This window comes from Aegilops tauschii, chromosome 5 (assembly GCF_002575655.3).
Source record: "Aegilops tauschii subsp. strangulata cultivar AL8/78 chromosome 5, Aet v6.0, whole genome shotgun sequence".
NCBI lineage: Eukaryota > Viridiplantae > Streptophyta > Magnoliopsida > Poales > Poaceae > Aegilops > Aegilops tauschii.
In genome coordinates this window covers 13858054-13930142 of record NC_053039.3, presented here as the reverse complement: position 1 = coordinate 13930142, position 72089 = coordinate 13858054, and the positions used below count along the sequence as shown (strand labels likewise).

The 72089-nt window shown below is 46.2% G+C and overlaps 1 protein-coding gene across 1 annotated transcript; it reads right to left on the bottom strand.

Moving 5' to 3' along the window:
* Nucleotides 1–15742: 15742 nt before the first annotated feature.
* Nucleotides 15743–20839, bottom strand: LOC109780572 (enolase). The gene is made up of 17 exons (XM_020339153.4): nucleotides 20634–20839; nucleotides 19705–19768; nucleotides 19466–19530; nucleotides 18652–18699; nucleotides 18482–18568; nucleotides 18302–18382; nucleotides 18109–18210; nucleotides 17942–18022; nucleotides 17790–17864; nucleotides 17551–17613; nucleotides 17377–17457; nucleotides 17098–17292; nucleotides 16959–17009; nucleotides 16726–16814; nucleotides 16579–16630; nucleotides 16406–16462; nucleotides 15743–16100 (listed from the first exon to the last, which is right to left on the bottom strand). Exons 1-17 carry the CDS (start codon nucleotides 20700–20702, stop codon nucleotides 16020–16022), a joined length of 1341 nt encoding a protein of 446 aa, XP_020194742.1. The 5' UTR covers nucleotides 20703–20839; the 3' UTR covers nucleotides 15743–16019.
* Nucleotides 20840–72089: the final 51250 nt, after the last annotated feature.

Here is a 72089-nt window from a genome sequence, read left to right as displayed (position 1 = left end):
CCAGTGTTCAAAACACTCTTGTATTATGGGAAGAGGGATTGGTTCATTTTGTAGCATTCTGCGTCTTATCTCCCTCGCCCACCATTTACTAAAAAAGATCAGATCTATATTTAATCTCACCAACAAGTAGAATACACAGACAATGCCAGTGCAGAAGTGTAGCCCATTGCTCTTGTCAGTACATTTTGTCCTGTAACGCGTGTACTTCCAGGGATTGGTAGTTGATTATGTAGCATCAATCTGCATCTTATCTTCATTATCCTCTATCCCTTCCAGTATTATCATATCTATAATTACTCTCTACAAAATGTAGAGTACAGGCAATGCTTATGAAGAAGATTCTGTGGTGAAATTCTTGAGTTATCCTTCCCTTGACATGGAGAAGGACATTATAAAGCCGGTGTTAACTGTTAATGTAAGTCAGTCCTTCTAAAGCCTTTATCCTCAACTGTTGTTTAATTTGCTCATACTCCCTATTGTTTACTGCTGTTTAGTTTGCTGTTTCTACCAAAATGCATGTTCGTAAGAACCGTAAGTTCTAAGTTTTACTAGTAAAACCAAATTCCTTATTCATACCATGCACATTACTTAATACTCCCTATATGTATGCTTGTTTTTGTGGATCTATAATCCAGTGTGTGGTGAAGCAGCCCACGTTTGCACCTTGTCATCTCCTGTTTTATCTTACTGATGTGGCTGATGATATGAACAACATGCCATGCACATTATCCAAAATAGATACAATGATTTTCTTTGCCCTTCATCTATGCTTGTTATGTTGACATGGTAATCCAGTAGTGTGGTGAAGCTCCCCGCATCATGAACAATGTCAAATTATGTTATTGATATTTTGAACTTACTCTTTATTTTCTAATTTGAAATTGGATAGAATTGACAGAACAGTTATCATCTTTGTTTATACACGTGCAAAACCTGTCATCTCTCTGCTTTGTTTCAGGGTGATATGCCTGATGGCATGCACAAGTTTGCTGAAGGCTGTGAGACAAACCCAACATATATTGCAGCAAAGAAGGCAAAACATCTTGAAGATAGCGAGACAACCCCAAAGTCTTGTCTTGATGCAGTGTTCAAGTTACTTGAGACTAACAGTCAGACAAGCTCACAGAATTCGTTGTCTGAATCAGTTCGACTTCTTCAGTCCCAAGTTCTAGCAAAAAGGCATTCTGCAACTCAACTTCGACTTGAAGTCCTATCTCTAAGAAAGATTGCGGAGAACACCAATGAGAACCTCATCGCTAAACAGCTACACCTGGAAGCTATGGCCGACATGCTAGGCCGGTCTCACAGCCTTGCTCAGCAGCTTGCGCAGCAGTTCCCCCGCAAGGCTAACCTTTCTTGAACTGTCTTGGAAGTGGTCTCGGTTCAGTATTATTTTGTTACGCTGCAATGGTGCCCAGTTTTTGTAATCTGCTTCTTCGTTGCGCTTTATGATCACTGGTGGCGAACTTTGATGCCCAGTGGATGTAATATGTGTAATAGCCGTGATAGCCTAGCATAAGTTGCTTGCTTATTTATTTCCTTGTTGTCTTGTTTATTTGTTTGCTTGTAGTCAGTGCAGTTCTTTTTCCGCGGTTTGCTAGTGGCTGCAATAACCTATTTTTTAAAACTAGGCCACAATAACCATGGGCTAATATTTACTGTAGTGACACTGGGCCTCCTACGGGCCGTAGAAACAGTGGGCCTTCTACGGGCCGTAGAAACAGTGGGCCTTCTACGGGCCGTAGAAACAGTAGGCCTTCTATGGGCCGTAGAAAGAATGGGCCTTCTACGGGTCGTAGAAACAATGGGCCTTCTACGGGTCGTATCATCAATGGGCCTTATACGGGCCGTATGATCGATTGGCCAAACATGGGCCAATAACAGGCCACATTATGGCCATAAACGGGCTAGAGTTGGAATCGTCCGTTCATGGGCCGGCCATAACGGGCCATCGTTAATAGGCCGTATTTGATGACGCTATGAAAACGGCCCAACGTATTAACGGACCACAAACGGGCCGACTGTAACCACGGGCTGAATTTAGCCCACAAGCAGAAAATGACAGTAACGGGCCGTAAGTAAACGAATGCTGGAAATGAGCCCAAGAATAAATGGGCACTGAGAAGGCCGAAAGATAACATGGGCTGGAAACGGCCCAACGGAATAACGGGCCGTTAATGGGTATAAAGTGATACATTGTTCATTACGGGCCAGTTTCACCACGAGCCGTTAATGGGTGTAAAGTGATACACTGTTCATTACGGGCCAGTTTCACCACGGGCCGTTAATAGGCCAAGAGTTACATAGGGCCTCATATGGGCCGAAAGACGTCATGGGCCATACATGGGCCAGAAGTGAAAACGGGCTGGAATCATATTGGATGGCCCAGATGACGCTACTGGGCCTAATTCGGATAGGGCGTAACGGGCCTTGGGTTAGCGGGTTGTAAATGGGCTATATGCAAACAGGCCATTAACAGACTTTCCATGGGCCGGCCCGCCACCTTTTGACCAAGTCAAACGGGCCGGCTTTTCACAGGAATGGGCCTCTGTTGGGCCGTGCCACGTGTCGACGTATCATAGGCGCCTTCTGTCCAATGAGTGGATGACATCTGTCGCAACGATGAGCCGACACGTGTTTCCTCCTGCCAATGATGATTTTACACGTGGAAAATCCCCATTGGTCGGGGCTGTTGACGGGTTATCAGATCCAAAACCCGACCCGATAGCTTAACGGCGTTCCGTTACGGTGGATGCCACGTGTCGGTCACCCTTGACGAAAGCACTTCTGTGACGCGCGATTTATCGTCATGGAAGTGGACACTTCCGTGATGATAATTTTGGTAATGTCATGGAACACTTCTACGACAGCACAGGTATGACTATCTTGATTCTGTCATAAATTTGTCATGGATGTACATGCATGACAAAAAACGCGACCTACTGTGACAAACACGTATCATCACGGAAGTGTATTTTCTTTATATTGGTCGCACTACGCCTATAACACGCTGAAGATGCCTGGGCTGCTGACCATCATCACCGTCCCCTCCGACAAGAAGGACGCGCTGATCTACGCTGACCAACTCTACCGGGAAGCAGTTGCAGCACCTGCCGCCAAGGCACTTGCTCCTACCGCTGAAGCCCCGGGAGGGAAGAAGAAGCCCGGTAAGACCTCTCGCACCCACTCCGGCAAGCGCACCTCTTCGGAGTGTTGTGCTACCGTCGAGGACGTGCCGGAGAGCTCCACCGGCAAGAGCAAGAAATCCAGAGCTGCACCACCACAGACCAAGAAGGTGTCCGTTAGGGAGGATGGCACGGGAGGGGCTTTCACCATAAGCTCCACCCTCGACAGCAAATAGGAAGGCGTGCTCGTCACCTTCCTGCGGTCGAATGTTGACGTGTTTGCATGGCAAGCATCCGACATCCCCGGTCTTCCCAGGGAGGTGATTGAGCACCACCTAGCTGTTTGTCCTCATGCGCGACCAGTCAAGAAGAAGGTCAGGAAGCAGGCTCCGGAAAGGCAATAGTTTATCACAGAAGAGATTAGGAAGTTGGAAGCAGCAGGTTTGGTGAGAGGAGTGCTCCATCCGACGTGGTTGGCCAATCCGGTGGTGGTGCGCAAGGCAAATGGGAAGTGGAAGCAGTGTATTGACTACACAGATATCAATAAGGCTTGTCCCAAGGACCCCTTCCGGGGGCTCCTGTCGGTGTACAAAAGTAGGGCACTCCTTTGTACCCCTTTACTTGTGCACGGGCAGTCGGAGCCGCGCGCCACGGCCACACTAGGCAGGGCAGAGAAGGGGAACCGGAGAGAAGCCAAAGCACAAGACGGCCAAGGCAACGCCAAGATTAGAGACAAAAAGGACTGAAAGGGCGAAGCAGGCTCCCCCGGCAAGACCCTTGCCGGGGCAGCCTCAGCAGCCCCGGCAAGGGCCTTGCCGGGGCGGCACGCCCGACGCCAACGGAGTGAGCCACCCTTGAGCCCACGGGTTCCAACCCAACCAACTACATTGGAACTAGGGCTCGGGAGGCACCTCCGTGGTGGCATGCAGATCTTTGTCAAGACCATAGATATATGAGACCAGATCAGAACCAGAAGACGGCGACCCTCGGCGGGATCATTGCCGAGGAGATCCACAAGACCCCCGGCAAGCGCCTTGCCGGGGACGACTACAACGCCACGGCAAGACCCTTGCCGGGCCCCCGGCAAGGCCCTTGCCGACGGCGTCGGCGGGGCTACATCCAGGCCCGCGTCGACCAAGACTCCACCGCCGTCCCCAAGTAGCTGGTAGCTCAACCAGCTGGGCAGGCACCTGCGTGGCGACGGGCGGCCTTACGCCAACTCGGCAAGCACCTGCGTGGTGGCATGCAGATCTTCGTGAAGACCCTACCACCATGCCACCTCAGCTGCCTGCCTGCCTACATGGCGCCGCATGCATCGCTGGCATGGGCGCGTGTCGAAGCAAGGCGAGGCGGCAACGGACGGGACGGGCCTCGTTCCCGTCCCCGATAAAGCTAAGGGACACCTATTGACTCCCATAGGGACTGCGGGTTGAACAGAAAAAATAGTAGGGGCTTTTTCGCAATAACGTGACGACGGTGAACCCGACAAACTCAACCCGTGCTTTATTATTAGGAAAACCTTTAAATTAAGCCAGCTGATCTCCACGCCACGCAAACCGCCTGGAACGCACGACACGTGTCCAGCCCCACCCGTGGCTCGCAACCGCCCCAGCCTTATCTTCTTCGTGTCCACACGTTCGCCCCCACTCCTCCCCAGTTCCCACCCCTTTGTTGTCACGCACGGGAGAGGAGGCATGGCGCTGCAGCATGAAGGAGGAGGCCGGAGCCTGGCGCCGCTCGTCGCCAGCTATGCAACGCAACACGGGAAGGCCGGAAGCGGGCGCCGCCCATCGTCGGAGGAAGTCGTGTCCCCATGGATCTCGCCACAGCGGCGGAGCTACAATATAGCACAAGCAACACGTTCCTGAATACAAGTCTTTCAAATTAAGTATTAATTAGGTGTTAGTCTAGTGTCGTATCCCTTGCTATCTTACCCTTCCTTTGCATCCCACTCAAAAGAAAAAGAGGGCGCTCTGGAGGCAGAAATAGAACTCACCAACAGAGCTTCAAAAATTGGGTATTAACTGAGGTAAACAACAGAACTCACCAACAGAGCTCCAAAAATTGGGTATTAGCTGAGGCAAACAACATAACTCACCAACAGAGCTCCAAATATTGAAAATTGAACTCACCAACAGAGCTCCAAAAATTGGGTATTAACTGAGACAAACAACGGGCAAACTGTTTTTAAAGGGAAGGAAGAGGTAGACTGTTCCTTTTGTTTCATTTTTATTTTCTACAGGGTAGGGAGAAGCCTTGCGCCTTCTTTTTTTAAGGCAAGTGACTTCGCAAACTACTCAATTTTGCCCTCTAGGGCCGGGAACTAATGAATAAAAAATGGTTGGATACGCCCCTCTACCATATCCAGAGAAATAGAATAGTCCTTTTATACAGACTGCTAAGTGCGGAGACGGGAATCGAATCCGTGAACTCAAGGTTATGAGCCTCGTGAGCTACCAAACTGCTCTACTCTGCTCTGAAGTACCCGAAACTGGTGGACAAAAAAGGCTTGAATACAAGCCTCTAACATGTCTAGACAAATGGAATACTTCTTTATACATAATGGAGCGGGTAGCGGGAATCAAACCCGCATCGTTAGCTTGGAAGGCTAGGGGTTATATTCGACGTTGGTTGATTATTTTTAACGTCTAATTCAAAACCGAACATGAAATTTTGATTTCCTTTATGGATATTCTCACCACTTAACATCTATGTCAGCTTTTCTATTTGAATGGAACCAAAGCTCTCCGCTTTCTGGATGATCCTTATAGAGTAGGAGATAGAAATTCTATCTAAATCCATCTAATCTACTTACTTCGTTCCCTAATTTCATTCAAGAGATCCTAAGGAAAAGAATTGGGTTTCCACCAAGCTGAAACAATATGCGGATGGTTCTAGTAAACCAAAACTATCGTTCTTTTAGCTATTTGGCTTCCTTATTCCTTATTTTAACAAAAGAAGATTTAGTTACGATTGGAAATCAACCTTTTTTGTATCTTCATCCATAGATCCTTTATTCATATTTTCAAAATTGGAATACTTAATCCAATGCAAAATTATGCTTCACGACTCTGTACTCATAATCCAATTTTTATTTTGGATGCAATTTAAATAAGTCTTTGGATACAAATCGCTAGAATGTATATTCTTCCTCAGTATGCTATTGAGAGTAAAAGGATTTGATCATTTATAAGAACTAAAGTTTTCATCGGAATATAAAAATAAAAAACTTAAGGATGCCTTAAGTATATCATTTCAAATTCAGTTATTAATAGAACGAATCACACTTTTACCACTAAACTATGCCCGCTACATTGTAGATTATGGTATAAATGGTTTGTTAACAGAATAAAACTTCCCATTTCTTTCTACTGAGATGAAAAACAAGAAAAAGTGAATTTCTGTTCACAGGCTGCAAAATTCAGAACAAATTGGAACCGTTAACTAAAATTCTTTTTTTATTGCAGTAGTGAACTACTCTTAAATCGGTATTATCTCCCCCCCTTCAACGACATAATAAAATATTATGGCTTTATGCTTAATCCGTGTATAGGTAAACTTTAGGTCCGAACAACATTATTATCCAAAGATCCCCCTTATGTACATATCTCTATGGGGAATCATGCTTTAGTTTTTCAAAGTATTAAATTCATTATCTTGAATAAAAAAGGAAATTTGCTCTGATATAGAGTATAACCTGACTATCTTGGCCTACCCAAGTGAAATTACGATAAAAGAAAAGCATGGATATGGGGAGAGGTGGATAACTAGATTGGCATGTACTTAAAAAATGGACTTACTTCATTTTAGAATTCCACAATGAAATACTGAATTTTCTAGCAATTATACTACTCCGATCCGAAATAAAAAAACCCTCAAATTATTTTGAGAAATTAAAGTAAGCATGCTATTCTAAATCGAAGTAAAGTCAAACTTTCTAGTATATTATATTACGACTTTATTACATTCATAGAAAGGAGATAAAATGAGAAATCTTTGCCATCTAATCTGATTAGAATATCATAACATAAAGTATAAGTGGAAGAATTTTTTTTGTAGGAATGTTCTATCAATTCATTTTCATTTCATAGTACCCCTGGCAAACTCGAACTTTCGTCGAAATGGTCTCTATTCATATGTATGAAATACATATATGAAATACGTATGTGGAGTTCCCTAGAATTTCATGTGATTCAGTAAACAGAATATAGATTCCATGATTGCTAGATCGGTCCAGAGGGATTGCTGAAGAGTGAGCTGATAATGGAATTTTTCTTTGATAAACAGGAAACCTAAGATTAAGATGCTCCGGAATGGAAATGAGGGAATGTCCACAATACCCGGATTTAGTCAGATCCAATTCGAGGGATTTTGTAGGTTCATTAATCAAGCCTTGGCAGAAGAACCTGACAAGTTTCCAACAATTAAAGAACCAGGTCACGAAATTGCATTGCAATTATTTGCGAAAGGATATCAATTGCTAGAACCCTCGGTAAAAGAAAGAGATGTTGTGTATGAATCACTCACCTATTCTTCCGAATTATATGTATCTGCGAGATTAATTTTTGGTTTCGATGTGCAAAAGCAAACCATTTCTATCGGAAACATTCCTATAATGAATTCCTTAGGAACCTTTATTATAAATGGAATATACCGAATTGTGATCAATCAAATATTGCTAAGTCCTGGTATTTACTACCGCTCGGAATTAGATCATAAGGGATTTCACTATGGATTACATATGGATGTATATAGACGTAGTTTAGAGTGTAAATTTACTCATTTTTGCTTCGTTCTTATTGGAATCTCTGATGTATATAAACAGAGTGTAGATTCACTCATTTTGCTTTGTATGTTGTCTCTTATGGAATCTTAAAAAAAGGAACGAAGGAAGTACATGATAATGCAAATGCTCGTATTAGTGGAATAGTAATCCATGTCATAGCAGGTAAGTTGTCAACTATTGGGATTTAGCACCCTAAATTCACACACCTATCATGGCAAAACTACAATGCTAAAATACTGGGTGACATGTTTGACACTGGTGCACTCCTCATAGTCATAGGGGTTGCACTCGTAATCTAACGTTGATAGGAAAAAAATAATACAAGCACACAATTTATGCAAAGGAAAAACTTGCATGAATGCAAAAGAAAAATTCACACATCACAAGGTGTTGGATTGTTTGGTTTGATTTCATTCAATTTGATCTTTCCCATTGAAGTTCATAGTTTGGCCGGTATTTGACTCAATGAAGAGTTTGTTTAAGTCAAAGTGTCATGGTTTAACTTCCTAACAATTCAACTTGACAAAACCTAGTTCAATATTCAAGAACCCTAAATAAAATAAGTATCACAAATGCTAATCCAATTTGATTTGAATTTGGGATAATGCACTATTTGAATCTTGTTTGACCTAAGTTTGAGCTCCAATTTGAAGTTTAGGTCACCATGATTCAATTACTACGTTTAAATAACCCATTAATGTTCTAAATTTTCTTCTTTTATAAAATAACTAGGGTTTAATCATTCAATTATAATTCCATCCATGATTAAATTCTATTTTCAAAATATTTTATTTAGTGCCCTATCATGTTTCAAACAAGTCTAGGACTTACTAATTTAATCTGGTCATTTATAAATTTTGCCTCAGTAAATAAATTCAACTTAAATGTGAGACTAATTTTTGCTAAGTTTCTGTCCAAAAACTATATTATAAATTTTATAATTTAACAATAGTAGACTAAATTAAAGTACAATTCACTAGCTCCAAAATGCAAAAAGAATCATCTAATTTGGTTTTGTACCTTGAAAGTGATGCCCTAATTAAGATTTAAACTATTCCGTTTATTTAGAACTAAAAATTAAAAATTTATTTTTCCTAAAATTATTCTAAAAGTTAATCTCTTAAGGTTTCATTTGCAAAAAGAATCACTCAATTTGGACCTTTGATAATTAGTTATGATAATTTGATGTTTCAGGGGTTTTTCTGCTAAACCGCATTTTTTATTATATTAATCGAATTCTTCTGGATAGTGTTTTGGATATTGTTGTACATGTGGCAGCCTGTGACTGGCTGGTACCGCTTCGGCATTTAAATTAAAACATGTTCTATCCTATGCGTTGGATCAAGATCGGACGAACATGATTAAGTTGGGGCTCACCACGGCGGCTAGGTCACCGGAAAATACGAGTGCGGCGGCGCTGCTCTCGGGTGTCGCCAGTGACGGAGCTCAAGTAGGTTTTCGGGGCGACGAAGGGCATGGTTGGCTCGTCTCGACATCGTGGGTCTTCTACTAGTCTTGGTCGAGCTCGGGGACGACGAAGGCAACGACAATGAGCTTGTTGAAGACGACGGAAACGGCGAGGTTCTCGGGTGCGGTCCTTGCGCTCCGAAATAAGTGTGTTTGGACGCGCATGTGGGTTAGTGAGATGCACGTGAAAAAACAAGCACGATGGACAAGGTGCACGACCAAATGAACGACAGAGCTCACCGGAATCATGACAGCGACGACGTTGAGCTTCGGGCTCTGGTGGTCTTGGCGTTCCAGAGGGCCATGGGCACGGTGAGGTTATCCAGGAGGATCGTCTTGGAGCGGCGGACCTCGCAGTGGTGGCAGGTGGTCGCAAGGGGATCTGGCCTCGTCAGAATCAAGCCGGTGACGACTAGATTAGTGGTGGACGGCGAGGGTGCTTTGTCGGGAGCCTGACGGCGCTCAGGCTCGATTGAATGGGGGAAAATGAAGAGGGGTACGGGGGTATTTAACGGACATGTCCATGGGGGTTGGGGAGCGGGGGCATTCGACATTCCTCTCCATGTAAAACTAGCAAATTCAAAAATGTGATTCCAACTCAAAATTGTGATTTTGTTTGTCGGTGAGAACGACACCTATGGGGTCACTGGGATCCCTTCTATGGTCGGCGGGCGCGGGGTCGTGAGAAGAGCAGGTCCAGGAGCCAGCACAAGGATCGTTTATCCAGGTTCGGGCCGCGAGGATGCGTAAAACCCTAATCCTGCTTTGATGGGCCAGTTGGGAATGAGTTTGATCTACTCAATTTAGTTGTCTTGATTGATTGATGCGTTATCACACTACTAAAGTGAACTCAAAGTGAACTAGCTAACAAATCTTTCTCACGGTTGTCGATACAGCGGAGGAGGTGGCACCTGGCGCCATCAGTTTGAAGCGAACCAGAGACGTTCCCGTTGTCGGGCAGGTTGCTGGGTGGAGGAACTCGCAGGCACGTTTCGAGTTCAGCTGTCGCCGAAGCAGTACTACTACCTACAGGTACAAGGTTTGCTGAAGCACTAGTTACACTAGAAGAACGCCCGTGCGTTGCAACGGGGCCACATTAACTTTAAAAGTTTAATATCAATTATGTTAATATTACATTTAATATTCTCATACATATTAAGTGACATTGACGACTTTTTTACCATCAAATTCTCACACATACACCCTCTCGCTCCCTCTTCCTCACTCTCTCCCCCCCTCTCCCTCACTCGGGAGGTGGGACGAAAATAATCCCGAAACGGAGACTACCAACTGAGACATTAGGAGTAGAGATCATTTAGTTGATAAGAATAAATAGAAAACGGTGTTAAAAAGGAGAAACGGACTAGAATACATTGAAAAACCAAAAGGAGGATATAAAAGGGGATTCGCCCTGCCCCCCGGGCCTTGCCACCGAACCGGCTCAGGTCCAGTCCCCGCGCGGTCGTCTTCTCCTGTTCCCCGAGCCGCGTCGCTACAGAGGCGGGCTCCCGCCCGACCACCTCGCTGGCATCGAAGGGGAATGGATAAGGGTGACGCCCTTCCTTCCCTGCCCCCATGGCCTCACTCCTCCTCGACGCCCCCTCCCAAATCCACTTCTCCTCCTCGCTCGCTCGATTCCGTCGATCTGGACGAAGTCAGACGCCACGGCCACCATGACCGACCCCGTCCACATGGCCACTGCCCTCCCTGCGGGCTAGGAGCTTGTCGAGGAGCTCCGAACGCCTTCGCTACTTCGTCTGCGCCAACGAGATCAAGTCCAGCACCCCCGCATCGACGTCCCTGCCGTCTTCCTCAACCTTGGGCCACCGCGACATTGCCGTTCGATCTGCGCTGCCCCGAGCTCCCATGTCTTCCCCTAGGGCGCCATTGACACCGCCATGATCTCCTCTTACCTTTCCCCTGTTTCCCCTCTCGTTTGCTCTCGTTAGGTATTTCGCCGTGGCCGAGAACCGCCGTCCGCCATGGCCATTGCAGGGGTAGCCACCGAGCTCCTCGGATTGACCCCGTGGCACATGCTAGCTCCTATGCACGCCCATGCCCGAGCCTGCCGCTCTTCTTCCGCGCCCACGGGGCCACTCCCTCTCCATGCCCACGCCCGTGCTACACCGCGTCGGTCGCGCCGCCGCTGCCGTCGCGCTCGCCGGAGCCACCGCACCACTGTGCCCCACGCGACACACACCTTGGCCGCGCGCCACACTCTCGCTGGCTGCGCTCGCCCCGTCTGCTGCCGCCTATCCCTTCGCTCGCCCCGCTGTCGCGCCCCTGCCTCGCGCCGCCTCCAGTCGTGGCCATTTTCTGCCGGCCGCCCTCAGCCACGCCGGCCGCATCTCTGCCCTCCACCGTCGGCCGCTCGCCTCGCCTGCTGTGTGTTGCTTCCTACTGCTATGCGCTGCTCTACCGCTGGTACGCTGCTGCGCCATGCCCTCGACACCGCCGTGGACAAATGTGGCGGAGGGATTGTTAATGGAGTACGAGAAGGAGGTGGCGGAGAAGGTGTGGAGAGGCAGGAGGTCTGGGGCGGTGTCACCTGGCTGTGGTGGAGGTGTTTATGCGAGAAGGAGCCGGAGTGAAAGGAGAGGTCACAATTGGAAAGAATCGCAAAAAAATCATAACCCGGAGATCTCAGTTCAAAAAAATGCTAATATCGATGGAGGGGTGATTTCCTTCAATAGGTGGAAAACATAGGAAATATTGGTTGTTATGAAGGAAAGGTAAAAATTTAGGAAAGTTAGGATTTTTGAACTGATTTCTATGCAAATGGGGTTTTATTGTTTGGTAACGTGATATCAGTACCTGCCCGTTTGTGATGTGTCTGATTAGGAAAGTTTGCAAATGTTAAGAAACTATTTATTGGGAGAAAAGTTGTGACGTGTCTGTTATTTGTTTCCTAAAACAAATTTCACTAATAAGAGAAATCGATTGATTTAGATAAGTTAGGAAAGTTAGATTAAAATGTATTATTTGTTTTCTGAAAATCTGTTATTTGTTTCCTAAGACAAATTGAACCAATAAAAAGAAGCGATTGATTTGCATAATTTAAGAAAGTTAGATTAAAATATATTATTTGTTTCCTGAAAATCTGTTATTTGTTTTCTAGGACAAATTGAACCAATAAAAGGAATCGATTGATTTGCATAATTTAAGGAAGTTAGATCCGTGATTTGTTATACGTTAGGAAAGTTCTGGTTGTAATAAAGAGTGGAGAGAAAAATAAACCGATGGACCAGGGTGGGAGGGGGTGGTGGGAGGAGAGACGAAAAAAAACTAGCGAAAATAAACCGCGGACCAGGGTGGGAGGGGGTGGTGGGAGGAGAGACGAAAAAAACCAGCAAAAATAAACCACGGAGACGATTCACCAACTCGTCCACTAGGAGTAGAGATTGATTAGGTTTTTGAAGAGCCATCGCTTCTTGACCCCTACACCTACTCACCAATAGCAACAGCCTCTGTGTCACTACTCACCAACGTGCTGAACGCTAAGAGTTTGATTATTAATCTGTGTGTGCTTTTGTTATGGCAAACGCTACGAATCAATCGGCTGAAAACTAGGGAAAATCATCCCCCTCCCGAACCGTACGATAGTGACGCACGGGTCCGTTGGATCGGCCCAATGAGATCCCGTACAAATCCAAAGCCGTGCCACGCATCTAATTCCTTTCTTCTCGTGGGTGCCACACCGCTTTCACTCCATCTTCTATAGAGGCCCCATGTAACTGGTACCCGTGCCATGCGTTTACTTGAGGGTGCAGCCACGTGCGTCCCTTAGTGCTACAACGCCGGAGTGCTTCGACGACGACGTTGATGCTACAATGCGGCCCGACTGCTTTGACGACCGTGGTGATGCTGCGACGGTGGCCCGGCTGATTCAACGATATTGCGATGACATGCTTCGACGTCCGCGACGATGTCGCGATGGCGACTTTCAAACGGCGTTGTGTGCTTCGACGGCATGCCTCGACGATCGCAGCGATGCTAGAATGGCAGGCTTGTTGTATCGATGATGTTGCGACCACGTGCTTCGAAGGCCGCGGCGATGTCGCGACGGTGTTCTTCGAATGACCACGGTGTGCTTCGACAGCATGCGTCGACGACTACGGCAATGCTACAATGGCAGTCTTGCTGCTTCGATGATGTTGCGACAACGTGTTTCGACGGCCGCGGCGATGTCATGATGGCGTTCTTTGACGGGTAACGGTGTGCTTCAACAATAAGCGTCGACAACCCGGCGATGGTACAATGGCAGGCTTGTTGCATCGACGATGTTGCGACGACGTGCTTCGAAGGCCGCGGCGATGTCGCGATGGTGTTCTTCGAACGACCGCGCGCGGTGTGGTTCGGCAGCATGCGTCGACGACTGCGGCAATGCTACAATAGCAGCCTTGCTGCTTCGATAATGTTGCGACAACGTGTTTCGACTGCTGCGGCGATGTCATGATGGCGTTCTTCAACGGGTCGCGGTGTGCATCGACAACCGCGGTGATGCTACAATGGAAGCTTGATTGCTTCGATGATGTTGCGACAACGTGTTTCAACGGCTGCAACCATGTCGTGATGGCGTTCTTCGACGGGTCGCGGTGGGCTTCGACAATATGCGTCGACAACCGCGGTGATCCTACAATGGAAGCCTGATTGCTTCGATGATGTTGCGACGACGTGCTTCAACGGTCGAGGCAGTTGCTTCGGCAGCCACATCAGTGGTATGCTTCGAACCATCACGACGATGTTGCGACCGCGTGCTTCGACGACCGCGGGAGTGTTGTGTCGGAGGCATGGGTGCTTTGTCGATTCTGCAATGGTGTGTTCCTGGCTGTGACAGTGCTGCGATGATGACGCGGATGCTTCGACGGTGCTACAATAGTGGTCTTGCTACTGCAATGATGCTTTGATAAGAAAGCAGCGCTGTCCCATTGAGTACATGTAGTAACTAGCTAGCGTGACTAGTATATCGACAGCAATTCGTCAAACGAAAAAGCAATCCAGGAAAAAAAATCAGTCGCATGCAGCATACCCGGTGGAGCATGACACGGAGCGAGCGGCGTGCTTGGGTTATAGCGGCGGGCGCGCGGACGCAGCAGTCAGCCCCCCACTTGGACACGTGGTTGGTAGTGGAGGGGGCTGATGGGTGCGCGTTATCAGCCGGATGAAAATAAGCGTTTCCCTTTTGTTATAGGCAGTGCTTCTCTTGAATTTACTGATTTTTATGGTGCATGACTCCTTGGCAAGCAACTCGATCCTATTCCATGGCATGAGAAGATGTCTGCTGCTTTCCTGCAGTATACACGGACAGTGTGAAGTAATATATTTTCCTTTCAACTTTTTGTATGGGAAATCAGTACCCTAATGTCATTATTTTTGGTGTCCTGGACATCATATAGTGTGCATGCATTTAGTGTTGCAGACACTCATATGAACCAGCTAAATATAGTAATCTTAATTACATTCATGAATTTCACCTGCAAAAAAAATTACATCCATGAATTTGCACTAAATATTGTTGCTATCTTTTTTTTGTGAAATAATATTGTTGCTATCTTGCAATTCTATTTGCATTGCTTATGGATCCTAGGCTTATATGGGTTTATGTGAGCTTTCTGCTTATTCTAATATTAAAACTTACCAAGAAACCTCTCAAAACAAAAAATGAACCAAGATAAGTGTCGTTAAGAATCAAATTAACCAGCTAACAATGTTCATTTTGTGAAGTTTTCTCAATGTAATATTATAAAAGTATCCTTGAGATTACTACTTACGAGCATGTTTGTTGGTCTTTGTGAAAACATGCTGGGCTATTTTTTTTCTAATAATGAAAGGATCCAATATAACTAATTTTTTGTATTGATCACTGTGAATTAATTGTATAACGCGTTGTAATTAGCATTGGACGTGTCACTGAGGAGTCGGATTCGAAGTCCCTGGTGTGTCAACCATTAACTCTCGCTTTTCTACCCAAAGGATTAAGGATCTTTGTGCAATACTTTTCTCTCGGAATTTTGTGAGCAGTATTGGCTAAACTTTTTGAGTTCCTAATTTCTTTTAAGGAGAAGTTCCTAACTTTATTTTCTTTCATGGGGGAAAGTATGTTAAAGTAGGTAAAGAAATATTCTATGAGATTAGCATGTCTTATTTAGAAAATTTTGGATCTTGAAAAAAAAATTGACTAAAAATTGCATGAAAATGAATGTATTTATGCATACATTATCATAAATAAACTTGAATATATAAACTACTTAACCTTTGCAACGCACGGGCATTTGTGCTAGTTATAATAATAAGAAAAACAGAGAGACGACAGAAAACAGTGGTAAATTAGGAATGGCGAAAGAAAAGCATGCTTTCTGCAAGATTAAACTGACGCCAAATATGATGATGCCAACAGCCAAACAGTTTACTACAGATCCAAAAGGTAATCAGGCGTACTTGCTCGCTCACCACAAAGACCAAAATTGGAGCAAGTTTGGAGTACGTAGGTACATATCCGTCCCGTTCACAGCAACATGCGGTACATTATTGCTCGACAAGTCCTAAGAGCTTCAACCATAGTTCATTCCACAAGTTAAGACACGCCCACTTTCACAAAAACAAGTGCAGAGTGGTGATCATGTCTCGGATGCAGATCCCATCTAGTATGGCTCCACCGGTGCGCGGAACTTGAGGCCGGCATACACAGCGGCAGCGCCCAGCTCCTCCTCGATCCTCAGAAGCTGTTCCAATTGGAAAAGAAATAACCCCTTAGTATAAATTTGGGAAACAGATCAAGAAAAAAACAAGACATGACTGCTCAAATAAACACATTACACTGAACAAAAGAATATCAGAAACCAAACATGTAAGATCAGTCTAACACCAAACAAAAGACGAGAAATCATTCTTAAATGAGCACATTGCATCGAACAGAGGATTAAAGAGGAAGAATAATTTGGTTTTTGTTATTGCGAGAGGTCATGTTGGTCAACAGAATATCAGGAGAATGCTTCAGCAGTACAAGAATTACAGGAAAGCCACTTGCCTGGTTGTACTTGGCAAGCCGCTCTGAGCGGCAGGGAGCCCCAGTCTTGATCTGGCCCTGTTGCACATGAAAAAACATTGGTCAGATACTCCCAATCGATCCAGAGGAGAAGAAACAATAGTCTCATTAAAATTATTCAGACAAACAATAAAATGAAGATTATAAAATTATACCGTGGACAAACCAACAGCCAAATCAGCAATGAATGTGTCCTCAGTCTCACCACTGCACACAGTGAATGTACATAAGCATACAAATGGTAATAACAATAGAAACAAGGGGGAAAACGGATGGGTAATAAGGCAGTATCTAGTATGTACCTCCTGTGACTGGTCATCACACCCCAACCAGCATGTTTTGACATCTTCACGGCCTCAATACTCTCAGTGACGGATCCAATTTGGTTAACCTACACATGAAAAGGATGAAACAATCAGAATATGTAGTACATACTCCATCCGATCAGGTACTTATTATGGACGGAAGGAGTACTTGTACTATGACGACCAAAGGATAAGAATCAATAACAGCTTATGTTTGAACAGAATAATACCTTCAGCAGAAGAGCATTGCATGACTTCTCCTTGATTGCCTTAGCAACTCTCTGCACAACATAGTGATACAGCAAATTAATTACAGTGATCCAACAGAATGAAAATGCCCACCTACACAACAGAAAACAAATCACTCACGGTTGGGTTGGTGACTAGAAGGTCATCACCAACAATCTGAACTTCCACTCCACATTCTTCAGTCATCTTAGCATAGTGCACCCAGTCATCCTGGTCAAATGGGTCCTCAATCGACACAATGGGGTACTCACTCACGAATGACTTGTATACATTCTTCAGGCTATCTCCAGATATCTTCTGGGAACCATCGTTGTTCTACAGCAAGGGAGGGCAAATGTTAAAAATGCTCATGAAAAGAGAACAAATTGTTGCCACAAAATAAACCATGGGGCTAATTACCTCTTCCTTGAAGTTGAGGTCATAGGTTTTGTCCTTGTCATTGTAGAACTCTGAAGCAGCAACATCCATTCCAATGACAACCTAGAATTTCCCAAACCAACAAATCTCCTTCAGTCACCAACTTAAAAGCTCACTGAGAAGTGCGTGACAACAGATTAATTCAAGCAGACAAACCTTGCCGGTGTATCCAGCCTTTTCAATTGCAGTCTTCAAGAGCTCAAGGCCCTCCTTGTTCTCCTACAACACCCGAAAATAAAAAGAACTCAGATCACACCCCACAAACATTGACCTCGATTTATAACAACACAGTAGTTCTATACGTCCAAACATGACAATCAGCAACTGTTGTCGAAATAACAAGGCATAACAAAGCAAGGAAATCTGATCGTAAACCTCTAAGGACAGGGAAATACCTGAATGTTAGGAGCAAAACCACCTTCATCTCCAACATTGGTGGCATCTTGCCCATACTTCTTCTTGATAACAGACTGTCACAGAAAATGTTAGTTTTAGTAAATTTGCTTTTTACAAGATAGCAAAGAGAAAAAGAAGATGAAAGAATTACCTTCAAGTTGTGGTACACTTCAACGCCCATCTTCATTGCCTCCTTGAATGAGGCAGCTCCAGTAGGAAGGATCATGAACTCCTGCAGATATGCAAGTATAGGCATAAATAAGAAATGTGCGAAAACAACATGATGAAAGATGTGAAAATCTTAGTTCAGAGCATTGCCTGCATAGCAAGCTTGTTTCCAGCATGGGATCCACCATTGATGACATTGAATGCAGGAACAGGCAAAACCAATTGCTTGTTGCCAGCAAGGTTGGCAATGTGCTGCAGTGAAGAATATATTCATGTTCGAAGACTTTAGGCAATAGCAAACAAATGTAGAATATTAAAAGAGGAGATTAGCAATGATGCACACCTGGTACAGCGGAATCTTCTTGACGCTGGCTCCAGCTTTGCAAACAGCTAGTGACACAGCCAGGATTGCATTAGCACCAAGCTGAGTTTACAAAAGAAATCAAGCTGTTAGAAGGGAATCTGCAAATGGAAATTAGTACTCCCTCTCTAAAGGTAAAACTCATCATGGGTTATGTTATACCTTTTGCTTGCACCAACCCCACTCATTCTTGGTTCCATCAAGCTGCTGAACCATAAAGTTGTCGAGCTCAGTTTGAGCGGTAGGGTCCTGTGGAAGGAAAGAGAGCACTGAATGAATTATGCATTCAACTCTCATATCACAATAGAAAAGGGGGCAGAGACAATGCTAACCTTGCCAATCAAAGCTGGCGCGATAATCGAGTTCACATTGTCAACAGCCTGCGAAAGAAAAAAAAAAGAAAAAAACATGTAAATACAAAGAAAAGACTAAATTATGCATGCAAATGGACTATTCGCTGCAATAGAAAAAACCAGGATAGCTATAGTGAAACATCAAGCACTAAATGATCCTGAGTTGTTTATTTCATGACAGTACTTGAGCAAGTTGGTTTTTTAGTAAATAAGAAAATGTGCACAAGAGATATTGCCCACGATTATTCACTTCATAAATACATAATCCTAAGCTACTACTCCCTCGTCCGAAAAAGCTTGTCCCTCAAATGGATGTATCTAGCACTTTTGAGGGACAAGCTTGGGACAAACTTTTTCAGACGGAGGGAGTACATACAATCAACGGCAATGAGATATCAAAAAAAAAAAAGCTACAACCTACCACATTAACATTAAGAAAACATATTGTAGTTCACATTAAAATTAAGAAAAAAAAATCTACAACCTGGCACAAACTAGAAACATCAAGTTATACAGCACAAGGAAACATTGTATGGATGAAACCAAACCAACATGGCAAAATAACTTGTCCTCACAAACAGGATAACTGGAAAGATAGCACTGTTTGGTCCATTTGGCATAATAATTCGGTAAACAAGTAGGAAAATTTCAAAAGCTGGCAACAATATTGCTAGTGTAACAAAAGCAGAGTTGAGGCAAAAAAAAACATATACAGCAGCCACATTACATGACTAAGAACTATGACATAGATTTAAAGAATGTGAAGATAAAATTCGCTCAAATGGATGTAAACCTTGGATACACCCTTTCCCAAGTAGTCAGATCCACCGTCCCTCAGTTCCAAAGCTTCATAAACACCTGCAGAAGAGGGATGATTCAGACAAGATTAGTTCAACAAAAACAATACAATCACAATCCGTAAATAATGATCCAAATAAGAGTTTGTGCCTTCACTAGTCAGGAACTCAGGAAACCAAAGCAAAAACTTAAGGTTGAAAAGGAGAGAGTGATGATAATAACAAAATAACTCACCAGTTGATGCACCGCTGGGAACAGCGGCCCTGGCAAAGGTTCCATCTGAGCAGCACACATCAACCTGATGCACAAAACCATGAGATTAGCAAAATAACTTGCCAAAATATTTTACACTTTGGCATTATGCATAGCTTAAACAATAAAATCCAGACAATGTCGCATGCAACTAGGACACAGGCCATATGGCTACATTTAGCTATGTAAACACCAAGCACGGCGAACAACCATCTGTTGATACACACTGTGAAAACCTACAATGGACGCCTGGCAGGCAAAATAAAAAATAGTTCTACCCAGTATCTATCTGACTGAACAAGCCAGTTTGCGTCAAATCTATCTAACATATGAAGAAACAAAAACTGGCCAAGGGGCAACGAGCAAACGACATTATAAATCCTACCTGCACGCCCAAAACCACTTGGACCAGAATGAGATGAGCCTACACTCATTTACATTCTCGTCACATTACTTCACGCTACGGCATTATGCACAGTTCAAACGGTAAGCGCTAAGCAACAACCAGGGCACGAAACCATAATGGCTAGATAAACACTGGGCATGGAGGCCAGCCGATCTGTGGATACACCCTGCGAAACCCCAAAATGCATGACGAGCAGGCAGCGTCCGACTAAACAAACCACCTCACATCGAATCTATCTAGCACATCCAAACCCCATAGTCTGGCCGAGGGGCAACAGTAATCTGCATCCTACCTACCGGCCCACCCACCCAAAACCCCTCGAATCTAGCGCATCAGAAACCTACTGCCCGCGCCCCAGAAGCCCCAACCCACAGCCGACGGACGAATCACCAGATCGAAAACAAGCCGTTGCTGCGTACGCCCGCCGCCCTACCAGATCGAATCGAACCGGACCACAACGTACAGATCGGGGAGGCGGACGGGGGATGGGCGCATCCGCGCGTACCTCGACGGTGGGGTTGCCGCGGCTGTCGAAGATCTGGCGGGCCTTCACGGACTGGATCGTCGCCGCCATGGCCGAAGCTTGGAGAGGAAGCCGAAATAGATCGAAACGAATGGAGCGGGGGGCGGAGAAGGCGAGGAGAGGGGAGAGGACAGGGGGCGGAGGCTTTAGGCAGGGCCGCCCGTTCTTTTTTATAGTCGCGAGATGAAAGGGAAGCGTCCCCCGTTTTTAGCCGTGCCGCTGCCTGTGGGGCCAGTGGGCGTGCGCTCTTCCGAGGGCCCGCATGGAAGGGGCTTTCGTGGGACGAGGAAACTGGTGTGGGCGGCCGCACACGGGATGATGGATCATCGATGTAATAATGCATCGTATCTACCGTTGTACTCCCAAGCCCGTATCGAAAACAATACTTGTTCAAGGGGGCAAAAGATTTTTCATTAATTAAGGAGCTTTTTTTCTTATGGACATGCACTCAATCACATCACCACGCACACGTTCCCCCAGCACCTACCGAAGATAGATCAAAGTTGGGGAGCTTTGAGATTGACAAAGTTGCTTTACCGATAGGCTTTCAGAAGATATCACGGAAGAATAGAGGCTTGTGGCGGCGGAAGAATTGTTTCGGGGCCTCTCCTGGGGGTTTCGAAATATTTGAGAATTTATAGCGCTAGAATTAGGTCAGGCGGAGCCACGAGGGGCCCACAAGGGGGGCCGTGCTGCCTTGACGTCTCCTTATTTGTCATCTGGACTTCGTTTGGTATGTATTTTCTGTAAAACCAAAAACAAGCAAAAAACAACAACTGGCACTTGGCACTGAGTTAATAGGTTAGTCCTAAAAATGATATAAAATGGTATATAAAGCATACAAGATTGATAATATAATAGCATCAAACAATCAAAATTTATAAATACGTTAGAGACGTATCAGTGATGAGGATGACTTCCTAGGTGATGATGACTTGCTCAATGAGAAAACTAGTGATGTTAGCTATAATGAACTTTATAGTGATCATGATAGTAAAGATGAGACGGTTGCCAATGCAACGATGAAAATTGAGCGCTTGAACTAAACACTCTTAAGTTAGCTCATGAAACTCGACAAGAATATCATTAAAAAAACACACAAGTCTCTTTGGTGAAATTCCGTTGAGGGATTCGCAAGGGGCCTACAATGGGACCAGGGTGGCCTCCAAGGGGATTTCTCATATAGAACTTTGGCGAAACCATAGCCCGGAGGGAGACCCGCGGGAACGATACATGCGTTGGTAACCAAACGTCGTGCTAGTTCCTAAAGATACCACCAGTTGGCGTAGGCTTTATTGCAATCCCAGTCCTTGTCGTCGTTCTTCGGTATAAGGGGTTGGGCCTCCTTAGTCGGATACCCCGTCCTACAGGGGGCTTCAGGTGTCAGGAAAACATTGGCAGCCTCGAAGTGACCTAAGGTTGAGCCTGTCATGAAAGCCACCGTTCGATTTGCAATCAAGTTCCGCACGGGGTTGGGTCACCACAGGTTTACACTGAGCAGTGCCAGAAGCGGCAATGGTACCTGATACGTCTCCAGCGTATCTATAATTTTTTATTATTCCATGCTATTATATTATTAATCTTGGATGTTTTATATGCATTATTATGTTGGGACTAACCTATTAACCTAGTGCCCAATGCCAATTGTTGTTTTTTTCCTTGTTTTTGTCTTTATAGAAAATCAATACCAAACGGAGTCTAAATGGAATTAAACTTTTGATGATTTTTCTTTGACCACAAGACACCCTGAAAGCTTCGGGGGGAGGCCAGAAGGGCCACGAGCTAGCGACAAGCTCAGGGGGGCGCCCTCCAAGCTTGTGGCCCCCTCGTGGCTCCTCTAACCCTAATCTTTCTTCTATAAACACACAAATATTCCCCAAAGACCAGGGGCACACCAAAAATACTTTTCCGCCGCCGCAAACTTCTGTCCTAGTGAGATCCCATCTGGGGACCTTTCCGGAACTCTGCCGGAGGGGGATTCGATCATGGAGGGCTTCTACATCAATCTTGATGCCCTTCCGATGATGTGTGAGTAGTTTACCACAGACCTACGGGTCCATAGCCAGTAGCTAGATGGCTTCTTCTCTCTCTTTGATCTTCAATACAATGTTCTCCTTGATGTTCTTGAAGATCTATTTGATGTAATCTTCTTTCGGTGCGTTTGTTGAGATCCGATGAATTATGGGTTTATGATCAGATTATCTATAAATATTATTTGAGTCTTCTCTGAACTCTTTTATGCATGATTTATATAGCTTTGTATTTCTCACCGATCTATTGATTTGGTTTGGCCAACTAGATTGATTTTTTCTTGCAATGGGAGAGGTGATTTGTAATGGGTTCAATCTTGCAGTGCTCAATCCCAGTGACATAAAGGGACATGACACGTATTTGTATTATTGTCATTAAGGATAAAAAGATGGGTTTGTTCATATTGATTGGATCTATCCCTCTAAATCATGGCATCTTGCTTAAGGCGTTACTCACTACAAAAAATACACTTCCGTGATGATACGTGTTTGTCGCAGCAGGTCACGTTTTCTGTCATGCATGTACATCCATGACGATTTTATGACAGAATAAAAAATAGTCATACTTGTGCTGTCGTAGAAGTGTTCCCGACATTACCAAAATTATCATCACGGAAGTGTCCACTTCCATGACGATAAATCGCGCGTCATAGAAGTGCTTTCGTCAAGGGTGACCGACACGTGGCATCGACCGTAATGGGTCGCCGTTAAGCTATCGGGTCCGGTTTTGGATTCGATAACCCGTTGAAAGATCGAGGATGTCGCCTAGAGGGGGGTGAATAGGCGCTTTAAAATAATTACGGTTTAGGCTTGAACAAATGCGGAATAAACCTAGCGGTTAATTTTTCAAGCACAAAACCTACAACAACTAGGCTCACCTATGTACACCAACAACTTACGCTAAGCAAGATAAACTACTAGGTGATAGCAAGATGTATGACAAGAAACAATATGGCTATCACAAAGTAAAGTGCATAAGTAAAAGGGCTCGGGTAAGAGATAACCGAGGCACGCGGAGAAGATGATGTATCCCGAAGTTCACACCCTTGCGGATGCTAATCTCCGTTTGGAGCGGTGTGGAGGCACAATGCTCCCCAAGAAGCCACCAGGGCCACCGTAATCTCCTCACGCCCTCGCACAATGCAAGATGCCGTGATTCCACTAAGGGACCCTTGAGGGCGGTCACCGAACCCGTACAAATGGCAACCCTTGGGGGCAGTCACCGAACCCGTACACTTTGGAAACCCTTGGGGGCGGTCACTGGTACCCGTCAAATTGCTCGGGGTGATCTCCACAACCTAATTGGAGACCCCGACGCTTGCTCGGTGAGGGAGTCCTGGATTAAGGGGTCCTCGGGCGTCCGACCTGTTATACGTGGGCCGGACTGATGGGTCGTGAAGATACGAAGACCGAAGACTCTCTCCCGTGTCCGGATGGGACTCTCCTTGGCGTGGAAGGCAAGCTTGGCGACCAAATATGAAGATTCCTTTCTCTGTAACCGACGTGATGTAACCCTAGAACCCTCCGGTGTCTATATAAACGGGAGGGCTTAGTCCGTAGAGGATGAATAATCATAATCATAGTCATACATGCTAGACTTCTATGTTTTTAGCCATTACGATCTTGTGGTAGATCAACTCTTGTAATACTCATATTCATCAAGATCAATCAAGCAGGAAGTAGGGTATTACCTCCGTAGAGAGGGCCTGAACCTGGGTAAACATTGTGTCCCCCGTCTCCTGTTACCATCAACCTTAGACGCACAGTTCGGGACCCCCTACCCGAGATCCGCCAGTTTTGACACCGACATTGGTGCTTTCATTGAGAGTTCCGTTGTGATGTCGAAGATAGGGTTGATGGCTCGCCTTGTTGTCAAGGATAATATCACCTCCGGAGGAGCCCTGGCTCCGGGCCAAACCCTTCGACTTGGCGGCTTTACCATGACCGCCTGTTCGGCCTTTAAGCCGACGATGACCTCTCGAGTCATCAAAAATCGTCTCCGCGTTGACTCTGAATACTCCAAACGGATGGATCCGACGGAGCTGTCGTCTTTAAATGAACTCCTAGATCGCATCTCGAGTCATCAAAAATCGTCTCCGCGATAAGCTCGTTGACTCCGAATACTCCAAACAGACTACGATCGGATTGGGCTTAAACCTGACCAGAGAGAAATTAAATCTCCGCCTATCACCCATCAGATAGCGGTAGTGGAGGAGCAAGACAATAACTCTTCCTCTATATTGAGGACGAACTATGTTCGGATTTCCGAGCTCGAGGAGCCGGATACCTGTTCGCGGAACGACGTGCCCTGCCCTCCGAACCTAGAATCGGACAACGGGCCTAAAACATCAGTTGATATCCCGGAGTCCGAACCATTAAGTTCGGAAGATTTACAAACTCCGGATCCCAAATCGGGTCAGGGTTCAGATTTAAAACCACCCACCCACCCAGCTATACGCGATCTTATGTACATACGATAGCAGTCTCAGGAAATGGTCCATCACTTCTGGGCCAGATTCCTCCTTGTCAAAGACAAGATTAAAGATTGCCGCGATGAAGACGCAATCTGAGTATTCTGCAACAATTGCACGGACGAAGGAATCCTCAACGCCATCAACCGCCGTCGCGTATTACACTTCGCTGACTTGGCAACCATAGTACAGAAGTACTGCGCAATGGAAAGCGCCTGGAAAACTCAGGCAGCTCGTTGGCAACCACCGGTTTCAACTCAGCCCCTCGTCCGGGAAAAAAGGAAGCACCCTCGTGGAGCGCCTGACCCAATAGTAAAGAAATCAAAGCCCATTATGGGGCGCGGAACTGTTCTGGAAGGATGGCTCGATAGGCCATGCAAAATACATACAACACCGGATACCACACCAACCCACAGCCTTAGAGCATGTTGGATACTCCGGCAAGTGGCCAAGAGCGACGAAGATCTACTCACCAAAAATACCCCAGAACAACACCCCCCGGAAGGCGAGGACCTCAGAGTATTGACGGTCTTCAAGACCTTTGCTTCAAAAAATCAGCGCAAAAGGGCACTCGCGACCTTGCCGAAGTCTGCCAAGTCACAGCAATAAACCCCTGGAACGACATGGCCATAACTTTCAATGCCGACGACGAACCAAAATTCAAGACAGTCCGAGCACCAGCCGCCTTGGTCCTCAGCCCAATCGTGGACGGCTTCCGGCTCACCAAAGTGCTCATGGACGGCGGCAGCGGACTAAACCTCATCTATGAGGACACACTCATGAAAATGGAAATAGATAGGAGCCGCATTGAGCAAAGTAGCACAACCTTCTGGGGAATCATTCCCAGTCGGGAGGCGCGATGCGCGGGAAAAATCACGCTCGGCGTGGTATTCGGCACGCCGGAGAATTATCGGTCCGAAGAGATAACCTTCCAAGTGGCCCCTTTCAACAGCGGATATCACGCCCTACTGGGGCGAGACGCATTCACACTCTTCCAAGCTATACCTCATTACGGGTAAATGAAGCTCAAGATGCCCGAGCCCAACGGCACCATCACTCTTGCCAGTGATCCGGACATAGCACTGCGCGCCGAAAATAAAACCACATCCCTGGCCCTCGAGGCATTGTCTGAAGCCCTCGCGGCCGAAGAGCTGACCGCGCTACGCTCCACTGTGGATAGGGATGATGTAATCCTGGACAAGCGACCCAAATCCACCTCCTTTAAACCAGCAGATGAAATAGTCAAATTTCAAGTCCACCTGACGGACCCCAAGAAGACAACATCCATCGGGGCACAACTCGACCCAACGGTCGATGCTGCGCTACGAGAGTTCCTGCATGAGAACTGGGACATATTCGCCTGGCACCCTTCTGATATGCCAGGAATCCCATGCAGGTTGGCCGAACACAGCCTCAATATCTTAAAGGGATATAAACCGGTCAAACAAACATTGCGGCGTTTTTCCGAACCCAAACGACAAGCTATGGGAGAGGAGCTAGCCAAGTTACTCGAAGCCAGATTCATCAGAGAAATAAAACACCCGGACTGGCTAGCAAACCTGGTGATGGTACCAAAGAAAGATAAATCCTGGCCCCTATGTGTCGATTTCAAAGACCTCAACAAGGCTTGCCCTAAGGATCCCTTCCCCCTCCCTCGCATCGATCAGATTATTGACGCAACCGCAGGACACGACTCACTGTGTTTCCTCGACGTGTACTCCGGATACCATCAAATCAAGATGAAGGAGTCCGATCAAGCCGCAACGACATTCATTACCCCATATGGGCCTTTCTGCTTCAACACTATGCCTTTCGGGCTCAAAAACGCTGGTGCCACCTACCAACGCATGATTCAAACATGCCTGGAGAAACAGATCGGCAAGATAGTTGAAGCATATGTGGATGACGTCGTCATCAAAACCAGGCACGTCGAGTCATTGATAGATGATTTACGTCTTACATTCGACAACCTCCGTACATATGACATCAAGCTCAACCCGGAAAAGTGTGTTTTCGACGTCCCCGCCGGAAAACTGCTGGGCTTCATCGTTTCCAATAGAGGAATTGAGGCAAATCCGAGCTTTGTCACAATTGGCTACGCCAACAGACCTTAAACAGGTCCAAAAACTCGCAGGATGCGTGGCAGCTTTAAGCCGCTTTATCTCCAGATTTGGAGAAAAAGCGTTGCCACTCTATCGCCTTCTCCGACGCACTAACCACTTCGAGTGGACGGACGCGGCAATGGCCGGACTAGAGGAAATAAAGGCCCTTTTAGCGAGCAACCCAATCCTGGCCGCGCCGAACATCGGCGAACCCATGTTATTATACATATCGGCAACACACCAGGTGGTGAGCGCCGTGCTCGTCGTCGAGCGAGAGCAGGACAGACACAAGTTCCCACTCCAAAAACCGATATACTACGTATCCACTGTCCTCACACCATGCAAATCCCGGTACCCTCACTACCAAAAAATAGCATACACGGTCTTCATGGCATCCCGGAAGCTACGACACTAATTTCAAGAGTGCTCAATCACGGTGGCCTCCGAAGTACCACTCAATGACATAATAAACAACCGCGATGCGACAGGCCGGATTGCTAAGTGGGCCATTGAGCTCCTTCCATTCGACATAACATACAAACCACGCCGGGCCATCAAATCCCAAGTACTGGCTGATTTCATCGCCGAATGGATAGAGGCCGAACTCCCTAAAGAGTACGACACGTATTCCAACTGGGTTATGTACTTCGATGGTTCCAAAATGTTGGCAGGGTTAGGGGCGGGCATTGTCTTAATGTCCCCCACTGGAGACGTAGTTCAGTATGTACTCCAAATATTATACACAGACTCCAACAATGCAGACGAATATGAGGCCTTGTTGCATGGGCTTCAGATGGCTGTCTCCATGGGCATACAACGCTTGGAAGTGCGCGGGGACTCAAACCTCGCAATATCTCAAATAAATGGGGAATTCGATGCCAAAGATCCGAAAATGGCGGCTTACCGCAACGCCGTTCTTAAAATCTCGGCCCACTTCGAGGGGCTTGATACGTCTCCGTCGTATCTACTTTTCCAAACACTTTTGCCCTTGTTTTGGACTCTAACTTGCATGATTTGAATGGAACTAACCCGGACTGACGCTGTTTTCAGCAGAATTGCCATGGTGTTATTTATGTGCAGAAACAAAAGTTCTCGGAATGACCTGAAACTCCACGGAACTTATTTTTGGAAAATATTAAAAATATTGGCGAAAGAATCAAGGCCAGGGGGCCCACCACCTGTCCACGAGGGTGGGGGCGCACCTACCCCCCTGGGCGCGCCCCCTGCTTCGTGGGCCCCCTGACGCTCCACCGACCTCAACTCCAACTCCATATATTCACTTTCGGGGAGAAAAAAATCAGAGAGAAGGATTCATCGTGTTTTACGATACGGAGCCGCCGCCAAGCCCTAAAACCTCTCGGGAGGGCTGATCTGAAGTCCGTTCGGGGCTCCGGAGAGGGGAATCCGTCGCCGTCGTCATCATCAACCATCCTCCATCACCAATTTCATGATGCTCACCGCCGTGCGTGAGTAATTCCATCGTAGGCTTGCTGGACGGTGATGGGTTGGATGAGATTTATCATGTAATCGAGTTAGTTTTCTTAGGGTTTGATCCCTAGTATCCACTATGTTCTGAGATTGATGTTGCTATGACTTTGCTATGCTTAATGCTTGTCACTAGGGCCCGAGTGCCATGATTTCAGATCTGAACCTATTATGTTTTCATGAATATATGTGAGTTCTTGATCCTATCTTGCAAGTCTATAGTCACCTACTATGTGTTATGATCCGGCAACCCCGAAGTGACAATAATCGGGACCACTCCCGGTGATGACCATAGTTTGAGGAGTTCATGTATTCACTATGTGTTAATGCTTTGGTCCGGTACTCTATTAAAAGGAGGCCTTAATATGCCTTAGTTTCCATTAGGACCCCGCTGCCACGGGAGGGTAGGACAAAAGATGTCATGCAAGTTCTTTTCCATAAGCATGTATGACTATATTCGGAATACATGCCTACATTACATTGATGAATTGGAGCTAGTTCTGTGTGACCCTATGTTATGACTGTTACATGATGAACCGCATCCGGCATAATTCTCCATCACCGATCCAATGCCTATGAGCTTTTCACATATTGTTCTTCGCTTATTTACTTTTCCATTGCTACTGTTACAATCACTACAAAACCCAAAAATATTACTTTTGCTACCGTTACCGTTACTTCCATATTACTTTGCTACTAAATACTTTGCTGCAGATACTAAGTTATCTAGGTGTGGTTGAATTGACAACTCAACTGCTAATACTTGAGAATATTCTTTGGCTCCCCTTGTGTCGAATCAATAAATTTCGGTTGAATACTCTACCCTCGAAAACTGTTGCGATCCCCTATACTTGTGGTTTATCAAGACTATTTTCTGGCGCCGTTGCCGGGGAGCATAGCTCTATTCTTTGAGTCACTTGGGATTTATATCTGCTGGTCACTATGAGGAACTTGAAAGACGAGAAAACAAAAATTTATCCCTCAACTACGAGGGGAGGTAAGGAACTGACATCTAGCTCTGCACTTGATTCACCTTCTGTTTTGAGTAAGCTTGCGACACCTAAGCCTGCTTCTGCTATTAATTCTGATATGTCGCATGCTATTGATTATGCCACTTCTGCTATGCATGATACTTATGATGAAACTACTTCTATGCTTGATACTACCGTGCCACTTGGTGAATTTCTTGATGAACAACTTGCTAGGGCTAGAGAGAATGAAATTATTGAAACTGATAATATTGATGATAGTGATGATGAAGACTCTCCCCCTAATAAATATGAATTACCTGTTGTGCCTGAGGGCTATGTTATGGATGAAGAAACTAAAAGAGACTTTCTTGCTTGTAATGATAGAAGTGATCTTAAGAAATTATTAGCTAAGCTTAAACAAAACACTCTGAATGCTAGAATGAAATATGATCCTGCTTATGCTACTTCACCTATCTTCGTTACTGATAAGGATTATGAATTCTCTGTTGATCCTGATATAATTACTTTGGTTGAGTCTGATCCTTTTTATGGCTATGAATCTGAAACTATAGTGGCACATCTTACTAAATTAAATGATATAGCCACCCTGTTCACTAATGATGAGAGAACTCGCTACTTTTATATCCTTAAAATATTTCCGTTCTCATTAAAGGGTGATGCTAAGATATGGTTTAATTCTCTTGATCCTGGTTGTGTGCGTAGTCCCCAGGATATGATTTATTACTTCTCTGCTAAATATTTCCCTGCTCATAAGAAACAAGCTGCTTTAAGGGAAATATATAATTTTGTGCAAATTGAAGAAGAGAGTCTCCCACAAGCTTGGGGGAGGCTTTTCCAATTACTTAATGCTTTGCCTGATCATCCTCTCAAGAAAAATGAAATACTTGATATCTTTTATAATGGACTAACTGATGCTTCCAGAGATTACCTGGATAGTTGTGCTGGTTCTGTTTTCAGGGAAAGAAAACCGGATGAAGCTGAAATTCTATTGAATAATATGTTGACCAATGAAAATAATTGGACACTTCTTGAGTCAACTCCTGAGCCTATTCCTAAACCAACTCCGAAGAAGAGGGGTGTTCTATTTCTCAGTCCTGAAGATATGCAAGAGGCAAAGAAATATATGAAAGAAAAAGGTATTAAAGCTGAAGATGTTAAGAATTTACCTCCTATTGAAGAAACACATGGTCTTAATTCACCGCCTATTGAAGAAGTATATGGTCTTGATAACCTGACACAGGTAGTAAAGGTAAATTCTCTCTATAGATATGATAAAGCTGAAATCCCTCCTACTAAGTTTGCTAGCCAATGTTTGGATGAATTTGATAACATTATGGTTAAGCAAGAAGATTTTAATGCTTATTTTGGTAGACAATTAAAACAAAATGCTTATATGATTGAACACTTGGGTGATTATATGTCTAGAGTTAAAGGTGAACATAAACTCATTAGTAAACATGCTTCTATGGTCACTACTCAAGTAGAACAAGTACTTAAAGCTCAGAATGATTTGCTCAATGAATTGAATAGTAAGAATAATGACTATGCTGTTAGAGTGGCTACTAGAACCGGTAAAATGACTCAGGAACCTTTGTATCCCGAAGGCCACCCTAAGAGAATTGAGCAGGACTCTCGGAGAAATAATATTGATGCACCTAGTCCTTCTAAAAAGAAGAAAAAGAAAAATGATAGGACTTTGCATGCTTCTAGTGAACCTGTTGTAGACACACCTGAGAATCCCAATGATATTTCTATTTCTGATGCTGAAACACAATATGGTAATGAACATGAACCTAGTAATAATGTTAATGATGATGCTCAACCTAGCAATGACAATGATGTAGAAATTGAACCTGCTGTTGATCTTGATAACCCACAATCAAAGAATCAACGTTATGATAAGAGAGACTTTGTTGCTAGGAAACACGGTAAAGAAAGAGAACCATGGGTTCAGAAACCCATGCCTTTTCCTCCCAAACCATCCAAGAAAAAGGATGATGAGGATTTTGGGCGCTTTGCTGAAATGATTAGACCTATCTTCTTGCATATGCGTTTGACTGATATGCTCAAAATGAATCCTTATGCTAAGTATATGAAAGAAATTGTTACTAATAAAAGAAAGATACCAGAAGCTGAAATTTCCACCATGCTTGCTAATTACACTTTTAAGGGTGGAATACCAAAGAAACTTGGAGACCCAGGAGTACCAACTATACCATGCTCCATTAAAAGAAATTATGTTAAAACTGCTTTGTGTGATCTTGGAGCCGGTGTTAGTGTTATGCCTCTCTCTTTATATAGTTGACTTGACTTGAATAAGTTGACACCTACTGAAATATCTTTGCAAATGGCTGATAAATCAACTGCTATACCTATCGGTATTTGTGAGGATGTGCCTGTTGTGGTTGCAAACGTTACTATTTTAACGGACTTTGTTATTCTTGATATTCCCGAGGACGATAGTATGTCTATTATTCTTGGAAGACCATTTTTGAATACTGCAGGGGCTGTTATTGATTGCAACAAAGGCAATGTCACTTTTCATGTTAATGGTAATGAGCATACGGTACACTTTCCGAGGAAACAACCTCAGGTCCACAGTATCAATTCTATTGGAAAAATTCCATCAATTATTTTTGGAGGTTTTGAATTTCCTCTACCTACTGTCAAGAAGAAATATGATATTCTTATTATTGGGGATGTGCATATCCACGTTGAGGTAACATAGTGTTATTCGAAACTTCTCCGGTTCCATGTTATTCGGAATGAGTTTGTTAACAAGACTTGATCAACCTTGTTAGTGGATTCCTTTTGATGAGCATGAGATGGATGAGATTAGAAGCACAACCTTCTGTACTCTCTCTCTACTTTCTGTTATTTAGTTGAAATAAAGTAAAAATAGTATTTTCTGTCAATTTTCTAAATTATCCGTGCAATATAAAAATACCCCAAAAATAAAAGTTCTCCAAATGCCCTGCCAATTTAATATGATTTTTTTGGAATATTTGAGAATATCTGGCACTAAGAACACAACAGGGGGAGCAAGCACCTGGCCACGAGGGTCCAGGCCGCGCCCCTGCCTCGTGGGCCCATGGTGGCTCCCCTTCACTTATTCCTGCACCCACACACTTCTTCTTCCTCCCAAAAAAATCACCATCCAGCTCAAGCATGAGTTCTAGCTCATTTTGCTGCGATTTTCGATCTCCTTGCTCAAAGCACCTCTCACAAAACTGCTTGGGGAGATTGTTCCTTAGTATGTGACTCCTCCATTGGTCCAATTAGTTTTTGTTCTAGTGCTTTCATTGAAAATTTGTGCTGCCTAGGTGACCATGTTCTTGAGCTTGCATGTCAAATTTATATGGTTCCAAGTAGTTCTAATGCTTGATATAGTCCATAGGCACTTGTAGGAGTAGTTGCTATCAATTTTGTTGAGCTTGGTTCACTTTTATTTGAAGTTACTAAAAATTTCAGAAATTTTTCAGAGGAAGAAATATGCTTAGGAAAATATACCAAGGTGGTCCTTCAAGGAAGCAAGGACCCAGGCTCGCAATGAGCGATGCCGATGATGAGCCACCAAGGAACGCTCCAGTGCGGCCTTGTGAATGGCCTTCAGAAGGCTTTATGGATTGAGCGGGAATCAAGGAAGAATTTAATGCATATTTGCGTAACGCTGATCTTGTGAGCTTCGAGGGAGAAAAGTGACGCCAGTACCACTATCTCACTAGTTCCTTTGTGAGGAGGAAAAAGGGAGACATTACATAACCAGAGAGGAGGCGGAGGAGTATAGGAGGAGGGATGAGATAGCTCGCCTCCAAGCTGCAGCACACGATGCAATGACCGCTGCATCTCAGTATGACCCCAACTACAACTATGGATATCCGCCAGGCCACCCGTGGCAATAAACCAACTTAGGCCAAAAGCCTAAGCTTGGGGGAGTACGTATTTCTCACCGACATTACATTCATGTTCACACACTCATTGCTAGTTGTCAGTGCTCATACTTTTTCACTGTAATATCCATGCTAGTTTACTTTTTTTTCTTCACTACAAAAAAATACACTTCCGTGATGATACATGTTTGTCACAGTAGGTCGCGTTTTTTGTCATGCATGTACATCCATGACGATTTTATGACAGAATCAAGATAGTCATACCTGTGCTGTCGTAGAAGTGTTCCATGACATTACCAAAATTATCATCACGGAAGTGTCCACTTCCATGACGATAAATCGCGTGTCACAGAAGTGCTTTCGTCAAGGGTGACCAACACGTGGCATCCACCGTAACGGAACGCCGTTAAGCTATCGGGTCGGGTTTTGGATCCGATAACCCATTAACAGCCCCGACCAATGGGAAATTTCCACGTGTAAAATTCTTATTGGCCGGACGAAACACGTGTCAGCTCGTCAGTGGGTCAGATAGGCGCCTATGATATGTCAACACGTGCCACGGCCCACCACTAGCCCATTTAGCTTACAAAGCCAGCCCGTTTGACTTGGTCAAAAGTTAACGGGCTGGCCCATGAAAAGCCTGTTAACGGTCTCTTCGCAAATAGCCCATTTTACGGCCCGTTAGGCCCTAAAGGAAATCGGCCCAACAACGTCATGTGGCCCATTTCACTTTCGGCCCATGTATGGCCCACGACGTCTTTCAGCCCATATGAGGCCTTAGTATCTTTCGGCCCTTTACAGGCCCACGGTGACTCTAGCCCATAATGAACAGTAATTTTCTTTATATCCGTTAACGGCCCGTGATTTACATGGGCCGTTTCCAGCCCGTGTTAGCTTTCGGCCTATTGACGGCCCATACGTTCTTGGGCTCCTTTTCGGCCCTCGATTACTTCCGGCCCATTACTGGCATGTTCCCTTATTGCGCAAATTCGGCCCATGGCAAGAGTTGGCCCGTTACTGGCCTGTTCCCCTAATGGGCCAAATTCGGCCCATGGCAAGAGTCGGCCCGTTACTGGCCTGTTACCCTAATGGGCCAAATTCGTCCCATGGCAAGAGTCGGCCCGTTTCTGGCCTGTTAACCCGTTGTGCCGTTTCCAGCCCGTCCTATATTCTGGCCCATTAACGACCCGTTATGCCTGTGACAGAATTAAGCCTTTGCTGTCCTACGGCCTGTTAACGGCCTGTTACCGTGCTGGGCCGATACCAATTACGCCCGATTACGGCCCATGTAGACCCATTTATCCGACGACTCGAGGCCCACCGATTACAGGCCCATTTATCGACGGCTCGTAGGAGACCCATGGATCCTACGACCCGTATATGGCCCATGGTAGTTGCGGCCACTAGCAAACCAGGGAAAAAGAAGACTAGGAAATAAATAAGGTTGAAACTAATGCTAGGCTATTAAGGCGATTGCACAGGTTACATCCACTCGGCATCAAAGATCGCCACCAGTGCAAATATAGGGAACACCCTACACTATACAAAAATGGCTTGCTGTTTTCTTCAGCCGGTGGTTGCACATTAAGAATAAATTTTGTATCGCACCAAAACAAATTACAACTATATAACATAAGGAAGGTTGGCATAAAACTTAACAGTCTAGCAGATAAATGCACCACCAGAAGTTCAGAAGCTTAGTTCATTTGACCTTACTGTTACGTTTTCATGCTGTATTGTCCGATGGAGCACCATAACCCTCGCCTTCATTTCCCCTAGGCTCCTGAACAACATAGCAAATGTCTAATAGTCTGGTTTCAAAACCATGCATATCTTGACGACATTGAGCAATGTTTCTCCTTGTTTCACAAAGGGTCTCTGTTAGGGAATGGACTTGTGTCTGGAGCGCAGATACAACATTGCTTTGAGCTTGCATATCTTGATCATGAGGCAGTTTGGATGATATTGCCTTAACAACCAACCCAGTATTACGTAGGAACGTGCTTTTGGCACTGTTAGTGGACATGTACTGACCCACTACAGCAAGAGCTGACATTGCGGTTATAGTTGCCTTGCCACCTTCAGAAGGTGGCGGTTCCACCATTTTTTCCATAGCTCGCTGAAAAGTTGAGGTTTTACATTAGTAGTACCAGAACAGAAGATATTAAGGAGGCAGCAAAACCAAACAAAATAGCTTTGGTCTATATACATAACTTATTCTGGTGAACCCATGTAAAATATTAGTTGTATTTTATTGCAAAGTACATAATAAAACCAGGTTCCAAACATATGACCATGTACCATCGCTAATGTATTGTCTATTTCTTCACATTGTATTGAGGGCTAAGGATAAAGAGACGAAGTTTATAATACGGTAAGCATAGTATGACATCATTCATATCATAAAACAACTGAGAACAGACAAACAGGCAATTGTAACGTTGTGTGGGCAAGTCCAGCACGGAACTAGATTACGGGTCAAGATCAAAGGAACATCACTCCTCTCTTTTAAACCTTGTAAGGTGCAATGATACGCTAAGACAATTGTGTATAAAATTGAAAAGAGTAATAGACATTGCCTGCAAACCATGCAGTTCAAGGCACAAGTCAGAGTAAGTAGTAGTTAAAAGGCATGAGGATTAAGGACTTACAACAGCGGCTTTGACTGGTGTAGTCATGCCCTTCTTCTTGCTGGTGTGACAGTCCTTGAAGATTTCCACAGCATTTGGTTCAGGTACTTTTTGGTCCTTGCGGGCTTTCCTCTGCATTTCGAAGAAGTCAATATAGATCTGAATATGGTACAGCTAAAAGAGTGAAACAGCAGCTAATTACAAGAGCCTCGCAGTGTGCAATATAGCTACGAGATCCCGTCGTCTGTTGGAATTTCACTTTCGTACGGTTGGCCTTGTTCTTTGAACAGTTCACCTACAAGAAGATAGATTTGTGTGGCACATGCGTAAATAGGACTTCAACATGTGATCTGATCACATATATATAATGTACCTGATACTTCGGATCAGACCAGTGTTTAACAAGGCCCCTCCAGTCTTCATCCGATATATTTTCCACTGGAGATGTTTGGGAAAGTTCACTGTTAGCCTTGCCTTCAAAGTGAGTTTTCCTCAAGTTATACCGATACTGTTGCAGAGCAGACTTGAAAACATGGGTGCAAGCTTGTTTGGTTGCATCATCTTGGCTATCCAACTTGAGCCTCATCTGTTGAAAATTATGGGAGTCTCATTATCAGCAACCTAGAAAGTATGGGACAGAGCAACACGATATTACTAGTTTCCATACATAACCATACTTACAGATAAATGGTCGAGGAAGGTGTTGAACTGGGTTTCGTCTTTGTCATTCCTGTACTGAATCCATGTTGGGAGGATACGTACATGACACCTAACGGCAACCGCTGCCTCTGATACTAACTTGGTTGACTCTGTAGCATCACGTGGCCTTTTTAAACCTGCCTCAAAACGGATCTCCATTCTTCCTCCTCTAGATTTAGTTAACCTATCGAGCATTATCCCTGATGTTTGTTTCCTCTTGCGCCTAGGTGCTAGTCCAACAACGAACATAGGAAGTGTTAGTGTACATCAGGGATAAATAACATGTTTGTCTCTGCTTGTTTGGTGGCAGCTATTTGTTTCTGTTTGGCTTTTTTTGCAACTCGTGTAGCATGGGATGCCGTGTTTGTAGAATTTTCCGCTGGACTTTGACCTTCTATTGCACCATCAGTACCAGCAGAATCTGCAGGATTCATCCGCTTCTCATTCCCTGCCATTCTGTGTTTCTTCCTCTTTCTCTGTGCCATGTTAAGTCAAGCCGACAAGAAAAATGAATAACAATTTAGTTCTTCAGAACAAATTGATGCGTGATGCAGACGAACTGAACTTTGATGTTAGACAACCACATGATAGGAGGATGTAATATGTATGAAAAACAGGACGGAAGAGATAACCAGAACTATGATGTGTAAACTAAGAAGAAGATATTTCACCAAATTAGAAGCAATGCAATGGAAGGTAGACACCATATGAAAGATGCTACAAATATCGCTCTGCCAAGTTAACAGTGTCTCATCATAAATGGCGTTTAAACAAATGTGAAGCAGTACAAGAAATAAATCATATGCAAGATGCAAACAACATCACGCTACCATGTTAGAGGTCTCTCGTCATTAGTGCCATTGCATATTCAGAGCATTGCATATTCATAGCTTATGATGTGTAAACTAAGGAGAAGGCATTTCAACAAATTAGAAGCAATGAAAGCTAGACACCATATGAAAGATGCAACGAATATCACTCTACCAAGTTAAAACTGTCTCGTCATAAGTGCCATTTCAACAAATTAGTAGTACAAGCTAGAAAAGAATGTGAGATGTAACCTATATCACACTCCGAAGTCAAACGTGTCTTATGATAAGTGATTGTTGCAGGTTACACAACAGTAGTAATTTGATGTAAGAACATGGTGTGATAGACAGATATTGTATGTTCTAGAAACAGGAACACATGTCTTATTCAAGTATAATGTGTAAAGTAAGCAGATGGAATTCAACAAAATTAGAAGCAATACAAGCTAGACATCACACATAACATGCAACCACATATAACAGTGCCAAGTTAGAGGGAGCACCGGTGATGCTGCACTAGGGGAGACGTGCTCATCATAAACATAGCTTTGTTGAGTGTCTATGCATGTGTTGTCTTGGAAATCATCTTGGGGGTGTGGAGGAGTAGAAACTGTAGAGGCCCTCCGTTCGGAAGGAGCACCTTTATCCACTGCCTTGCTAACTTCCTTCCGCTTTATTGATTTTGAATTGTCAAGTAAAACCGACAAGAAAAAGCAATAAAATTCTCTCTTCAGAACTCATTCATGCATGATACTGACAATCACTACTTTGATGTAAGGCAAACACATGATACCAGGATGGAATATGTACGAAAAACAGGACGGCATGGCATGTTCACAACTGTTTGTGTAAACTAAGAAGAAACCATTCCAGCAAATAAGAAGCAATGCAAGCTAGACACCACATGAAAGATGCAACCAATATGACTCTGCCAAGTTAAAAGCGTCCCATCATAAATGGAATTTCAACAAATTAGAAGCAGCGCATGCTATAAATCATATGAAAGATGCAACTAATATCGCACTGCATATACTAAAGGTGTCTCGTCATGTTGATTGATGCGGGATACAAAAAAAACAATAGTTTTATGTAAGGACATGCTTAATAGACAGATGTACTATGTACTAAATTCAGGAAGGCATGTCACATTAACAGGTATAATGTATAAGCTAAGCAGACTAGCACATGCAGTTTAACCAGATTGGAAGAATTACAATCTAGACACCATATGCAACATGCAACCACATATCACGCTGCCAAGTTAGAGCAAGCACCCGCGATGCTAGTGTAGGGGAAATGCTGTAATCAACTACAGAGCTACGTTCACTATCTTCATCTAACATTTCTGTTTCTTGAGAATCATGTCGGGAGGCTGACGCTGCATTCTTTAAATGAGGAGTAGTCCCCTTGCCTGCCTGCCTCGTCATAAGTGATTGATGAGGGATACACAAGAACATTAGTTTGATGTAAGAACATGGTTAATACACAGATGTACTAGTATGTACCAAAAACAGAAAGGTATGTCATATTCAAAGGTATAATGTGTAAGCTAAGCAGATGCAATTTAACCAAATTGGAAGCAATACAAGCTAGACATCCGGCTGGAGTGGTGAGCATGATCATCTAGGACCTGAGAGCCTGGTGGGAGGCGGGCTGCTTCGCCACCATCGCAGCTTTTTAGTTGGCTTCCAGGTGATGCCTATCTTTACTGGGCTTGTCACTGGCTCGGCCAGTGCCCTGACTAGCTATTTGTCTTCTGGTGCTCACGGGATGGTGGTTCATGTAAAAAAATATCTTTCCTTATCTTACTGACTTCGGCCTTTCGAATACAAGCTAGACACCATATGGAACATGCAACCACATATGACACCGCGAAGTTAAAGCAAGCACCTGGGATGGTGGTTCATTGCGAGCGAGGTCATCAACTCCAGAGCTACGTTTACCGTCTCCATCTGCTGACACTGCACCCTTTATAGCGCTGTAACGTGTCTTGCCTACCCGCATACGAAGCTGGAGCGACTTCTCTCTTTTCTTTTTGGCTTCTCTCATGGCAGCAGAGTCTGAAATACCCTTGCATAAAAACACAATAGTGAGAGTAAGGGTGAAGTGTGTGCAGAACTAGTGCACTGTAAAAGTAGCAGATAGCAGGTGGCTGAAAAATAAATGACAGGAGACATATGATAGCTCTACAACATTGCATGGCAAACAAAATTAGATTCTACTCCGTATGATTTTGTAATATATGAGCACAGGAAATGCAGGTACTCCTCCAGCACACCACCACATGTGGTCATATCTAAGATAACAGTCGACTGAAAATAAATAGGTCAGTCGATTTTTTTAATGAACCGTCCGATCTATAAGGAACGCGTAGATGGCCTTCGTCTACCTCCCGCCAGTCACCGTTGACGATCTTTCTCGAACCGCCAGCGACCACCGGCCTAGACCCCTGCCTCCGCCGCCCTGCCCTCCCATCGACCTCACACCACCGCCGTGCTTGGCAGCGCCCCCAGGCCATCCCTTTAATCCCGGCCGACCTCCAGATCGGGCGCTAGTAGCTCTAGGCCGCACACGCCCCTAAGATAAACACCAAGGCGTTGCTTCCCCAGCGTAATAGGCATACTAGCGCCTGTTACGCCGGGGAATGCTTCCGTTAATTGGGAATCAACTGGCCAGAAATTGAAATTCAGGGGGGCGACGGACCTCTAGCTAAGGTGAAATAGTATATGAGGAGAAACCTTGTGCATCGCGAGTTACTAGGAACATCTAGTATCAAGAAGAAGCGGTCAACTAGTGTCTTCTGTGGGATGAATACCGTGCAAGCAGAGATGTAAGATTTGCACGAATAAGGGAAGAGGAGTACCTTTTTTGGTTGCCGGTGTGGTCACCTCCACATGTCGCGCCGATCTTCTTCTTTTTACCGGGGAAACCGATGTTCTGGAGGGTGCAGGCTTGGACGAACCCATGGCCAAATTGTTGACTGTGTTGCCGTGGCCATATGTCGGCGGAGGGGAAGCAGATCCGAGGCGGCGAAGGACGGCGTAGCAGGAACAGCTCCGGTGCGGTGGAGGGTGGCGAAGTTGGAGTGGTAGCGGTGAGGCGCAGGACGGCGTGGTTGAACTGGCTCGGTGTCACATCCCTAGCTTCTGGTAATGCACTAGGCTAGCCTCATGTGTGCATCATGTTTAATCTTGAAAGGAAGTTGAAATGGGGATGACAGAACCCCCAGCACCCCCCCTGAAACCAACTAGGGTTTACTAAAATTGGTTTCAATGAACCCAAAATGCCCTTCACAAAATGTTCATCATTTCTGGATTGGGCTAAAACCCCTGGCAAAAATGGTGCACACTTTTCTAGGACATTCTGGATTTTTGAATTAAATCATAAGTATTTGAATTTGGACATTTAAATTCTATAAAATATTTTAAATGTCCAAATAATCTTGAAAGCATTTGAGGGCTGTTGGAAACAGTTTCAAAAGTGCCCATAATTATTTTCAGGATCTTACAAAACGAATTAGTATTTTTACTAATTCAAAACAGAGAAATAAAATAGAAAACAGAAACAATTAAGTAAGAGAGAGAGAGAAGGCCACTGGGCCACTCACCTGGACCTACCTGGCAGCCCACCTGGCTGGCCCAGCTGGTGGCCTAGCCCACCAGGGCCCATGCCAGTCATCCTCTACCTCTGCCAGTAGGCAGAGAGGGAGACAGCGCACGCGCGCGCCGTGGCGACACGCCACCTCCCTGCCTGCTTGTGTCCCTCGCCACTGCGATGCCTGAACCGCCTCCCCGGCCTCCCCTCGACCCCCTTGGACACCGCACTTTTTCCTCTCCGCCTCTCTCTCGCTGTTCCCCACCACAGCCGAGCGTGCTCGCCGCCGCCGACCGCCGCAGCCGTGGCCACCGCCTTCCCCGCGCCTCTCTGACGTGTTCCCGTGCTCCGCCCTGACCTTCTCTTCCTCCTCACCGAGCCGCGCGACGCCGGAAGCCCTAAATCACTGCCAACGCCGTCTTCTTCAACCTCGGTCCGCCGAGATCGCCGGCGACCGCACGCCGTCACCAACCCTTCCCCGAGCCCACCGAGCTTCTCTACGTGACCGCTGTGAGCCACCGACCTTCCCCCTCCTCTTCTTTTCTTTCCTCGTGCGCCGTAGCGACTGCACCGCGCTCACCCGCACGCGCCGCCGCCCGCGCTCATCGCCGGTGACGCTCCGGTGACCATTTGGTCCCGGGCATGCGCCCAACGCGCTCCCCGCATCGCGTAGAGCCTTCTTAGCACCTCGCCGCGCTCATTTGCGCACCGCAGCCCCATCCCCGCTTGCACCCGAGCTCCGGCCGCCGCAAACCTCGTCGCCGGCGCTGCTCCCGGCCACCCCAGCCTCCGCCACCGCCACCGTTGGGTGCGCCACTCCACCCTCTTCCCGTAGCTGCTCCCTGCGCGCCAAAAGAGCCACTGTAGGTGGATCCCGACGCGCTCCGCCGCGTCCGGCCTCGCCGGCGGGTTGACCGCTTTGACCGGCTGGGTTTGACCCCGTCTGCCCAGGGGTTTGACCCTCTCTCACACTGACATGCGGGCCCCGCCCGGCTAATTAATCTAGTTTAGGTTTAAACTTAATTAGTTTAACCTAGGTTAGTGCTAATTAAACTAGGTTAGTTTAGTTAGCCACTGACACTCGGGCCCCACTGGTCAGGTTAGACCTGGACCGGCCCTATTGACCGCTGACATCACAGTGACGTCATGCTGATGCAGTAATTCTTTCTAGAATTTAAATAAATCTTAAATGATTTATTTATTTCAGAAAATGTTATAAACTTCTAAAAATCATATAAAATCAACCGTAACTCAGAATGAAATAAGTTATATATGGAAAATGATCAGAAAAATCCAATCTATCCATCTGTACCGGTTTCATGCATGTTAGAGCAACTTAACCTTGCTGTTTAGGTAAAACATGTTAATGCACTTATATGAACCCATAACTTGAGTTTGTATTTGAATCTTTGGTTCAAATAAGCTCAAAACCTTCTGGTTGTAGTTGCATTAGCCCAACACACTCATATTGCCATGTCATGATCATGCATCATATCGTGCATTGCATTGATTGTGTTTTCTCTCTGTTGCCGGTAATTGTCCCCTCTCAGTAGACGTTGCTTCGATGATGTGATCGATGACACCGATGGAGAACTATACTATCTTCGGAAGTGTCAGGCAAGCAAAACCCGCTTGTTCATTCCGATACAATCCCACTCTCTCGCTCCTGCTCTCTTTTACTGCATTAGGACAACAACGTTTCAGCTGTTACATGCTGCGGTAGTTGAACCCCTTTCCTCTGCATGACCTGTCATTGCCACAGTAAATAGATGAAACCCACTAGCATGAGTAGGAGTTGTTTGAGCCCTGATGTGCCTACTCATTCATGCCTGTTTGTCATGCCTGCTATTGCTTAGAGTTGTGTCAGGTCAGATTCATCGGGGATGGATTGGAATGTGGTGAGCATGTCCTACTGTGTGAGAGCTAAGTGTGTGAACACGATTTGGTAAAGGTAGCGGTGAGAGGCCATGTAGGAGTACATGGTGGGTTGTCTCATTGCAACCGTCCTCAGGAACTGAGTTCTGTGTTTGTGATCCATGAACAGTTACTACCACACATTGGGTTCCGGTAACTCGACCCCTCTCGACTTATTAATCAACATGATCTCTGTCCAGGAGTTGCAACTAGTTTCTGGTGTTTGTAGGTAGTGCTAGTAGTCTACTAAGTGGCACCCGGTACAGGTGGGCTTGGGACAGACTAGGCACAGTGGCCCGGTGTACCAAGTGGCACCCGGATGGTGGGCTTGGGAACCCTGTACACATCGTTTGGGGCCGTGAGCGACACCCGGCCGCATCTCCTTGCGGATGGAACCCGAATAGGCGATAAACCTGGACGAGAGACTTGTGTGGTTAGTCAGGTCGTGGCCGACTCCCTCGCCAGGCTTCCGCTTGAAGGTTGCCGAGATACACGACGTGTACATGGTGGTAAGTGGCGAGAGCGTGTGTGAAGAAGTACACCCCTGCAGGGTTAACATCATCTATTCGAATAGCCGTGTCCGCGGAAAAGGACTTCTGGGTTGCCTGTACAGTTCATAGACAAGTGAAAGTGGATACTCTAAAATGCGCAAGATAAGCGTGAGTGCTATGGATGGCGTTCTCGTAGGGAGACGGGAGCGGATCCATAGTGGTGTATTGATATGGTGAATATGTGGACTCGTGTGCGCCACCTCAAAAGAGTTACTTGTAGTCGTAGTTTAGGATAGCCACCGAGTCAAAGCTGGCTTGCTGCAGTTAAACTCCACTACCCCCTTTGTTGATACCGATGCATATGTAGTTAGTTCTGATGTAAGTCTTGCTGGGTACATTTGTACTCACGTTTGCCTATTTTATGTTTTGCAGAGAGACGTCGGTCTCGCTAGTAGTTCCGTGTGGACTTCGACGTTTAGCTTGATACCTCAGCTACGATCTTGTGCCCTCGGCAGGATCTGGTAGATAGTCAGGCTTCTCAGCCTTTTTCATTTGTAGATGTCTGTACTCAAACATGTTGAGCTTTTGCATGTGCTTTGACTTGTATGCTCTGAATGTTGGGTCATGAGACCCATGTTTGTAATATCTCGCTCCTCGGAGCCTAATGAATAAGTACTTGGGTCGTAGAGTTATGTTGTGATGCCATGTTGTATTTACACATATCGAGCATATTGTGTGTATGATTGAAATGCTTGGTATGTGTGGGATCCGACAACCTAGTTGTTTATCCTTGGTAGCCTCTCTTATGGGGAAATGTAGTCTTGTGCTTCCATGAGCCATAGTAGTCTGCTACAGCCTGGTTCGCCGGAGTCCTGCTAGCCCAGCACTACTGCTCCGGAACACTTGACTGGCCGGCATGTGATTCACTTTGTTCATGTGTCTGTCCCTTCGGGGAAATGTCATGCGGTGACATCCGGAGTCCTGCCTAGCCTGCTACAGCCCGGGTTCCCGGAGTCCTGTTAGCCCAGTGCTACAGCCCGGATTCGCACGCTGCTGACCGACATGCTCGATGTTGATTCATGTATGCCTGTCCTCGAAAGTTAGTGCCACTTTGGGTTCACGACTAGTCATGTCGGCCCGGGTTCTCTGTCATATGGATGCTAGCGACACTATCATATACGTGAGCCAAAAGGCGCAAACGGTCCCGGGCCATGGTAAGGCGACACCCGTGGGAATACCGTGCGTGAGGCCACAAAGTGATATGAGGTGTTACCGGCTAGATCGATGTGACTTGGAATCGGGGTCCTGACACTCGGGTACGGACGGCTCGGCCTCGGCTTCAACTACTAGCCGTGGAGGGCGTTGCGGTTGAGGTTATGGTGGACGACGACGTCGGGGTATCGGCTCCGGCGTGATGGAGGAGGGCGGCGGTTGATGGGTGGGATGGGGTGGCGGACGGAGGACGCCGGGGTTTCACGGCTGGTGGAGAGGTAGTTTTGGCGCCCATGGAGTACGAATGGGGAATCGGACGGGTGGGGGGGGGAACCATGTTTCGGTCTGGGACGCGCTTGTTTTTGGCTTTTTTGAACAGAAGATGGGACGCACTTGTTTGAAATTTGGGGAAGTACAAACTTTTCCCCCCTCTTAAATTTCTGACCTACTGCGGGTCGGGGGTAGGATGGTAATCCCAGGTGTCCCAAATAGTGGGCGGGAGCGATTTCGGCCGCGCGCATGTGTGCTTAGGCGGCCATTGTGTATGAATGTTTTTCGGATGCGGTTGCGTGGCGTCTAGATGAAGCTACAAACCTACCCCGGTTTAGACCTTTGGACGTCGGGCCGGTAGGTTTCACGGGTCGGAGTTATTAGAAAAGTAATTTCCTTGTACTACCAAACATTGGTCTCACGCGGTTTCGGGTGAGTAGAGGCTCTTTTGGCGCTTCGTTCGAAATTTTGAAACACAAGCATTCACGTTTAGAGTACTCTTGAACTATGAGGATTGACCTAAATAGACAATGTTATATTTGACCTTGTATGTTTGAAAACCTCATTAAATTATCCGCTTCTTTTTGAAATTTTGACACTTGAAAATCCTATAACTACGATTATTTTGGAATGGAGGAGCTAAATTTGAATCTATTTTGTACACGACTACATATGCTATTATGTACAAAATCAGAGCAAAGATTGGTGCCCCCATAATTTAGGTATGGTTTATAAATGCCATGATATCAAATTCAAATAATTGAATGGACTTCATGTTGAATTCGATTTTTTTAAACCACCTTAAGTTGAATTCAAATGTATGCTAGTTCATAGGTAGCTATTTATAATGTCCATTGTGTAACTTTCGTATGTATAATGTGCTTTACACACACAACATGAACTATACTCACGTTTATATTCGATTGCTAAAGCGATGCATTGTCTGGAGTTCAAAATACTAACTATGTGGATCAATTGTGTCGAATAATAACATAGACATGCTCAAATTCGATAGAATCTAGATGTCTGATGGATCAATGACCGCTCCTTACGCGAATTGCAAATATCATGATCCCATCCTAATATTTGGATACAATTTATATCTTTAATCAATGTATAGAGCAGTCTTTTACGTGTAGTTTCACTCTCCATCGGTGGTCTCTCACACATGCTCACACACTCTCTCCCGAGGTGTCTTTCTCGCACACATGCTCTAGATATAACCCTCCCTCCCTCTCGTAACCATTTACAACTGTTTTCACTAACCTTTATCACAAGCACTCTTCCTCTCACAAACATACACACGCACAATCCTCATCGACCCTTTCTATATACATGGACCTGCCTACGTGTCTCATGTACGCACATTATCTTTACGCCCGTCTCTCACGCATTGTCTCACACCTCTCTTCCTAATCGACGAGTACGATTCTAGCAGAGCATTCTGTAGGATGCCCCTTAAAGTTAGGTTGGATGAATAGTAATATCAGAGATAAAGCGGTTACCTTAGTCCGAGAACCTAGGGTTACAAATCCTAGCCGGCTTTGTCAGTGGACACAGAGTCCTTCACAATTCTGCTATCTTTGTCTTGTACGACTAGTCATCCATGGGTCTTCCTAAATGCGTCACGGGCCGACCAATGTGGCGCAGGACGGAACCAAACGAAGGGCCTCATCTCGACCCACCGGACCTCATGCGGTGACACACCCTCTGCCCCCACGTCTCATTATCTTCTCACACCCACACATACCAACACAAACACCACACACACAGAAAATTTCTCCTGGTGCCTCTATTCCCCCCCCTTGCATATACACACTCAAGGGAATGGAATCTCTTGTCGTGACGTCATATTTGTCTCTCTCTCTAGACCACTCTCATTTCTCGTGCTATCTCTCCCACGCCCCCCCGTCGGCCCCTCTATCCATGCCTCTCTCGAATACGTAATACACACACATACCTCTCTAGGCCCCGCCAAATGCATCAACTACACATTCACACATGTTACATCACGCACCCCATTGATCTAAAAAGCCCTCTCTTCACGTTTATTTTGCATACAACATTCCTTTTGAATAAAGTGTGGCGAAAAAATTATTTTAGAGTTTCTACATATATACAACATTACAAAGTTATATGGAGGAGTACGAACGCTAATTTGCATTGCATGGTGCCCACAATGATATTTATTCCGCACTGTGAATTTGTATATTTTTATACTATATACAAAGTTAGTCATAATAAAGAGAAACAAAGAGCATCTTTCTCTCCATCGCATACCCCCCTGTACGCCCCTTTCACGTATGCACACAAAACTATCTCCAGGTCCTCTAAAAGTAAGCCCCCAGAAAATTCACGCATGTTTCATCTTTCTCTCGCGATAATGCAATGACGATCATTGTATTTGAAGCGAAAGCACGATACGTACATTGGACTTCAGAATCCACTCATTACGGTCACCATTTACGTTTAGTGGTTATTATACAGTCACGGGCTCACCGTACAACTCTGTATTTGCTCATGACATGACTAGTTGACCAGTTAAACGCTCCACGTGTCACCTCTAGTGTTGCATCACATTATCTCACTACCATCGTGCCCACCTGTCAACTTGTATCTACTCTACATCTACACTCTTATAAAATACATAAAATACACTCTTATAAAAACAGAGTTGGTGATGATGGTGTGCCTTCCATCCTGCAATATAGGTCGTCCGATTTATATCTGACGGATAGGAAAGAAACTATGGCAATTTTGCAAAAAGGTACCCACACACCTCTCCACATTTGCAAATAAGGCCTTCCCTCGTTCATCCTTTTCTCTCCAAGATAAACAAGTCATACAAATGCATCTTGATGTTACATGCAACGCACGGGCATCTTGCTAGTAAGAATGAAAACAAACGACAAAAAAATATTTGGACGGTGGTTCGAAGTCATGACCGCGGGCACAGCAGACAAGGTGGCCTTGGATTGGTATGCTGAGCCGTCTGTTTTAACACACAGAAGCTGGTGTGGTGATTATAACACACGCACGCATGCACACGAACTGCATCCACGCAACACTCACACAAACACATGCACCCACGCACGCACGCAACACTCACACGTACACACGCAGCCACGCACGCACGCAACACTCACATGCACACACGCACGCATGCATGCACACACCAGTACACCACACGACCAACACACACTCTCGCGCTCAAGTGCTCAACATACACGTGCATGCGCACACATCAGGCCCTGACAGACACATACACAACCAGGTGATTCCCGCACACGGGTTGGAGCCTTGTCGCGCCTGCGTAAATTTGTGTTTATCTGACCTTTTGCCTATGCGAACTGACAAGTGGGACCCACAAGGAACGTGGGCAATTTAACTAGTCAACATGGCGCCACGCAGACTATTTGGCCGGTCAACAGAGTGCAATCCGATGCTGAACTGTGAGCAAGTGACCGTATAATCACCGCAAAACGTATATAGTGACCGTAATCAGCTTATTCTGAAGTTCGGTGACCGTATTATGCTTTTCTCTCTGTAGGCCCTCCAAAACTAAATCTCTACACGTTCTCGCATGTTACATCTAACAACTATGCAATACAGCACTACTACTACACTCTAACACAATAAATCATATGTGTTTTTAGTTTTACTAGATATCATATTGTTACTTATAATTATTCAGTTTGCATACATTAAAATTGCCTTTGAAATGTATGGCCAGTATCATCTACCGCGCGGGAAAAATCCCGCCCTTTCCTGTTTAATTGGGTTTGTATCGATGGATCGTGCGAAACAGCAAAACTATAGTACTATACAGTACTACAAGTGACAGTACACTGGGCCGTCGTGTCGTCTACTCCTCCGTCGTAAGAGTGGAGCGCTCGCTTTCATAAATCTTCTATTCCCTTTCGCCGACATGTGGGACATCAAGCTACCGGGTCCACGTGCCATACCGGAATACAGTGCAGAGCAGCCGGGGTGAAGCACCCCAGTCATGGCGCCGGCGTAGTAATGAGCAATGAGGCATCAAATCACAAAGCTGCACTTTCCCGCAGTTAAGTTGGAGGGACGAAGCAACCATCACATCATTTCACTCGTTGCCGAATCCGCTTCTCCCTCATCTTCTTCAACTTAACCACGTGTTGCTTCTGCCGTTGTTCTGCCTCATGTGGGACGCGGATCGGCTTGGTAAAGCACTAACACGTGGGACCGCATGTTAGCAAACCGCCAGGACAACGTCCTCCGAAAATAAGAAGCCTAATCCTAGACTTACAAAGGGCTACGTAGCTGCTACGTATACTTTCCATCTAATCTATATATGCCCCCCTGATTTTCAGGTGGGGTGGGCCTAATCCTCTCCTTTAATCCAATCAAATAGTCCCACATCACATCAGTTCGTAACTTTACGTAAACCATTACGTGGATGTAGCATTGCTCAAATAAGAAACCTCCCCCGCCATCCGCGCGGCAAAATCACCTCCTTTTTACTAATCTTGATTCTATAATTTTTTAGATCAATATAATTGAGATTTGTATAGATAGCACACAGGAGCAAAACCAAGTGGTATGGTTAAGGGCATCCACAATGTGTAGCCAAATGTGAAATAGCTTTTGGCATCGTGGGAACCATTGTGGACGGTGTTGCCAAAGCCAAAAAGATGGAACCGAAGCTCCCTGATTGATTGATTGAAGGAATAGAAAAATGCAACGTCTCTCCTCTTTCTCCCATGATTGGACGCATGTAGTACAGTATAGAGCACAGAGTCTACTCCCCTGTCCCTTCTATCACAAATCACAAAGCAGTGAGGCGTCAAATCACAAAAGCACGGACGAAGCAACCATCATTTCACTCTTCGCTGACTCCGCTTCTCCATCGTCTTCTTCGAGAAACCATCTCAGCGCACTAGTACTCCTAGTAGTACTAGTAAAGGACTTCCTGGATGCAAATAAGGCGGTTGTCTCGGCTTGCAGGCGGCACTTGCGAATGACTTACCGTGGTCTCCCTCAATGGTGTTCTCCGTCGAACGCACTTCGCCAAACCACAAAAAAAAGATATCGTCGACGTCACCGCAATGGGGAAGGAAGTCAAATATAGTTACTACCTCCATTTTTTTGTACACAAGGCCAGTATATCAAAATTACAATTTGCAAAGGGCCACTAACACTAATCGAGGCAAAATTGATGGGGTTAGCAACCAAGGACATTAATATCCCCTGCATGCATGCGGAATTGAGAAGGTTGGTTTGCATGGCGCTGCATTAATCAAGCGATGAGGAGTGAGATGGTTAGCTCTTTGGTCTTTGGAGAAAAAAATAGGCATTAATTGACACGTGAAACGAGGATTTGTATCGATTAAATCCCGCGAAGGAAAACCCCGCCTTTCTTTTTTAACACTAGTACTCCTAGTACGCACGTACTTATCCTGTTTGGGTCTAGGCCTTGCATTGCCAAACTTCGCCACACATTTTTGCCAAGCTTGCCTAAAGTTTTCAAAATGAGAAGGAGGTACACTTGCGCACGGCTGTCGCGGTCGCACCGCACCCTCACACGGTCGCTCCTGCACGCCGCGGTCGCACCGCACCCTCACACAGTCGCTCCTGCACGTCGCAAACCCAACCAAGGGAACGCACCCTCACTGACACGTGCTGTCGCATGTGAACAAACCAAACTCAGCCATCCTATCGCTGACACATAATTTTCGTTCATAGAGTATGTTTATCCAACCGCATGTTGGGGAGTATCCGTACGGCCCGTGCGGTGGTCTGTTGGGGAAGAAGAAGAGGTGAGGAAGAAGGAAAGAAGGGTTAGGAGACGTAGGATATTCATCCAACCGCCTGAAATGGTAGACTGACCCAAATCAGGCGACTTGCATAACAAATATATGTTTTTACACAGCAAAAGATCCATAAAAACAACAACATAAAGAAAAACTATCACTGCTCGCGGAAAGAGACGGCCTCGTCGTCTTTGGCTGCCGACGCGAACCAGCCGTCGCTGCCGACGTGTGTCTCCGCACCGTGGTTGTCGTCGGCCTCCAGCTACTCGTTCAAGCGGAGCGTGCGGGCGCTCTGCACGGACGAGAGCACAGCCCGGTTCAAGTCGAGGACGTTCGGTTCCGCCTGCAGGAGGGCCTCGATGGCAGCGGCATCCGCGCGCTCCGCGTCGAGTCGAGCCTCCGCCGCCCGGTTCAAGTCCAGGACGTCCGGTTCCGCCTGCAGGAGGGCGTCGATGAGAGCGGCATCCGTGCGCTCTACGTCGAGTCGAGCCTCTGCTGCCCGGTTCAAGTCCAGGACGTCCGGTTCCGCCTGCAGGAGGGCCTCGATGGCAGCAGCATCCGCGCGCTCTGCCTCAAGTTGAGCCTCCGCCGCCCGGTTCACATCCACGACATCCGGTTCCGCCTGCAGGAGAGCCTTGATGGCAGCGGCATGCGCGCGCTCCACGTCGAGTTGAGCCTCTGCCTCCCGGTCCTCCTTTAGTATCGCCATGTTGAACCGCTGGTCCGCCTGCACCATGGGGGACTCGGACGCCGGCACGAAGTTGACGTCCATCGTCTCATACCCATCGGGGGCCTTCTGCGCCGCGACCTATGCCATGAACATTGGATTGGCTTCCTCCTCCTCGTAGCTTGGCTCCAGAGAACTCGGGGATTGGCCCGCCGCAAAGCAAGCTTGGGAACGGAGGTCTGTGGCGCCGACCGCCGCCACGATTTCTGCGCGGCGCTCCGGCGTCAGCATCTTGTAGTAAGTGATCTTGCGGCACACCATGGCTTTCCGGCGAACTAGGGGACGCTTGATGCGGGCTAGGGAATCGAAAGGTGGGGGAATGGGCTGGAGATTTGGTGTGGTTTTAGGGCAGTGGCTGGCGTAGGCCGAGCAGCGAAGGTTCTGGTGTGAATAGTGGTTCCGATGACGACCGGTCAATTGGTTTTGACTGTACATCGCTCTTGTCGCGTTCGCGTTGCAGCCCGGCACGCTGGACCCTCCACGTCGCTCACTGAATGGAACACGCTTTGTCTTGCGTTTTCGCTCGCTTGTGGGACCGCAGTTGAGAGCAAACCGACGTCCCTCCCCCTCCCCCGCCCGCGTCATTTATTATAGCACAACTCCCTCCGTTTTATGCGGAGTAAATAAAAACAGAGGGAGTATACTACGGATGAGGATCCCCTGACGTGGCCGAACCCATTGAGTAACTGACATGCGGGCCTAGCAAGCATGGGGTCCGCCAGTAAGTGACCGAAAGGGAGGGTAAGGCAGGGATACCTACGTCAGAGGATCCACTTCCACTATACTACTTTGACCAAATGTTAGAGTAATAATATATGACATGCAGCTTACACAAATGTTAGAGTAATAATATATGACATGCAACTTACACAAAGCATACAGGGTCTAATGCGTTTTTCGAGGCTAACTTTGACCAAATGTTAGAGTAATAATATATGACATGCAACTTACACAAAGCATACAGTCAAATTCGTATGTGAAAGGAGTTTCCAATGATATAATTTTCACATTATACATCTCATGTACTATTAATCTTGTCAATAGTCAAATTGGGAACCATCTCGAGTACAAATCTAGGAGTACGTACGAATCTAACAATATTGATTGGGCGTTGTTGAATGTTGATACCTTTTTGATCAAAGTAGAGATACTTTGACTACACATAAAACTTATATGTAAACTAGAAAGGATAGGGGGAGTATATTGTACGTTCAAAAACGAAACGAACATTGAATACCCTTTATATGATTTGCGGATGCTATGATCACCGGTTCAAAATTTTGAATCCGCCTTAGGTATCACGTGCCCCCACTCGTTCCCTCTCGATTTCATCTCAGGGTCCGGAGATCTATTGAAAGAGGAATAGGGTGGGTACATGCGAATGATACTCGGCGGAATGTTCAAATGAGGCATGCGGGAGGATGGACTCGACTGGAGGGCGACCTGATCGATGGAGAAGAGGGTTGGAGAGGAATGAGAAATAAGCAAACGCCACATGATTATACTTGAACGACTCAAATAAACAACAAGTTGTCTCGCTTGGCTTACATAGTGAAAGGCCTAATGCGCAACGCGGAGCACTGACGCTCGAATATGGCCGGGAAAATAGGGAAACCGACATGTGGGGCACACCCGTCGGGACGACGTAGCGCAGACTAGTCCAATGGAGGAGCTGGCCCACGACCTCCTCGCCACCGACAACCGTTCATGTGGGTCGTTGGGGCCAACAACGGGGCGCAGCTCCAGCACCGCCTCTGGACACGGCGACCGCGGTGAGCGACACGCTCATATCGTCGCTAGACACGGTCGGTTTCAGTGTGCCGAGGGTGGCGTTAGTGCTGTGGCACAACCAACGGTATGTTTGGTTTGTGCCCAAGGTTGCCCCATCAAAGCATTGGGTAGCCAAAATTTTGGTTGAGGTATTGGTTGCCCATGATTTGGCCGACATTGGCAAGAAAAATGAACTAGAGTTGGCTAGAGTTCATTGGCATGCCAAAGAAATGGCAACCATCCAAACAAAGACCAATCTTTGGGTCATGACCAAAATTTTGGTTGAGGTATTGGTTGCCCATGATTTGGCCGACATTGGCAAGAAAAATGAACTAGAGTTGGCTAGAGTTCATTGGCATGCCAAAAAAATGGCAACCATCCAAACAAAGACCAATCTTTGGGTCATGACCAAAATTTTGGTAACGTGCACTTTGGCCACAATCCAAACACACCCCAACACCCGGCTCGTCGAGGATGCACGGGGCACCGCGACGCGTCCGCGGAGTGGTGTAGCGCGGCCAACTGCATCCTCTGGACCTGAGACCATGCCGGGTCGTCTTGCTTTTTCAATGACATGCGGGGATCGCATGTGAGCAAAGGGCATCTCCAACGTTGCCACGACCGCAGCTGACTACCCTGGCATACCAAAACCCTCGTCCCTCGCGCCGTCGCACGGTGCGTTCCCAGCCGGCGCCAGCTGCCCGCATTCATGCCGTCCGTTCGTATGTCGTTGTTAAGAGGCTCGGTGCCCGAGGAACCAACTCCAGCAACTTAATGACGCACCCGGACGCTTGGCCTCACCGGAATGCGCTACTTAAAGCGGCAACGCCCAGCTAACCTCCACACCATAGCGCATCGTCCTCCTACCTGGCACCACATCCGCCATGACCGCAAGTGCGAACGCTCTGCGGGAGAGCTTGTCTTCGGGGATGAAGCTTGAGGTCGCCGCCCTCGCTCAAGTCGCCTCTCGCGACGCAATAGTGGCGTAGCTGGACGCGGACGCGACCGCACAAGCGGTGGCCACGCTGGCGGCCGACGACGGGAGGACCGTCAGCCACGCGTCCTACTTGCCGCCGTCCAACGTCCGGCACCGCCGAGGTCGGGGACTCCTCCGAGGATGAGTAGGGCATGGGAGGCGGCAGGGCATGGTGTGCCAACTGGCCGGTCCGTATCCCGTGTTCTACTCTTCCTCGCCGGAGACCGCACCTTCAGTTCACGGGTCTTGAACCCTGCCCCCGTACATAGAGATCGCAGATGGAGGACGTCGGTCGCTGCCGTAGAATAGGTTTAGGGTCGGGTTTCTTTTATTTTTCTGTCCTATAAAAGTTCGAAATGTAATGAAAATCTGCCGTGTTTGCATTAATCTCGGCCGGTGTATATGAACTTTCACAATAATATACATATTGTAGGAGTACTAGCAAGATGCCCGTGCGTTGCATGGAAGATCAAGATCTTGTGGGAGAAAAGGATGAACGAGGGAAAGCCTTATCTGCAAATGTGGAGAGGAGTGCGGGTAAATTGTCATAGTTTCCTTCCTATCCGTTAGATATAGATCAGACGACCTATATTGCAGGATGACAGGCACACCATCATCACCAACTCTGCTTTTTATTGAATCGAGACAAATCTAACATGCGAAGTAAAATAAACACATAGGGTCTATACATACACAAATTATCTTAGGCACTCCCATAGTACGTCCACTACACATTCACGCATTTCACATCTTTCTACATCTACGGGAACCTACGAAAGGGTTAACGTAAATTGCCTCTCTCTCTCTCCTCCCCTAATTTTCATGGTGGTGGGCCCCTCCCTCCCCCCAATCTACAATCAACAGCTCACACGTTTCACATTACGTTAATTACGTAACTGGGATTACGTAGGTGTGGCATTACTCGTCCTAAAAAACCCAACTAAGCCAACTTCCCAGCATATCGCGTGGGAAAAGACCCGGCCGCGCCGTTTTAGTCGGGATTACCGGATTACTAGTAGTAGTATCGATGGATCGCGCGAAGCAACAAATTTTTTTTAGGGGGCGAAGCACCTAGTTTAAAAGGAAAAAAGGCGGTACACTCACAACACTCCTGTCGCGGTCGCATTGCACCCCACACACATTCGGTCCTGCACACGGCTCACGCAAACGGAACGCGCTTCGGCTTGCCTCTTCACTGACACGTGGGACTACACTTGGAGAAACCGACCATGCGCCAAACTCCCCCCGCCCACCGCGCGAAAATCCTCCCCCCCACACCCAAAAATTTCCCCCAAATCCGATTCAACCGCCCTTCGGCCAACTAGCCAATAATATTCCCTAAACCCCCCCTTCCCCCGTCCCCCTCCACTCCATTCGCTCTGCCAAAGCCGCCCTCCCCGCCGCGCCGATATGTCGGCGCCACGGTTCAGCGATCCTCTCGCTCCCACAGTACACTCTCGTAGACTGTCGTCCTCTAGCCGCGCCGCCACCTCTGGCTACGTTCTTGTGGAGGCGCACGGCGGTCAGCGCCGCCACCGCTGGCGACGTTCGTGTGGAGATGCACGACGGTCAGCTTCTCCCACGGTACGCGCATTCTAGACTGAGGCCCCGTTCATGTCGGTGTAGCGCTGAATGTTAGCTGATAGATGCTGTTAATCTCACTGTTTGCCGAAGTAGTTTACTGTCAATATGCTCTGCTTAAGAAGCTTCCTTACCCTGTTCTGCACTCAATCTGCTTAGCTGAGATGGCATGCCAAGGCCGATTAGTTGCTAAAATATCCTGCCATATATTTATTGTGACGTAGATTGCCATGGTCTAGTAGCAAATCTGTTAGGTGAAATAGCTCTACACCGTTTTATACTCGATCTTTGTTGCTGCGATGGCCTTCGATAGTTCGATGGCTGTGTGCTTGGCCTCATTGACTGCTGAAACAGCCTGCCATAATTTGGCACTCAAATCTGTTTGTTGAATTAACTTTACATATATTTCGTTACTTAGATCTGCTCGTCCAAATATCTTGCCATAGCTTTAGACATCGACCTAGGTATTTTTTTCTAGACTTCATAAAAAAGCATATATGTTTTTCCTGTAATATCTAATAGAAGAACTAATTTGTATGTCTAACAGATGGACAGGACTTGGATAACTTCTACTCGAAGATTCTCCGCTGCATATGTCGAGGGGGTTGAAAACTTCATGAACTTCATCAGAGCTGAGTACGGTGGTCCGAAATTAGATGTGCTCTGCCCATGTAGCAGTTGTATGAATTCAGTTACAAGACCCCAGTCAACTGTGCAAAATCATCTACACTTGTATGGGATGTCGGTCACATATACTAGGTGGGTTCATCATGGTGAAGCTGTGAACGTCAATGTTATTGACTACGTGGAAGCAGCATATCACCATCTTGATCTGCCTGATGCTCAGGTGGAAGAGGAGGAGGAGGTGGTGGTGGCGGAGCTAGTGAGTTTGACCAACATTGAAACAATGCTACGAAATGCTCGTGCATTCCGTGAACTTTCACCTGCAGAAGAAAAACGGTGGGCCCGCATGTTGGAACAATGCAACGTTGCTGTCACCCCAGGAAATAAGCTGTCAGTATTCTCAGCTATGGTCACCTTTCTTCAGGTGAAGACATCTGAGCGGATGACCAACAAATCATTCGATGCGATGTTGGCTGCTTTCCGCAAATCTTTCCCAGATGCGTCTGAGCTGCCACACACCTACAGCAAAATGAAGAATTTCCTTCGTGCAGTTGGAATTGGATATGATATGATCCATGTTTGTAAGAATAATTGTGTTCTGGATTATGCCAACTTAAGTGAATGCCCGAAACGCAAATCATCAAGATGGAAAGATGGCGATGCTGTGAAGAGGATTCCTCATAATGTTCTGAGACATTTTCCAATTACACCAAGATTGCAGAGGTTGTTTCATGATGCTGAAACAAGAGAGGATGTACTGTGGCATTTTAGGAACCAGGAGTACAGAGATCAGAATGTAATGAGCCATCCATCTCATGGTAGTGAGTGGAAAAGCTTCAATGATAAACACAAAGAGTTTGTTGCTGACCCGAGAAACATTAGACTTGGCTTAGCTTCAGATGGATTTAACCCATTTGGCCACCAGAGCGCCACATATAGCATGTGGCCAATGCTTGTTAACCCTTACAACATGCCTCCAAATGTCTGCACCAAAGAATCTGTTGGAAATATGCCCTAGAGGCAATAATAAATGGTTATTATTATATTTCTTTGTTCATGGTAATTGTCTATTATTCATGCTATAATTGTATTGTCCGGAAATCGTGATACATGTGTGAATACATAGACCACAACCTGTCCCTAGTAAGCCTCTAGTTGACTAGCTCGTTAATCAACAGATAGTCACGGTTTCCTGACTATGGACATTGGATGTCATTGATAACGGGATCACATCATTAGGAGAATGATGTGATGGACAAGACCCAATCCTAAGCATAGCATAAAAGATCGTGTAGTTTCGTTTGCTAGAACTTTTCCAATGTCAAGTATCTTTTCCTTAGACCATGAGATCGTGCAACTCCCGGATACCGTAGGAGTGCTTTGGGTGTGCCAAACGTCACAACGTAACTGGGTGACTATAAAGGTGCATTACGGGTATCTCCAAAAGTGTCTGTTGGGTTGGCACAGATCGAGACTGGGATTTGTCGCTCCGTGTGACGGAGAGGTATCTCTGGGCCCACTCGGTAATGCATCATCATAATGAGCTCAATGTGACTAAGGCGTTAGTCACGGGATCATGCATTGCGGTACGAGTAAAGAGACTTGCCGGTAACGAGATTGAACAAGGTATTGGGATACCGACGATCGAATCTCGGGCAAGTAACATACCGATTGACAAAGGGAATTGCATACGGATTGATTGAATCCTCGACACCGTGGTTCATCCGATGAGATCATCGTGGAGCATGTGGGAGCCAACATGGGTATCCAGATCCCGCTGTTGGTTATTGACCGGAGAGGCATCTCGGTCATGTCTGCATGTCTCCCGAACCCGTAGGGTCTACACACTTAAGGTCCGGTGACGCTAGGGTTGTAGAGATATATGTATGCGGAAACCCGAAAGTTGTTCGGAGTCCCGGATGAGATCCCGGACGTCACGAGAGGTTCCGGAATGGTCCGGAGGTAAAGAATTATATATAGGAAGTCCAGTTTCGGCCACCGGGAAAGTTTCGGGGGTTACCGGTATTGTACCGGGACCACCGGAAGGGTCCCGGGGGTCCACCGGGTGGGGCCACCTGTCCCGGAGGGCCCCGTGGGCTGAAAGTGGAAGGGAACCAGCCCCTAGTGGGCTGGGGCGCCCCCCCTTGGGCCTCCCCCCGCGCCTAGGGTTGGGAACCCTAGGGGGGGAGTTCCCCCTTGCCTTGGGGGGCAAGGCAACCCCTTCCCCCCACTTGGCGGCCGCCCCCCCCTTGGATCTGATCTCCAGGGCCGGCGTCCCCCCAGGGGGCCTATATAAAAGGGGGGGGGAGGGAGGGCAGCACACAACAGCCTTGGGCGCCTCCCTCCTCCCCTGCAACACCTCTCTCTCTCTCTCGTAGAAGCTCGGCGAAGCCCTGCACGAGACCCGCTACATCCACCACCACGCCGTCGTGCTGCTGGATCTCCATCAACCTCTCCTTCCCCCTTGCTGGATCAAGAAGGAGGAGACGTCGCTGCACCGTACGTGTGTTGAACACGGAGGTGCCGTCCGTTCGGCACTCGGTCATCGGTGATTTGGATCACGGCGAGTACGACTCCGTCATCCACGTTCATTGGAACGCTTCCGCTCGCGATCTACAAGGGTATGTAGATGCACTCCCTTCCCCTCGTTGCTAGTAGACTCCATAGATGCATCTTGGTGAACGTAGGAAAATTTTAAAATTATGCTACGATTCCCAACAGTGGCATCATGAGCCAGGCCTATGCGTAGTTACTATGCACGAGTAGAACACAAAGCAGTTGTGGGCGTTGAGTTTGCCAATTCTTCTTGCCGCTACTAGTCGTTTCTTGTTTCGGCGGCATTGTAGGATGAAGCGGCCCGGACCGACCTTACACGTACGCTTACGTGAGACTGGTTCCACCGACTGACATGCACAAGTTGCATAAGGTGGCTAGCGGGTGTCTGTCTCTCCTACTTTAGTCAGAACGGATTCGATGAAAAGGGTCCTTATGAAGGGTAAATAGAAATTGGCAAATCATGTTGTGGTCATACGTAGGTAAGAAACGCTCTTGCTAGAAACCTACAAACCACGTAAAAACTTGCAACAACAATTAGAGGACGTCTAACTTGTTTTTGCAGCAAGTGCTATGTGATGTGATATGGCCAGAAGATGTGATGAATGATATATGTGATGTATGAGATTGATCATATTCTTGTAATAGGAATCACGACTTGCATGTCGATGAGTATGACAACCGGCAGGAGCCATAGGAGTTGTCTTTATTATTTTGTATGACCTGCGTGTCATTAAATAAACGCCATGTAAATTACTTTACTTTATTGCTAAACGCGTTAGCCATAGAAGTAGAAGTAATCGTTGGCGTGACGACTTCATGAAGACACAATGATGGAGATCATGATGATGGAGATCATGGTGTCATGCCGGTGACAAAGATGATCATGGTGCCCCGAAGATGGAGATCAAAGGAGCATGATGATATTGGCCATATCATGTCACTATTTGATTGCATGTGATGTTTATCATGTTTTTGCATCTTATTTGCTTAGAACGACGGTAGCAAGTAGGATGATCCCTTATAATAATTTCAAGAAAGTGTTCACCCTAACTGTGCACCGTTGCGAAGGTTCGTTGTTTCGAAGCACCACGTGATGATCGGGTGTGATAGATTCTAACGTTCGAATACAACGGGTGTTGACGAGCCTAGCATGTACAGACATGGCCTCGGAACACACGCAATACACTTAGGTTCACTTGACGAGCCTAGCATGTATAGACATGGCCTCGGAACACGGAGGACCGAAAGGTCGAGCATGAGTCGTATAGAAGATACGATCAACATGGAGATGTTCACCGATCTTGACTAGTCCGTCTCACGTGATGATCGGACACGGCCTAGTCGAATTCGGATCATGTTTCACTTAGATGACTAGAGGGATGTCTATCTGAGTGGGAGTTCATTAAATAATTTGATTATATGAACTTAATTATCATGAACTTAGTCTAAATCTTTACACTATGTATTGTAGATCAAATGGCCCACGTTGTCCTCAATTTCAACGCGTTCCTAGAGAAAACCAAGCTGAAAGATGATGGCAGCAACTATACGGACTGGGTCCGGAACCTGAGGATCATCCTCATAGCAGCCAAGAAAGATTATGTCTTAGAAGCACCGCTAGGTGAAGCACCAATCCCTGAGAACCAAGACGTTATGAACGCTTGGCAGCAGCGTGCTGATGATTACTCCCTCGTTCAGTGCGGCATGCTTTACAGCTTAGAACCGGGTCTCCAAAAGCGTTTTGAGAAACATGGAGCATATGAGATGTTCGAGGAGCTGAAACTGGTTTTTCAAGCTCATGCCCGGGTCGAGAGATATGATGTCTCCGACAAGTTCTTCAGCTGTAAAATGGAGGAGAACAGTTCTGTTAGTGAGCACATACTCAGAATGTCTGGGTTGCACAACCGCTTGTCTCAGCTGGGAGTTAATCTCCCGGATGACGCGGTCATTGACAGAATCCTCCAGTCGCTTCCACCAAGCTACAAGAGCTTTGTGATGAACTACAATATGCAGGGGATGGAAAAGACCATTCCCGAGGTATATTCAATGCTGAAATCAGCTGAGGTAGAGATCAGAAAAGAACATCAAGTGTTGATGGTGAATAAAACCACTAAGTTCAAGAAGGGCAAGGGTAAGAAGAACTTCAAGAAGGACGGCAAGGGAGTTGCCGCGCCCGGTAAGCCAGTTACCGGGAAGAAGTCAAAGAATGGACCCAAGCCCGAGACTGAGTGCTTTTATTGCAAGGGAAGTGGTCACTGGAAGCGGAACTGCCCCAAATACTTAGCGGACAAGAAGAAGGCCGGCAACACCCAAGGTATATGTGATATACAAGTAATTGATGTGTACCTTACCAGTACTCGTAGTAGCTCCTGGGTATTTGATACCGGTGCGGTTGCTCATATTTGTAACTCAAAGCAGGAACTACGGAATAAACGGAGACTGGCAAAGGACGAGGTGACGATGCGCGTCGGGAATGGTTCCAAGGTCGATGTGATCGCCGTTGGCACGCTACCTCTGCATCTACCCACGGGATTAGTTTTAAACCTCAATAATTGTTATTTAGTGCCAGCTTTGAGCATGAACATTGTATCTGGATCTCGTTTAATTCGAGATGGCTACTCATTTAAATCTGAGAATAATGGTTGTTCTATTTATTTGAGAGATATGTTTTATGGTCATGCCCCGCTGGTCAATGGTTTATTTTTGATGAATCTCGAACGTGATGTTACACATGTTCATAGTGTGAATACCAAAAGATGTAAAGTTGATAACGATAGTCCCACATACTTGTGGCACTGCCGCCTTGGTCACATTGGTGTCAAGCGCATGAAGAAGCTCCATGCAGATGGACTTTTGGAGTCTCTTGATTACGAATCATTTGACACGTGCGAACCATGCCTCATGGGTAAGATGACCAAGACTCCGTTCTCCAGAACAATGGAGTGAGCAACCAACTTATTGGAAATCATACATACCGATGTGTGCGGTCCAATGAGTGTTGAGGCTCGCGGAGGATATCGTTATGTTCTCACTCTCACTGATGATTTAAGTAGATATGGGTATGTCTACCTAATGAAACACAAGTCTGAAACCTTTGAAAAGTTCAAGGAATTTCAGAGTGAGGTTGAGAATCAACGTGACAGGAAAATAAAATTCTTACAATCAGATCGTGGTGGAGAATATTTAAGTCACGAATTTGGTACACACTTAAGGAAATGTGGAATAGTTTCACAACTCACGCCGCCTGGAACACCTCAGAGAAATGGTGTGTCCGAACGTCGTAATCGCACTCTATTGGATATGGTGCGATCTATGATGTCTCTTACCGATTTACCACTCTCATTTTGGGGTTATGCTTTAGAGACTGCCGCATTCACTTTAAATAGGGCACCGTCTAAATCCATTGAGATGACACCGTATGAATTATGGTTTGGGAAGAAACCTAAGCTGTCGTTTCTAAAAGTTTGGGGATGCGATGCTTATGTCAAGAAACTTCAACCTGAAAAGCTCGAACCCAAATCGGAAAAATGCGTCTTCATAGGATACCCTAAGGAAACTATTGGGTATACCTTCTACCTCAGATCCGAAGGCAAGATCTTCGTTGCCAAGAACGGGTCCTTTCTAGAGAAGGAGTTTCTCTCGAAAGAATTGAGTGGGAGGAAAGTGGAACTTGATGAGGTGATAGTCACCCCTTCCGAACCGGAAAGTAGCGCAGCGCGGGAAAATGTTCCTGTGGTGCCTACACCGACTGGGGAGGAAGTTAATGATGATAATCATGAAGCTTCAGATCAAGTTGCTGAACTTCGTAGGTCCACAAGGACACGTTCCGCACCAGAGTGGTACGGCAACCCTGTCCTGGAAATCATGTTGTTAGACAACGGTGAACCTTCGAACTATGAAGAAGCGATGGCGGGCCCGGATTCCGACAAATGGCTAGAAGCCATGAAATCCGAGATAGAATCCATGTATGAAAACAAAGTATGGACTTTGACTGACTTGCCCGATGAGCGGCGAGCCATAGAAAACAAATGGATCTTTAAGAAGAAGACGGATGCAGATGGTAATGTGACCATCTACAAAGCTCGACTTGTCGCTAAGGGTTATCGACAAGTTCAAGGGGTTGACTATGATGAGACTTTCTCACCCGTAGCGAAGCTGAAGTCCGTCCGAATCATGTTAGCAATTGCCGCATACTATGATTATGAGATATGGCAGATGGACGTCAAAACGGCATTCCTTAACGGCTTCCTTAAGGAAGAGTTGTATATGATGCAGCCGGAAGGTTTTGTCGATCCTAAGAATGCTAACAAAGTATGCAAGCTCCAACGCTCAATCTATGGGCTGGTGCAAGCATCTCGGAGTTGGAACATTCGCTTTGATGAGATGATCAAAGCGTTTGGGTTTACACAGACTTATGGAGAAGCCTGTGTTTACAAGAAAGTGAGTGGGAGCTCTGTAGCATTTCTCATATTATATGTGGATGACATATTATTGATGGGAAATGATATAGAATTCTTGGAAAGTATAAAGGCCTATTTGAATAAGTGTTTTTCAATGAAGGACCTTGGAGAAGCTGCTTATATATTAGGCATCAAGATCTATAGAGATAGATCAAGACGCCTCATTGGTCTTTCACAGAGTACATACCTTGACAAGATATTGAAGAAGTTCAATATGGATCAGTCCAAGAAGGGGTTCTTGCCTGTATTGCAAGGTGTGCAATTGAGCACGGCTCAATGCCCGACCACGGCAGAAGATATAGAACAGATGAGTGTCATCCCCTATGCCTCGGCCATAGGGTCTATTATGTATGCCATGCTGTGTACCAGACCTGATATAAACCTTGCCGTAAGTTTGGTAGGAAGGTACCAAAGTAATCCCGGCAAGGAACACTGGACAGCGGTCAAGAATATCCTGAAGTACCTGAAGAGGACTAAGGATATGTTTCTCGTTTATGGAGGTGACGAAGAGCTCGTCGTAAAGGGTTACGTCGACGCTAGCTTCGACACAGATCTGGATGACTCGAAGTCACAAACCGGATACGTGTATATTTTGAATAGAGGAGCAGTAAGCTGGTGTAGTTGCAAGCAAAGCGTCGTGGCGGGATCTACATGTGAAGCGGAATACATGGCAGCCTCAGAGGCAGCACAGGAAGCAGTCTGGATGAAGGAGTTCATTACCGACCTAGGGGTGATTCCCAATGCGTCGGGCCCAATGACTCTCTTCTGTGACAACACTGGAGCTATTACCCTTGCGAAGGAGCCCAGGTTTCACAGGAAGACCAGGCATATCAAGCGTCGCTTCAACTCCATTCGTGAAAGTGTTCAAAATGGAGACATAGATATTTGTAAAGTACACACGGACCTGAATGTAGCAGATCCGTTGACTAAACCTCTCCCTAGGGCAAAACATGATCAACACCAGGATGCAATGGGTGTTCGATTCATCACAATGTAACTAGATTATTGACTCTAGTGCAAGTGGGAGACTGTTGGAAATATGCCCTAGAGGCAATAATAAATGGTTATTATTATATTTCCTTGTTCATGGTAATTGTCTATTATTCATGCTATAATTGTATTGTCCGGAAATCGTGATACATGTGTGAATACATAGACCACAACCTGTCCCTAGTAAGCCTCTAGTTGACTAGCTCATTAATCAACAGATAGTCATGGTTTCCTGACTATGGACATTGGATGTCATTGATAACGGGATCACATCATTAGGAGAATGATGTGATGGACAAGACCCAATCCTAAGCATAGCATAAAATATCGTGTAGTTTCGTTTGCTAGAGCTTTTCCAATGTCAAGTATCTTTTCCTTAGACCATGAGATCGTGCAACTCCCGGATACCGTAGGAGTGCTTTGGGTGTGCCAAACGTCACAACGTAACTGGGTGACTATAAAGGTGCATTACGGGTATCTCCGAAAGTGTCTGTTGGGTTGGCACGGATCGAGACTGGGATTTGTCGCTCCGTGTGACGGAGAGGTATCTCTGGGCCCACTCGGTAATGCATCATCATAATGAGCTCAATGTGACTAAGGCGTTAGTCACGGGATCATGCATTGCGGTACGAGTAAAGAGACTTGCCGGTAACGAGATTGAACAAGGTATTGGGATACCGACGATCGAATCTCGGGCAAGTAACATACCGATTGACAAAGGGAATTGCATACGGATTGATTGAATCCTCGACACCGTGGTTCATCCGATGAGATCATCGTGGAGCATGTGGGAGCCAACATGGGTATCCAGATCCCGCTGTTGGTTATTGACCGGAGAGGCGTCTCGGTCATGTCTGCATGTCTCCCGAACCCGTAGGGTCTACACACTTAAGGTCCGGTGACGCTAGGGTTGTAGAGATATATGTATGCGGAAACCCGAAAGTTGTTCGGAGTCCCGGATGAGATCCCGGACGTCATGAGAGGTTCCGGAATGGTCCGGAGGTAAAGAATTATATATAGGAAGTCCAGTTTCGGCCACCGGGAAAGTTTCGGGGGTTACCGGTATTGTACCGGGACCACCGGAAGGGTCCCGGGGGTCCACCGGGTGGGGCCACCTGTCCCGGAGGGCCCCGTGGGCTGAAAGTGGAAGGGAACCAGCCCCTAGTGGGCTGGGGCGCCCCCCCTTGGGCCTCCCCCCTGCGCCTAGGGTTGGGAACCCTAGGGGGGGGGAGTTCCCCCTTGCCTTGGGGGGCAAGGCAACCCCTTCCCCCCACTTGGCCGCCGCCCCCCCTTGGATCTGATCTCCAGGGCCGGCGCCCCCCCTAGGGGGCCTATATAAAAGGGGGGAGGGAGGGCAGCACACAACAGCCTTGGGCGCCTCCCTCCTCCCCTGCAACACCTCTCTCTCTCTCGTAGAAGCTCGGCGAAGCCCTGCACGAGACCCGCTACATCCACCACCACGCCGTCGTGCTACTGGATCTCCATCAACCTCTCCTTCCCCCTTGCTGGATCAAGAAGGAGGAGACGTCGCTACACCGTACGTGTGTTGAACACGGAGGTGCCGTCCGTTCGGCACTCGGTCATCGGTGATTTGGATCACGACGAGTACGACTCCGTCATCCACGTTCATTGGAACGCTTCCGCTCGCGATCTACAAGGGTATGTAGATGCACTCCCTTCCCCTCGTTGCTAGTAGACTCCATAGATGCATCTTGGTGAACGTAGGAAAATTTTAAAATTATGCTACGATTCCCAACAGAATCAAACTACATGATGGCCTTGCTCATCCGAGGTCCAAAAAGTCCTGGAAAGGATTTTGATTTGTTCATGGAGCCTCTTGTGGAGGAACTTCAACAGCTATGGAAGGGTGTTCTCACTCGAGACCTATATAGCAGCCCACCAGCTGATTTCTTTTTGCGTGCTGTTATAATTTGGTGCATCCATGATTATCCGGCTTTGGGCACTATGTCAGGGCGAACGACACATGGTTACAATGCATGTGTTCGCTGTGAGAGGAATCCGCTGTCATACGCAATACTTAGCAAGATCTGTTACATTGGACACCGCCGTTTCCTTGCCAAGGACAAGCCGCATCCTAGAAAATACCGAAGACATGTGTTCAATGCAAAGCATGAAAACCGTGATGCGCCAAAGAGGCTCACCGCCGATGAGTTGCAAGTGGAATTAGAGAGGGTCAGGCATATTACACCAGGAAACCATCCTGGTAATGGTAGCGGGAAAAGGAAGCGTGGCAGGGTAGAAGAGAGATTATAGTTTACCCGCAGGTCCACTTTGTGGGACTTGGAGTATTGGAAAGATTTGGATCTGCGGCATAATCTTGATGTGATGCACATCGAGAAAAATATGTGACAGCATTATCGGCACACTTCTTAATATTGAAGGCAAGACAAAAGATACCTTAAAATCTAGGATTGATTTGACACACCTGGGTATCAGAAAGGATTTGCAGGTGCAAGATGAAGGTAAACCACCGGATATGGCACCAGCTGTGTACGTCTTGGACAAGGTAAAAAGAAAAGAATTCTGCGAGGTCCTGTCACGTGTGAGATTCCCACATGGATTTGCTTCCAACCCTGAAAGGAGAGTCAGTGCAGATGGAAACAAGGTACAAGGGTTGAAAACTCATGACTGCCACGTCCTACTTCAAAGGGTTTTACCTGTTATCCTTAGAGGATTGGGCCACCCTGACTTATACAGAGCAGTTGAAGAGTTGGGACAATTCTTCAGGGAACTCTGCAGTAGGAATATCAGGATAGATGCTTTGGAGCGTCTTAGAGACAAGATACCAACTATCCTATGCGACCTTGAGAAGATATATCCTCCAGCCTTCTTTGATGTGATGGTGCATTTGGCTGTTCATCTACCTGATGAGGCACTACTTAGAGGTCCAGTACAGTATGGCTGGATGTACCCTATTGAAAGGCGGCTAGGCACTTTCAAGGGCTATGTTAGGAACAGAGCTAGACCCGAGGGTTCCATTGCAGAGGCCTACATTGCTACAGAAGCGTTGACATTCTGCTCAAAATACATTGAAACAGCTGATCAGCTTAGCAAAGAGGTGGGTGAAGACAATCCCGGGCTCAATGTTTTCGATTATTCTGTTCGAGTTACAGGGAAGAGTCGACAAGAGGACAAACCTAAAGATTTGGACAAAATGGTTTGGTATGTGTTGAATAACTGTCCTGAGATACTACCTTATATCAAGTAAGTGCAGTACTGCAGCTTATACATCATAATCTACTAAACTTGCAGCACATTCTTGTATATTTAGATATTTGACGCGATCACTATGTTGTGCAGCATCTACAAAGAGGAGTTACTGCCGCAAAATCCAAGAAACATTGACAAACTGGTTATGGCAGGATTTGCGAAATGGTTCAAGAACCATGTAAGCTTTTGAAGTGCACTGTCAGTTTTTTTAATATATTGAGTACATAAGATGACCAGCTTGTCTATTTTCTAACCATAGGTTAAGAAGATGCGGGAGGATGGGCAGGCAGTTGATGATGCCCTTTACTCACTAGCAATGGGTCCTGATACTCGGGTAAGACATTATGAATCTTGCGTTGTTGGAGATGTGCGCTACAACACCCTTGCACGAGAAGAAGGCAGGAAGACACAAAACAGTGCCATCATGAGCACGGATACGTATGACAAAGAGACAACTAAAATGTATGCTAACATAACAGACATTGTTCAGTTGAAGTATATCTCCAGTTTCGAGGATCATCGGTGTGTGGTTCTGTTGTGCTGTCATTGGTATAACCTGTTTTCCAGGATCGCAAAACCCAGAGCTGATGATTATTTCAAATCCATCAATGTCAAGGCGGCGTACCAGACCAACGAGCCTTTTATTTTGGCAAATCAAGCAACACAGATATTTTTCTTGGAAGACACATTTGCACGTAGCGATGACTGGAGAGTATTGCAAAGGTTTGAGTAGAGGAATTCGTTTAATGAAGTTGCACAACAAGATGATGCTTATACTGCTCCTGATGTACAAGATAACACAGATGTTCCTAATATCTTTGAGAACCATCACGTCAATGACGCCGGCGAAAAGATTGCCTGTCGTGCTGTGGACATACAAGAGTTGATCAAGAAGGAGCCAACGTTCGAGGACGTTGAGGACGACGAAGAAGAAGACACCGTGGGGAATTACGATTCAGACTGATACACATGGCGAAGATGTTGACGCTGCTGCTGCGGATGATGATTACATTGCTTTTGTCGTATTTGCCTGTCAGAAGACGTTTTTTTATCTACTATGTGAAATTGTGTTTGCTATGACAACTGAAACCTGATGAACATGTTGTTTAGTATTTTGCTGTGAGAACATCACTTGTTATGTATGTTGATTTGTGTTTGGTGATTGTATGACAACTAAAACATGATGACATTGTTGTTTAGTTGTACTCATATTTGGCTGTGAAACTTGAATTTGATGACATAGTTTGCTGTTGGACTGCAATTTGCTCGACGTCTTCGAATGAGAACAAAGCTGACCTGACAGGGCCTCTGCTATTTATTTATTTATATGAGCAAAAGGGGATACCCCCTGATTTCCGTTAATAGAAATCATTAGATGTTCACAACACTACACCCAGCCTGCTACACAGGTTTTATTCATTACTTGTTTCAGCAAAGTGCTCATGTCGTAGCCACTGAATACATCACGAGTGCTACATACACTGCAAATAAAGAGACAATCATCCTACAGAGCACATCGATTTTGCCCATTATCTTCACAAGCTCTTTCATCTCCTCATTGCTGTCAAGGCCGTTCAGCAGCTGTTGCTTGGCCATGATTAGAGGAACTGCATCTTTAACCTTCTGCTCTGCATCTTCCTCTTCTGCCGTTCCTTCAGTTACTTGTCCAACACCCCAACCTGCTGGTATTGGGATTCCTCGGCTAACCAAATAATCAGCGTAGTTGCATTCCCCCACATCAGCAACTTCCCAGAAATACAAATCACATGAATCTTCCCTTTTCTGCACGAATCAAATTGGAAGATCATCAACCAAACTATTAAAAAAATCAGCAACTGAAAGCAGCAGAACAACACTTAAACATATTATTACCCCATGTTTCGGGCATTTGTAGAAGACTCGGCCAGGGTTGCGGATTGTGGTTGAGACGCGACGGATGACTCTGTGTGATTTGTAGCAGTGGCACCACACCAACGGCAGCGGGTTGCGATGAGCAATCGGCTGCGGTGCGCGTGCCGGCGGGGGTGTGATGAGACCCACAGGCGATGGTACGGGTGGCGACTTGGCGCATATCTGGTTGTTGCCTGCTGAAGAGCAGGTGGACGAGCAGCCAGCGGACATGGTTGCTGCGGCCAGAGCTTCTGATGCTAGGCAGAGTAAGTAGAGAAGAGGAGAAGCAAACGTTGGATATGTCAGTTTCATTACTTGCAGAGTAGCATAGCACCATATATAGTCATAGTCTAGGTTTCGATTCGAACCAGCTACAGGAGCACGTCTTTCTTTTTTCTAAAACTCGGCAACGTCTCTTTACTGGTACACTAGCTTGTTCTGTACGCCTTCCCAAGTCTTTGATTTTCTTTCCCTTTTTTTTGCAAGGAAGGAAGGAGGACAAAATTGAGAGTTCCTGGGACTCGAACCCAAGACCTCTCGGTTGAAAACCAAGGGTGGTAGTCACTTATGTGGCGAACGTTCCCTCTGAGGAGGACGGCAGACGAACGCATTTTCCTCGCAGTTTTCTTCCTATATATAAAAAAGTATGCTACTTGGTGTCCGCTTAGTCAACAAACGATTGTGCCAACCTTGACCGTTGGATTGACATTCAACGTTTGTCACGTTTCTTCAGTGTCTTCTTCCTCGAGCCGCCAAAGCCAAACCAGCGCCGGCGGGACCGCCTGCTCCCGCCTCCCACGGCTGGCTGTGATCTTCCCCGGCTCCTGTTTGTTCCTGTCCGAGGCCTCACCATCGTCCTCTGCCTTGGTTCGCTCGCCGCGGCGCCGCCCTCCGGTGTTGTCAACATGGTCAACAACCGAGAGGAATAAGGAGATGACTGTACATTGTGAGGATGACAGTAGGGACCCAGCAGCGCGCGCAGTAATTTTGTTTTTTTGGGACGGAGAAGGGTATCAACTGGGTTGTGCGGGACCCGTGGCCCGTCTAGCCCAGGCTTTTATTTCATATGTTTAGCACATGACCAGCCCAGTTTGTTTTTTTCCTTTCTGAAAATGGCTAGCCAGCTATTTTGTTTTTTGCAGAATAACCAACGTAGGCCTACTTGCTTTTCTACGCCCTGCTGGGCCGGAAATCTTTCAAGACGAGGAGGGATGCATTTTGCCCAGAAAATGGGCTATAAGTAATAAGAAATGGGCTATAAATAATAATAAATGGGCTATAAAATGAAAAAATACAACAAACACGCAATTAGTTCCAAAATACTGTTTTCTTTCGGATTTTGATATTTTAAATTTCATTGTTTTTGTGCGGGTAAAATTTCATTGAATTTAAATTAAGGTATATTTAGATTTAAAATTAATTTGAATGGCTAGAAATTTCGGGCTGTATGCTGTTTGGGACAGATTTGGAGGCTGACTTGTGGGTCTACTAGGTTGACGTGTACTTTGGCTTTGTCAACTTAGTCCACAAACGATTCTAGCAGTAGTGACCGTTGGATGTTAATCCAACGGCCGTGCTGCTTCTTCAATATCTGATCTTCTTGCTCCAGCCGCCCAAACCAGCTCCGGTGGGACTGCCTGCTCCCACCTCCCGTGGCCGGCTGTGCTGCCGCACCGCCCCACCCTACTTCATTGCTGGCCAGGCCATTCCTCTACTCACCCACACCTCCTGTTATTTTCCGGCGACAGCAGCCGGACCAGTAAACCCTCGTACTCCCCACCGCGTGGGCAACCATTGCCGAGTCTTCCTCGGCTCCATGTCGTTTCCTTCCTAGGCCTCGCCGTCGTCCACCACCATGGTGCTCTCGGCGCGGCCTGGTCAACATTGTCAACGAACGACATCCATCGGCCGTGGACTGTACGCGCAAAATAATGATTCCTCCACCTGACAGCCGGGACCCACTGGAAGGGCCTCTGTATTTCGCGAAAAAAACGTTCCCCCCGCTGACATGTCGGACCCACCAGCTATATCTTCGCACGCAAGGAAGTGCCTCCTTATTACGCACAAAAAAATGAATACCCCCTGCTAGCTGGGACCCACCATAGTGGGAGGATGACTTGTGGGCCAACTAAGTTGACGGGGATGGAGGGCTTTGTCAACTTAGTCAATATGAACGATTCTAGCTCCAGTGACCGTACGATGTCCATCCAACGGCCGTAGTGCTTCTTCAACCTCTGGTCTTCTTGCTCCAGCCG

What these genes read in the sequence shown, in the direction of transcription:
- LOC109780572 (XM_020339153.4), bottom strand. Translation starts at nt 20,702, where the DNA reads ATGGCGGCGACGATCCAGTCCGTGAAGGCCCGCCAGATCTTCGACAGC. An exon ending in TCCCAGCGGTGCATCAACTG is followed by an intron (nt 19,531 to 19,704) that starts GTGAGTTATTTT and finishes CCTCTTCTGCAG; the next exon opens with GTGTTTATGAAGCTTTGGAA. An exon ending in AGGCTGGATACACCGGCAAG is followed by an intron (nt 17,458 to 17,550) that starts GTTTGTCTGCTT and finishes GGGAAATTCTAG; the next exon opens with GTTGTCATTGGAATGGATGT.